The sequence below is a fragment of the Carassius gibelio genome, chromosome B22 (assembly GCF_023724105.1).
Source record: "Carassius gibelio isolate Cgi1373 ecotype wild population from Czech Republic chromosome B22, carGib1.2-hapl.c, whole genome shotgun sequence".
NCBI lineage: Eukaryota > Metazoa > Chordata > Actinopteri > Cypriniformes > Cyprinidae > Carassius > Carassius gibelio.
Window position 1 is genome coordinate 8,357,355 of NC_068417.1, and position 72,089 is coordinate 8,429,443.

The 72,089-nt window shown below is 35.8% G+C and overlaps 5 protein-coding genes across 10 annotated transcripts in view; 3 read left to right on the plus strand and 2 right to left on the minus strand.

Moving 5' to 3' along the window:
- ftsj3 (FtsJ RNA 2'-O-methyltransferase 3) overlaps positions 1 to 5,872 on the plus strand; it is a 9,440-nt gene extending 3,568 nt beyond the window's left edge. Inside the window, exons 8-19 of the mRNA XM_052590590.1 lie at positions 1 to 78; positions 158 to 244; positions 327 to 479; positions 902 to 1,037; positions 1,113 to 1,306; positions 3,796 to 3,913; positions 3,985 to 4,202; positions 4,280 to 4,374; positions 4,463 to 4,565; positions 4,648 to 4,831; positions 5,040 to 5,134; positions 5,220 to 5,872. The exon at positions 1 to 78 is cut by the window's left edge and continues 23 nt beyond it. Of these exons, the coding sequence (XP_052446550.1) occupies positions 1 to 78; positions 158 to 244; positions 327 to 479; positions 902 to 1,037; positions 1,113 to 1,306; positions 3,796 to 3,913; positions 3,985 to 4,202; positions 4,280 to 4,374; positions 4,463 to 4,565; positions 4,648 to 4,831; positions 5,040 to 5,134; positions 5,220 to 5,490 (1,732 nt within the window). The 3' untranslated portion in view covers positions 5,491 to 5,872. The remainder of the gene's footprint in view (positions 79 to 157; positions 245 to 326; positions 480 to 901; positions 1,038 to 1,112; positions 1,307 to 3,795; positions 3,914 to 3,984; positions 4,203 to 4,279; positions 4,375 to 4,462; positions 4,566 to 4,647; positions 4,832 to 5,039; positions 5,135 to 5,219) is intronic.
- Positions 5,873 to 7,057: 1,185 nt separating this feature from the next.
- Positions 7,058 to 11,944, plus strand: lim2.2 (lens intrinsic membrane protein 2.2). Of its 2 annotated transcripts, none has more exons than XM_052590660.1 (5): positions 7,058 to 7,252; positions 9,082 to 9,283; positions 10,616 to 10,753; positions 10,929 to 11,063; positions 11,831 to 11,944. In XM_052590660.1, exons 2-5 carry the CDS (start codon positions 9,106 to 9,108, stop codon positions 11,899 to 11,901), a joined length of 522 nt encoding a protein of 173 aa, XP_052446620.1. In that variant the 5' UTR covers positions 7,058 to 7,252; positions 9,082 to 9,105; the 3' UTR covers positions 11,902 to 11,944. The 2 variants fall into 2 exon arrangements, with proteins under 2 accessions (XP_052446620.1, XP_052446621.1); XM_052590661.1 differs by lacking the exon at positions 7,058 to 7,252 and adding an exon at positions 7,523 to 7,743.
- A 26,327-nt stretch (positions 11,945 to 38,271) lies between these two features.
- On the minus strand, positions 38,272 to 40,680 carry gpr35.1 (G protein-coupled receptor 35, tandem duplicate 1). The gene is made up of 2 exons (XM_052589305.1): positions 40,345 to 40,680; positions 38,272 to 39,415 (listed from the first exon to the last, which is right to left on the minus strand). The coding sequence occupies exon 2, from the start codon at positions 39,413 to 39,415 to the stop codon at positions 38,456 to 38,458; it is 960 nt and encodes a 319-aa protein (XP_052445265.1). The 5' UTR covers positions 40,345 to 40,680; the 3' UTR covers positions 38,272 to 38,455.
- Positions 40,681 to 41,878: 1,198 nt separating this feature from the next.
- On the minus strand, positions 41,879 to 57,876 carry si:zfos-943e10.1 (GRAM domain-containing protein 2B). 5 transcript variants are annotated; one of them, XM_052589682.1, is made up of 13 exons: positions 57,677 to 57,876; positions 49,439 to 49,588; positions 48,459 to 48,519; positions 48,307 to 48,379; positions 48,116 to 48,219; positions 47,929 to 48,027; positions 46,992 to 47,063; positions 46,840 to 46,908; positions 46,688 to 46,769; positions 46,549 to 46,611; positions 46,365 to 46,464; positions 43,982 to 44,089; positions 41,879 to 43,893 (listed from the first exon to the last, which is right to left on the minus strand). In XM_052589682.1, exons 1-13 carry the CDS (start codon positions 57,766 to 57,768, stop codon positions 43,878 to 43,880), a joined length of 1,089 nt encoding a protein of 362 aa, XP_052445642.1. In that variant the 5' UTR covers positions 57,769 to 57,876; the 3' UTR covers positions 41,879 to 43,877. The 5 variants fall into 5 exon arrangements, with proteins under 5 accessions (XP_052445642.1, XP_052445643.1, XP_052445644.1 ...); XM_052589683.1 differs by having other exon boundaries at positions 46,688 to 46,766; positions 57,677 to 57,875; XM_052589684.1 differs by lacking the exon at positions 57,677 to 57,876 and adding an exon at positions 52,790 to 52,957.
- Positions 57,877 to 59,523: 1,647 nt separating this feature from the next.
- The window catches only part of gipc3 (GIPC PDZ domain containing family, member 3), a 14,267-nt gene continuing 1,701 nt past the window's right edge, over positions 59,524 to 72,089 (plus strand). Inside the window, exons 1-5 of the mRNA XM_052589687.1 lie at positions 59,524 to 60,106; positions 62,652 to 62,837; positions 63,788 to 63,968; positions 70,135 to 70,244; positions 70,324 to 70,405. Of these exons, the coding sequence (XP_052445647.1) occupies positions 59,858 to 60,106; positions 62,652 to 62,837; positions 63,788 to 63,968; positions 70,135 to 70,244; positions 70,324 to 70,405 (808 nt within the window). The 5' untranslated portion in view covers positions 59,524 to 59,857. The remainder of the gene's footprint in view (positions 60,107 to 62,651; positions 62,838 to 63,787; positions 63,969 to 70,134; positions 70,245 to 70,323; positions 70,406 to 72,089) is intronic.

Consider the following 72,089-nt stretch of genomic DNA (forward strand, 5'->3'; position numbering starts at 1 on the left):
GGAATCACACCCCCTTACTTCACCAGAAATCAAAGAGTGCTGCTGCGATATTAAAGTCCTGGGCCGGAAGGAAATGCGGTGAGTCACTGCACTTGTTGACCATATATGGAGAATCGGTGTTCGTAGCCTGGAATCTGATTGGCTGTTGTGTTGTTAGTCTGCTCTTGTCATGGAGGTCCAAGCTGAGGAGGTTCATGGCTAAAAAGCTGAGACAGGAAGCCAAGTACCTGGACCAGGAAATGAGGTGTGTCATCATAATCATCACAGAATTCACTGATCGTAGATTCAAATTTTCTTCGTAATTACGTATTTTTTTGCGATGTTAGCTCAAATGATGATGACAGCGATATTGACGAGAAGGAAGGCAAGAAAAAGAGCGCTGAAAAGAAGGAAGAGAAGACTCCGGCAGAAGAGGAGGAAGAGGAGATGGAGCAGAAGCTGGCGGAGATGAAAGCTGAAGAGATCGCCGAACTCAGACGGTAGATTATAAAAAATTTTGTTACTATTTTATATGACCGGTATTTTCTGTTTTTTTTTTATCTAAACATTCATAAAATAGTAAAAAAATAATCTATTTCTATTACCAATATATTTAATTTTTTTTTAAATCATTGTAGGGTAAATATTTGTATTATAGTTTAATATCTTGAAGAAGATTTCAGCTAATTTTGAAATAAATTTTTTTATATGTAGTTATTTTAGAAATTTGGAAACTAGCTAAAATATATATATATATATATATATATATATATATATATATATATATATATATAGTAAATATAAAAATAATAAAAATTCATTTAGTTTTAATTAACAATAATAGCTGTATAAATGTTAAATTGGCGTCTTTGAAGCTGGTTTATGTTGATCAGGTTTGACGTGTGTTTTTGTTGGTAAACAGTAAGAAGAAGAAGCTGCTGAAGGAGAAGCGGAAGCAGAGGGAGCGAGTGGAGATGAAGATGGATCTTCCCGGCGTCTCCATCGCTGAAACCACCGATTCCTCCATGTTTTCCCTCAGCGCCATCAAGAAGGCCCAGGTAAGAAAGCAGCAGGTCTGGAGGAAGATGAGTGACTCCTGAGCTCGTCCTGACGGTGGTGTCTATAATCCTCAGGGTCTGAGTGAGATCACACAGGGAGACATGAAGGGAGCCGACGCTTTAGTGGACGACCAGGAGGAGGACGACCTGCATATATCTGATGAAGACGAGGACGAGCGGATGTCTCTGGCCTCTGACCTGGACTCAGACGACCTCGAGGAGATCGAGAAGAAAGAGAAGGAAATTGAGAAGATGCCTAAGAAGAAAAAGTACGGTTCTGTTTCCTTCCTTTTTTATGGAATATGTTTACCGTATTTTTCGAACTATAAGTTGCATTTATTTAGAACCAAGAGAAAACATTACCGTCTCCAGCCACGAGAGGGCGCCCTCTCGTGGCTGTAGACGGTAATGTTTTCTCTTGGTTCATTTCTCTTAGTTCATTTCTCTTGGTTCATGTCAAATTAATTTTGATAAGTCGCACGTGACTATAAGTCGCAGGACCAGCCAAACTACGAAAAAAAGTGTAACTTATAGTCCCGAAAATACGGTAGTTTGGTTCGTCTGTACATTAACATTAAATTGTAATATAAATTAAATATAAAATATTAAAATTAGGGCTGCAACTAACGATTATTTTGATAATCGATTAATCTGTCGATTATTTTTATGATTAATCGGTTTATGTACTTATATTTTAGTTTTTTCCATTTTTTCCCCAAGTAAATTATTAATAAAGGGTCTTTATCATTCAGCATAGATTTTTAAGAGATTTTAACCATTTTGCATTGTCATATCCTCATCAAAAATATACCTGGAGTTGTTTTATTATGTTAGTAATCCTTTGTCGAACTCTTCTGCAATCAAAACACTGACCCATACTCTAGCAAAATTCACAAGGAGATTTCAAATATTGTTTTCACCATGGCAGTCCTTAGAGCTCCTAAAGTAGTTTAACATCCCAAACAAAGCTTAAGGAATCTTTGAGAACATATTTTCACGAAGTATAAGGATAAAACAGAATAAAATTGCAGTGCATTGTATTTTATTATTTACTGGGAAAAAGCTTTATAGCTTATGCTGTGAAATTGTAAACAATCCTTCGAAAAAAAGTGCCAATGGCATGAAACCTGAATGGAACTCACAATTTAAAGTAAAATCCATCAGAAGGTTGTCCAGAAAAAAAAAATGGGACACACACAAAAAACCTGCTGTGTGAAAAAGAGCAGTGAATACTTAGAAAAGAAGTGCATTTTACCTCTCTCATTCAGTCATAATTAGGCTGCAAGTCTGAATTATGAACTGGTAAACGACAAACTGATCACATAACATTTTGTAAAGCTTTAAATGTTAACTGTTAAAAAGCAATGTTATCAGCTTTTACGACTAAACATTTGCAAACAACCTTGTACTGGAGAATCTGCACAAATAAAATTCTTATGGGCCGTTCACATATCGCACCTAAAAACGCGTGGAAAACGCTAGTCGCGTCGCTTTCTCCTTCTTTCCAAAGCGCTCGGGCAGAAGCGCCCCTGAGGCGTCTGCCTTTGCTAAGCAACCATGACGTGCTCTCACCATGACGTGCCCTCTCCATGAAGACCCGGAAATTTCAGCAAAGGATAAATGGATGCGGTGTGGACGCGCCTGGAAAAACGGGCGCATCGCACCGCGTGCGTGTCGCGACCGCGTCGCTTCCATTATGAGAGTGCATACTGCGCGCCTACATAGGAAATAACGAACTTGAGCACGCAAAAGACACGATATGTGAACGGCCCCTTAAACAGTTCAGTAGTGCAGAGTTTACAGGTTACTCTTCATTTTAAAGGCTCAAAGTAAAGTACTCCCACTTCCCGCTGAATGCTGCAGAGACGCTGTTCGGGAAGCACGTGACATAAAACGAGGCCAGCTATTGGCTATTCGCTACTTCACCTGCTGTACTGGCTGAGTAAAACCTCCGGTGGCTCATTACTGCCACACTTTGGTCACCGCAGATTTGAAATATGCACGAAATGAGCCGCTTATGGCAAATAAAATTTATTTAGCGACGAATCGATTACTAAATTAGTTGACAACTATTTTAATAATCGATTTTAATCGATTAAATCGATTCGTTGTTTCAGCTCTAATTAAAATGTTATACTGAATAAAAAAAATACAAAAAATAGTTTATTTGTATATATTATAAAAGTATAATATATAATTCAAATAAAGGTGTATATATAAATATTAATTTAAATTATATATGTGTTTATAGTGCTATCAATCGATTTAAAAGAAATTTACTAATTAAAGCTTTATGTAACTATTTTAGAGGTTTCATTTTTATTTGTTCTATATTCACTTTTTATAATCCAAATATAAATAATACATTTTCTTAAAATGGGTAGCTAATAGCAGGTTCCTAGATTTATTTATGTACCAGTAATTGGCATAAACTGTACTTACCTTTTGTAATATTTTAAAAACTGTAATGTTTAAACGTGTTTTATGGGAGAAAAAGATATAGATAAAAATATATAAAGATTTAATAGATTTACATTTTACATACTTTTAGTAGACACTTATCCAAAGTGATTTGGTGCATTCAGGCTAACAATTTGTACCTATCATGTGTTCCCTGGGAATCGAACCTACCACTTGAACTACAGGAACACTAATAAAATAGTTACAATAACACTTTAATTTTTATCCAAACGCTTTACAATTGTATATGAATTATAGTTTCCAAAGGAATTCACTGCTTTTTCTTGCATTTCTGCAGAGTTGCATTCGCCGCCGAGCCGCAGGACGAAGGGGAAGAGAACGGTAACAAGTTAATTGTCGAACTGGAAGAAAAAGACGAGAAGAGAGAGCGCGAGACCAACATGTGGTTCAGCAAGGTGTGAATCGCGCATTTAGACTTAAACAAATCTGGTTTACGGCATCTTACGCTTTTCTTTATGTTGTGCAGGAGATCTTTGCTGAGCTGGATTTGGACGACGATACAGACGCCTTGAGTGAACTGAGACAAACCCAGCTGCTGCAGAGTGGAAAAGGCAAAAAGAGGAAAGCCGAAGAGGAGGCGGAGCCTGTCGTGCAGAAACAGGAAGTGGCCACCCCCTCACAGAAAGTGAATGTGGATGAAGACAATAGTGACTCTGATGATGACGACAGCAGCGATGATGAAAAGTGAGACAAGTGTATTTTTGTTAATACTAACGCTTCACTACTTGATTTTGTTTGTTAAAAATGCTTTTTTCCGACAGCGAAATTGCGCGAATGAAAAACGCCTCGGCAGCTGTCGACGCGAGTGGGGAGATGGATGACGACAACTTTCAAGTTGTTTCTGTTGAAAAAATAAGTCAGTTGAGAATCGTATTTAACATTTTAGTGCCATTTATAAAATAGTTTCATTGTTAATAGTAGATTTTAATTTTTTTTTTTCGCAGACAAACGTGCACGAATTCTCAATGCAGAAGGTTTGGCACTTGGCGCTCAGATCGCGACGTCCAAAAAGCGAGAGCGAGATTTGATCGATGGCTCCTTCCACAGGTCAGACTGCGCTAATGACTTAACGATTACGTTATTTGTGCATTTCAGAGGTAATGATATTGTCTTCATGCTGCTTTCGTAGGTTTGCGAATTCTGAGGATATGACTGAAGTTCCCGCCTGGCTTGTTGACGATGAAAAGAAGCACCGGAAGAGGCCTGTTCCTGTCACCAAGGAAATGGTGGAGGAATACAAGCAGAAATGGCGGGAAATCAACGCACGACCAGTCAGACGCGTCGCAGAGGCCAAAGCGCGCAAGAAGAGACGGGTGAGACAATCCTGACATCTTCAGCACTAATAGAAATTTACAAATCATGAGCGAAATGTTTTTCTCTATTTATATGAAATTGTTTTAAAAAAATCCTTATCCAGGGGAAAATGGTCCAGTCCTGGCTGTTTCTGGTGCTACAAAAATACGTTGAATTCATTAAACTCAAAAGTGAATCTGGCCGTTAAATTCGTGTTTTCTGTTGTAGATGTTGAAGAAGATGGAGCAGGCCAAGAAGAAGGCCGAAGCTGTGGTGAACACGGTGGATATTTCAGAGCGAGAGAAGATGGCTCAGCTCAAGAGGTCGGCCTCCACGTCAACACGTCCTCTTAATTAATTTCATTTCCAACGCACTGAAGCCTAATTCTTTTCTTTTTTTCGCTCCCAGCATCTACAAGAAGGCCGGCGTGGGGAAGGAGAAACGAGACCTCACGTACATCGTGGCTAAGAAGGGCGTGGGACGCAGGGTGCACCGTCCCGCTGGAGTCAAGGGCACTTTCCGCGTGGTGGACGGGAGGTTGAAGAAAGACACGAGAGCCGCACAGAGGAAGGACCAGAGGGGGCGTGGTCCTAAAGGAGGGCGTGGTCCTAAAGGAGGTCGGGGTCCTAAAGGAGGACGGGGCATGAAGGCAGGAAAAGGAAATGCGAAAAAGAAGTGATGGACGCCCGTCTCGTCCTCATTCAGTCTGATTGATTGAGCTGCTCGTGTCGTTTATGAGTCTTTAGCACTATATGCTAATCTTCTCATCTAGCCCAGCCCTTTCGTTTCCGACGACTTGCTGTTTTGCTTGGACTTTGACTCATGTGATTATAAATAAGGGTTTGAACCCTTTCAGCAGTCAGACACGGTTCTGATGTTTTTCAGCATTGTTATAATGCTGTGTATTTCCATGTCTAACGTATACTTTGTGGTATATGAACGTCAGGTGTATACGTGAACTTCCTGATCTTTCTGAATTAATTATGCCAATTTATGTGTGGAAAAACCTGCTTGGTTTGTTGGTAAGATTTTAAATAAATGAAAACTGAATGAAAAAAAAATTGTCAAATAGAACTGAATTATTTTTTTTTAAACTTTAGTGATTTGATATAGTTTTCATTTATATAATTTAAATATTAATAAATGTGAACCATATAAATGTTATAGTGCTTTTTTTTTTTTAATCTACAACAATATATATTAATATCGTTTACATTTTTGTTTTAAATGTAAAATATAACATAATGTTTAAATGTTGTTTATATTGGCATTTTTAAAAATATACAATAAAAAGAAATCAGAAAAATATTGTTTAAAATTAAAATTGATTTAAAGTTATAGAATTTTAAATGTATATTTATTTAAAAAATTTATCTAGATATATTTGTAGTTGTAAAATATAATTTTATTTTTTTTTTCTGGAATGTGTACTTACCATGTTTGGCTATTTTGTTTTACAAATAGATTTAGCAATGAATCATGATTCTCAATCTGCAAAAAGTTGCAATATTGACGAAAATTAATTTCACAATCAAATGAAACATTGTCCGTCACAAAATTGATAATCACCCCGAATACGAAGAAAAATGTTTCATATTTTAATTGAATTGACGTCTACAGATTCCCAGCTAGTAAATTTAACTTCCCAGAACCTTCTGAGAACAGTTTGTAGTTCCCAAATATTCTAGTGTTCTCTGCCAGAAAAAATTAATTGCATACATAGAATGTTCTCTTTAGGTGTGGAGAATATTCCAATATCATTTTTATTTGGCTTCCATAAGAATAATTATATGGCAATGTTAGGGTAATGTTCTCTGTTTTCTGACTATTGCTTGATCTTTTGAGTGTAGATGTGCTGGTGAACAGTTTCTTCATCTTTCAAACCCCGTAAGCCTCCAGTCAAAGACTTCTGGATCGATTTGACCAGCTAACAAATGTTGGTTCCCGAAATGTTCAGCTACCCTTACCTACTGGTTCCCAGAACAAGCATCATCCAAGAAACTTTGTTTACATGAATGTAACATTGCGGAAAGGTTTAGTTATATTGGTTTTCCATAAGTTAATATTTGTGTTAGCCGACTATCTTGTTCATCCATTACATGGGTTTAATTTTATGTAGATGTGTAGACGTTTCTTCATCCAAAACCCCCAAGTCGAGAGGATCGATTTGACCTCCAGATGAAGCCCGAGGGCGTCGACGCGCGTCACGAAACGTCCCACGCCGCGGGAGCCGGTGACGCAGAAGACTGGCGAGATTGTGAGGAGAGGGGGAACGAGATGCTGTGAAAGATGCGGATTACCTCACATCTCACATGTCTGACTGGATGATTCGCTCCATTGTTGCCCAAACAATGACGGCCGCGCGTAGTGGGCTTAAAACCGCTCGAATCGCGCGCATAGAGCGCAATCTTCGCGGGAGACAGGCACCAACCGTCAGAGAGGTAATATGAAGACCGATATTATGTTATAAACTTGATTCGAACCTTTTGACGCGCTTTTATCTACTTTATTAGGTGTTTTGAAAGTAAAGTCCGTGGCTCTCTGAGGGAAGTCTTGGAATGATTTGACCGTTACACGCTTGTTTTTGAATCCTTGATTGGCGGGAACAAAAGCGCGGTTTGTTCTCAGTGTCCATTTGCGATGCGTTTAGAGCACGTGTTGTGAGTTTAATCGTGAAAGGCTCTCTTATTTGTCTCTGAATGAGTAATTTGTGGGCGCTGTGTGTGTGTGTGTGTTTGGCAGCGTTCAGCTGGAGTTTGAAATGTGCTGATCCAGTTTGTGCTGCGCAAACGCTTCGCATTCCGAACGCTTTTATGATGAACGGATGAAGTTTTGATTGATTCGAGCCAAATGCTGATCGCACAGAACGGCTTTTGTTTATAAACGGGTCGATGGAGGCTGAGGGGAACCGCTGGAGGACCACAGCCGAGAGGTTTGTTTGTAAAAAGTTAGTGAAATTACGAAAGACTATTGAGTTTTACCTCAGAATTAACATAGTTTTTGTAATATGCAGCATCATATATAGCTCTCCAAAAGTGCCTTCAATAATATTGAGGTTTTTCATCTTTGGCCATTTAATATGGCATTAATAAAGTGTTTATTAGAAGCTAAATAGCAGATTTCTATGCTATTGTGGAATATAACAATACAATGAAAATGCTTTCAAACATATTATAATGATTTAAATGACAAAAATGTATAATTATAACTACAAATATTTATTAATAAATAGTTTAAACTAATAAACAGTTTAAAGATGAATGACACCTCTTAAAGGTAAATCTTGGTTTGTTATATATTTTGAAAATATACATATTTTTAAATGTTGTATATGTATTATAAAAATTAAACAATTGGATTTAATCCATTCTATAATTTATTATTATTAGTAGTAATAGTAATATTTACATGTCGTAGGCTATATTTATTATAGAATTACACTCATACTTTTAATCTGTCTCATTATTAATATTGTTTTTATGTTGTATATTTATTATAAAAATTAAACAATTGGATGTAATCCATCCTATAATTTAGTACTAGTAGTATTAGTAATATTTACATGTCTTAAGTTATATTTATTATAAAATTACACTCATACTTTTAACTGGTCTTATAATTTATTATTAATATTGTTTATATGTTGTATAATTGTTATAAAAATAACAAATAAATGTATTCTTTTATTCATTGTTTATATGTTGTACTTTATAACATATACATTTAACGGATCATATAATGTATTATTATTACTATATATGTTTATGTATTAATGTTATTTATTTGTTATAAAGTTACACATACATTTAATTTATTGCATAGTTTATTAGTATTATTATTATAGTTGTTGTTTTATTTTCTAATATATCCATTAAAATACATTTCCTATTTGTAATAGTAACCAATTATTTTTTTTACCAAAATTTGTACATATTGTATGTTTTAAAGTTTTTATCCTGAGGAAAAAATGAAAGCTGTATCGGGTTCAGTGTAAAATGTTCAAATGTACTGTTACCAAAAATATGGTGTTTGAATGCACAAAACGTTCTTCGTGGTTGTCATGGAATGGCTATGGGGTTTCTAAAGCGTTCTGATTGGCTGTTGGCATGTTGTCATGCGGTTGCAATGTGTTTTTGCACTCATTCGTGTCTGGCACTCAAATTTAAAGCCAGTTCTTCAGCACTAGTGTGTTCAGTACAGTTTTGTTCAGTTAGTTATCAGTTGTTGTTTCATTAGCGGTGAACGTGTGTGTGTGTGTGTGTGTGTGCAGGAGGGCATTCTGATCCTTTGATTGATGGTGTTCACTCTGGTGGGAGGGGCCTCTCTGTGTGGGGCGGCGGCCCTCGTGCTCCTCGTCATCTCCACGGCTACTGACTATTGGATGCAGTATCGCTACTCGGGGAACGCAGCCAATCAGGGCCTCTGGAGGTTCTGCATCAATCGCAAGTGCCACGCCCACACGCTGACCGTGGGTGAGTGCGGTTAAACCATGGTAGATAGAGTGGGGGGGGGGGGGCTATGATGTCACTCTGATCGACTGTTAGCATCGCACTGGTTCCCTCAACAAAAGCCAATAGGAGTTGGAATATCACAAAAAAATAAGCCCTGTGTTCAGTAATAGTTCATGAAACTTGCATGTTTTGTCCATCAAGATAATCTTAGCAAAATATTATAACTTTTATGAAGCCTAAATAAAAGCGCCACAACTTAAAATCTAAACTTAGGTTATAAGCGAACTACAGCAACACAGTCGCTCGCCTTCAACGTCACCATCACCACAACTATTCAAACTTATTTTAACGTGTTCAGTGAAAATGATTTACTCTGAACGAATTTTAACCCGTGCTACACTAACCTTTTCATGATGATGTTTAATGTCTCCGACAGAGCCTGTAGTCCCATTTAGCAACTTGTTAGCTAACACTTTTTTTTAGAAACATACGTTTTTTTTTTTTTTTTCAAGAAACGTAAATGTAAAAAAAATCACGAGTTGGGTGTAAGTGTTGTGTTTTATGTCGTAGAATAAAACTTGAAAGTATCTTGCGCCTGTGTGAACCACGGACCAAATTTTAGGGATTTAACCAAACTCTCATTCAAAAAAACCAATGGACCCTGGGTCCTTGAAACCAGAAATGCTAAAATGCTAACGCGCTTCTGAGTTTTCGACTTCAAAGTGACATCATAGAGAGACAAGACAGTGGAAAATTGACAAATATGGCAAATAAACTTATTTTTATTCATGTTAAGCCATGTGGGTAGGTCAAAATTCAAGAATATACTTATTATTTAAATGTTTTTTATTTTTTTCATGTTCTATGACGATGGTATTTATTATTTTAGATTTTTAGTAAACATATTTGTTTTTGTGTATATATAGGCTATATGTTTGTGTGTGTGTATGTGTGTGTTATTTCATTTCACGTTTTAACAAAACGTAATAATCTTGTAATGCTAATTACTTTAAAATTTCATTAAATATTTGTTATTGGAAGACTATATTATTCATCAACATTTTATATATATTTATACAGTAATATATTTACTTATATTTAACCCTAAAATTTTACTTATATATATATATATATATATATATATATATAAAAAATTTTCTTAGGCATCTGTGTAGGTCAATACTGAAAAAAATAATAATTATATTATTACAGTTTTAATCTTTTTTTTTTTTTTTCAGATCCCTATTATTTTTATATTATGTCAGAAGCTGTAGTCAGTAATCTGCCTTAATCATGTTCATTGCTCCTCAAGGAAGCCCACAAGTAAGTGCATTAATTGTGTTTGCCCCACAGCCTTCTGGGACGCCACACGGGCCTTCATGCTGCTGTCAGTGCTGGGCTGTTTCATTGGAGTGCTTTTGGGCATCACTGCGTCCAAACGGCCCCGGAGTCAACGGGTGCGGACCGGAGGAATCGCCCTGCTGCTGTCCGGTCAGAAACACACACACACACACACTTCAGCTTCTGTGAATTAGAAAGCACAGTACATGTCGTAGATTTCGAGCAGATTTCTGCTTGATAAACACTGATGTCTGTGCAGTGATGATCAGCTCAGCAGCGTGAGGTTCAGTGTGTGTTCACTGGTCTCTGCTCTGTGTTTCTGCAGGATTTCTTGCGCTCTTGGCTTTGGCGATCTACACCGGCATGACCGTCAACTTCTTCGGCAAACGCTACATTGACTGGAGATTCTCATGGTCCTATATCTTGGCTTGGCTCGGCATCATATTGGCTTTTGCAGCAGGTACATTTCATTATATAGCATGCTTTTTTTTTTTAAATAAAGGAATTAGGTTGAGAAAAAAATAGCAAAACATTTAAAAAATATGCATAAAACGAAGGGGTCTAAATAAAACTTGCTTGTTTTTTGCATTCATCTTAGTACATAGTAATATTCAAAAAGGTTGATTCCTGCTTTTTCTTTATACAATAAATTAATACATAAATAAATGAAAAATAATTAAATAAATATGAATAATATAAAACAGATATCAGGAGGGGGGCTTTCTATAAAACTCAACAAAAACAAAAAACTCTTATAATCTTATTTAAAGAATTCTTAAACTTTTCCAAAATGAAAGAAAAAAAAAATTGCCAAAAAGAAAATTGTAAAGATTTTTAAAGAAAGTTTTTTCTTTTTTCGTTCTTTTTTTTTTCTTCTTAATTTCTTTGCTTTTGTCATTTTAAAATCTTTATAAAAATATTGTAAATTAAAAAGGTTTTAACATTTTATTTAAAGACTTATTTATTATATAATTATTTTTTTTATAATACAAAGTATTATTTTGAACAAAGGGAGTTTTGTAAAATATATATATATTATTCTAAAATGTTGTGCAAAACACATATTCCAATTATTATTTTTTACTATATATATATATATATATATATATATATAAAGATAGAAATCATAATAGTTCTTAATAAGTTGTAAAAATAAATAGCAGTCGCTTGTTTTTGTTGTTCTGCATGTGTCATGGTAAATGTGTGCTTGTGTATGGTGTGTTTCAGGCGTCCTGCAGCTCTGTGCGTATCAGAGGAGCTCCTCTGAAGCAGCACCTGCGAGCGTCTCTGACAGCTGAAACTCAAACATCTCAACATGAAATAAATGGCTTTTGTTCTTTCTTTGGTAGATGATTTATTCCTCCCACAGGAGTTAATTCTGGCATTACTGGTTAGGAGTTATGATCCTGTCTGTCCAATAGATGGCGTTCAGATACAGTACTCCCTCAGATGAAACACAGACACTGAATCACATTTCATTTCTCTAGCTGCCAACTCAACATGAAATACATACAGAAAAACTGACAGCACTAAAGCTTTAAAAACCGCACACAAAAAGACCCTGAGTTATAGTTTGCCTTTTCAAGCATGTTCTGTAAACATGTAAAAATAAAATCTAGGAATAATACAACACTATACAATTTTTGGCAGTAATTTTTAGCAAGTAATTTGTCTAGATGCACATTAACAAAAATTTTTTTGTTGTTGTTGTTTTTTACACATGTTTGTCAAACATTTAAAATATAAACTGCATACAGTTACACAATTGTGGAGGTAAAAATGTATGTTCATAAAAATATCCATATCTATATTGAATACCAGAGTCAAATATTACTAATGATTAACACAATATATGTTGACATTTTATATTATTATTTTTATATCGAATGTATATAAACTAATGAAAAAATTATTTACTTAATGTTGATTATTTTAAAATAAAATTATTTAAAAAAACATTTAATTAACACACACACACACACACACACACACATATATACACTGAAGCATTCATGTAAAAAAAATACAAAAATATATTTTGTACAAAAATATGTATAGAAATAAAACGTGTTAATCTTTTATTGCTCCATAAACCATTTCAGATTTGACAATAAAAGATATAAACTACGAAATTGAACAAAATTTCGCTGCAAAACTTTGTTTTCTGAAAACACTTAATCGTCGTATTTCTTTTTTTTTTTCTCGGTTACGCGATGGAAAGCGGCGCTGAACGAGCACGTGAACAGCCAAATGAGCGCGCAAACTACCAGCGCGCTGTTGCAACACAATATTTCCCGGGCTTTTAAAGGATACCGATACTTATTGGCCACATAGAGAACGACACATATAACGGTGACCGTGAAGCTGCTCACGTACATGTTGGCGTAATAAACCGACACGAGGACGTCACAAAACTCTTTGTTGGTTTGGTCCCAGAGTCGCAATCTTTCCCAGATGTAGGACGTCATGAGAATCGCCATGTTGGTGATGTAGATGTCCATGTAGGTCCAGTCGATTCTGGGATGGAGGCAGAACGTCACTAAGACCTAAATGTTTCAGTTACACTGAGTATGAAGGTGGGAATCAGTGCGGTGAGTGATTAAAAATTGATTTAAAAAATGGATGGAATGGGGTGGATTCTGGTAAAGTTGGCCATTGAAGTTTGATTGTACTGTGCTCAATGGGTTTGCCCTTTTAGAGCTTAACAATGGGTTCTTAAATAAAGGGGCACTATTTCTCCAAAGGATAATATAGTTTTGATTGATGCAATGTCACTGATGGGAGTGGACATGGTGTCATGGTGAAAGGTAAAAAAAAAAACTTTGACATGAGGTTTTCATTTCTAAATGATAAGGTTGCTGACTAAATGAAAACAAATATAATTGGGACAGTTCCTGCTGTTTTTGTTTCCACCAGTGGGTTTTAAAATAAAGGAGGCACCCTAATTGCACTGGTCTAGGGATCCCTGCCAAATTGTTATTATTATTAGCTGTGCCTCCCCCAACCAGCCGCCACTGGTTTCCACAGTTAACAGTAGAAAATGCCAAGGACAATATGTTTAACATTTGTTAGTTTTCTTTTAAGGTGTTTTGGCTGGATGTGTTAGATAATGTGGGCCTGTGGGATTCAGGTAAAATGGCTTCACCTTTAAACTTCAGTTATTATACGCAAATTTGTTAAATAAATTGACATTTGCTGGTTATTTTATAGTTACTTTTTTTTTTTTTAGAAAACAGAAGTCGGAACAGGAGTCCATAGTCAGGAAATTCAGGTCAGAGATTGAGGAAAGGAAAGAGAATAGAAAGGAAGTCGAGGCATGAAGTTCAATCTGGAGTGAAGAAAAGGGAGGAGAAAAATGTAGACGCAGAATATAAAGCTTTAAAAAATGGACACAATTAAAGGGATCATATGACGTTGCTATAAAGAACATTATTTGGTGTAATGAAACGTGTTTATGCGGTTTAAGGATAAAAAACCATTTTCCACAAAATGTATATAATTGTTTCTCCTCTATGCCTCGCCTCTCTGAAACATGTAGATTTTTACAAAGCACTTCAGTCTGAAAGAAGGAACAGCCAGCGTCTTTAACGGCAGCGGATTCGACGAAGGAGCGAACAACCACATGTGGCGACACCGGGATGGACTCTGCTTCATCCATGGGGAAACCCAATCCAGCGATCTACAGTGCGAAGTTGATTTATTTCCCCCAGCGACCAACACGTATCAGCTCCAGGCATAACAAAGCAAATATCGTTCTCTTTAGAAAGGCCAAACAAAGTAGTTCCACTTTCACAAGGAAACAAACAGCTTCTCCAAGAAATGCTGCTGGCGGCAACAAAGAGCATAAAAGTTACGCCGGATTTCTTTTTGTTAACATTTGGGCGGTGTTTTGCAAATATTCCCACATAGTGACATAGACATGTGGGGGGCGTGATTAAATGAGGAGTTTTAGGGGGGCGTGGACGAGTTTTAACTTTTATAAAGAATATCTCTTTGGATTTGAGACTTTAGTCTAGATTTTTTTTTTTTTTCACATATGGTTACATGGTTTCTGGGAAGTCGTGGCCTAATGGTTAGAGAGTCGGACTCCCAATCGAAGGGTTGTGAGTTCGAGCCTTGGGCACGTTGATTGTGTCATGGTCACATTTTTTATATTGTAGAGTTCTTTTATAAATATTCTGAATTATGAATATTCTGACATTTAGGTTTAAAGGTGGGATAAGCGATTTCTGGTAGCCAATGTTGACTTTTGAAATCACCAAAACAAACATGCCTCTACCCCAAAACGGTCTCGCCCCTATTTTAATAGCTCCACCCCACACAGATAAGCAACCCAGGCAACGATTAGTTCTGTGAAACAAAGCAAAACCAATGTTATCCCGTGTCTACACTGGACACGAGTGGCACAGTGCGACAAAACACTGGAATCCATTATACTTTTTTTTTTTTTTTTTTGCAAACAGCAGGCACAACAAATCTTCACAGAAATCGATATTTACACGGGTCCTACTTCTTGCTGTGCACTAAACATTTTTATCTCCACATGTGAAAGTGACGTGACATTTAGCCAAGTATGGCATTTAACCCAATCCAAAGTGCACACACACAGAGCAGTGAACACACACCCAGAGCAGTGGGCAGCCATTTATGCTGCAGTGCTGCAGGAGCAGGTGGGGGTTCAGTGCCTTGCTCAAGGGCACCGAAGTCATGGTATTGAAGGGTATTGAAGGTGGAGAGAGAACTGTACATGCACCCCACCCACAATTCCTGCTGACCCGGGACTCGAACTCACAACCTTTCCATTGGGAGTCCGACTCTCTAACCATTAGGCCACGACTTCCCTACAATATGACCATCATTAGTAGACACGCCCCTTACTGATGATTTGCTACTAGTTTGTTTTACTAGTTGGCCGAACCAGCTTTCTAATTCGTTTTTGAAAAACTGCTTACCCCTAATCCAATTTAATATCAACCCATCTTTTAGCTGTTTGGGATTCCACACATGAATCGAGATGAGGATTTACACATGGCTTATTTTACTCATAACCTGCGGGTGATATATTTTTGAAATTGTTAAATATCTTTGTCTGTGTAATATGTGTTAAATAAATCGAGCATTTTTAATTTAGATCTCAGAAAGTTTTTTGGTATCAAATAATGATCAAGTCTTGCAAATCTTGCAAATAACACTTAATATGAACTGCATTCAAACCGAAATGTTAGTGCTGGACCTTAAAGTTAACAAAAGTAAAAAAGAAGAAGAAAAAGAACATTTAGATATCAATAGAGTAAGGTAACCTTATAATTTATTTAGTATAAGTGATATAGCGCGCATGCGCGGTGAGCACATCAAAACGGATGACAGAGCAAGAAAGGTTGTTTCACTGACATTTAACATCAATCATCTGCTCAGAGACCGCATCCTGTTGTTCTTCTGAAGCTCCTTTAGCACATGTATCTTTTCCTGAGGAATGAGGGCAAGCTGCTGAAGCGCGCGCCCGACAACACTCACGTTTGTTGTGGCCTTGAAGAGATTTGGCTGTTCCGTGTCTTAATACGTTTATAATAAATACTTTTTTTGAACTCATTAAAATGCTAAAAACCACTAGATAAAAATGCGCCTCATATGCGCCATACACTGCATACCCCGCCCGTTTTTGTGCCACTAACACACACACACACACACACACACACACAATCAATGGTGGAATAAATCTTATAACAGATAAACACCGTATCCTTCACAAATAAAGTTCTTACTTACTTTAAACATACATGCAATGCATTAAACACAAATATAATGCATAAACGGGGCTTTAGAGCAGATAAATTCTCTCTGTGAGTCTTTGATATCATCGAACGAAGCTGTTTGTTCGAACAGTTCGTTCAAATGAACCGATTCGATCGAGCGCAGGCGCGTTCCCGCGGCTTCTAGCGTGTTCTGTTTTTGTGCTTACTGCCATTTTCATCTAATCAGTTCAATTCAGTTCTGTTGATTTAGAAGAAACAAAGGCGTTTATGTTTCCTGTGAGCAGCCGGGGACTGTTCTCTTTGATGCATTTTCCTAGATCTGCTTCCATTGTGTCATTTTTACATTAGAATAATAGTCAATAAAACTGAAAATTACAGATAATGTTTGTGTTAGAAGGTCATTATTTAAAATAAATAAAAAGAAAGAAGTAGAAAGAATAGGCAAATAACAGAAAATGCTAGTGTTAAAGGCTCTTTCTCTTTTTAAATAAAACAAGCAATCAGAAAAGAAATATAATGCATTAAAAAGCAGATAAATTTGACTCATCTTTAGAATATGGACATGAACAGAGAATTTGTAAAGCATAGGCCTATCTTTAGTAGCTAATAAATCCAGCACAATATGTACAAATTGACCATGGTTTATTTAAACATTCTTAAAAGTGTGTTCAGTAGCTTTTATTTGCCTTAAACAGGTGAAGACAAAAATATTAAGACATCAATTAATTTAACATTGTGTAGAGCACCATTAAAAGTTATTGTATTGTGGAAACATTTTAGTTTTAAACAGCAACAGGCAGAAAAAGAAAACTTGAACAGGTCCCTGTACAATATTGGTGTTTCACCAAATAGTGTTCACAAAGATAAACTATACACTATTAAAAAGTCAAGACTTAAACCATTTTCAAATAAATGGGACAAATTATACAAAGATGGGGCTATCATTAATAACAACTGCTACAGACTTATAGTAATAGTCAAGAGAAATGACACCATTTTCCTACACAACATTAATTAGCATTTGAAAATAAAGAACAAAGATTAATAAACTCATGTCTGACATTTCAGTGTTAAACTAAGAGAACTATACAGTCTAAAGTAAGAGCAGGTTTCCAGCTGTTTGTGTTTACTATCTCTTGACATGTGCCAGTTTGAGGAAACTACTCTTTTTTTTTTTTTTTGCTGCATGTTCAGTCCAAGTTCTATGTTTGAGATTCATTTAAAAAAGTTGTTCGTACACGAGTCTTGGAAGAATAGGTTCCCTTCATCTGAACCTTTTGACTCTCGTTCAGGATTTCTGAAGCCTGCAAGAAATGACAAGAAATGACATGAATGAATGTGAAGTACAGAGTAACGTGCAGAACAGGTTGAGATTGAATTATCAAGTTCAAATATTGCTTGTAAAATGCTCAACTTTAATTTCCAGTCTTCTCCAATAGCATCGGTTACGTGATCTTGTCAACAATGTTTTATGATATACTCTGAGATAGTTCACCCAAAAATGCTCCCAAAGGAAGTTCTCAGATTCCATCACAAATATCTTCACTTGTGTTCTGAAGATGAACGAAGGTCTTATGGGATTGAAATGACCTGAGGACATTGATGACAGAATTTTCTTTTTCGAGTGAACGAAGCCTTTGATTATTTTCAACTAAACAGCAACGCAACAAAATGCGTACATCTGTTTCTTATATTAGTATGAATTCCAGCGTATGTGTCATTCCCCGGATGTTTTGTTTAATATAAAACAAAGAGCATGTGTAGCTCGGCCACAATGGGGGAGGAAATGTTAACTTCTTGAATGACGGCAATCTGGAATCACCAATAACAAAACACAAAGAAGAACACTTTGTAAATTCACAAAACCCTTCCAAGCATTGATTAAATCTTGACGGATTGACTGAAAACTAACAAAGTCAACTGAATAAACGTCTCAATTACTAATTTTTTGGCAGTGTTGAACATCCCCAATGGTAAATAAATATGAAAGCAATGGGTAGCATTTCTTTTTTTACCTTTATTTAACCAAGAAGAGACTCATTGGGATTAAAAAGCTCTTTTTCAAGAGTGTCCCGGCCAAAATAGGCAGCAGTACAACCTTACATGGATACAGACACAAATACACGAAACTAATAGATAATAAAACAACTGAAATAACAAATCCTTTAACGTCAACCAAAATCCATAACACATCAGGCCAAACATCTACAGCCAGATGTAGCTGCCTCCAAGTCAGTGAACATCCTGTTAAAAGCGACCAATGAGATCAGCTTATTACGTTTTATAGTTTTCTGTAACTTGTTCCAGGAAGCAGCATACTTAAACTGTTTTTTTCCCCAGCTCATTTCTAATCTTTGGAACAGATGGAAGGAACATATCCTGGGAACGGAGATTGTTAGTCCCGATATTAGTTACAGTGATGTAGGTCATAAGGTAAAGGATGGAAGAAGACCTAAAATGGTCTTGTATGTGAAGATATACCAGAGTTGAATCTCAAAATGTTTATATCTTGCACATAACATTTCATATAAACTGCATTCAAATTGAAATGTTAGTGCAGGACCTTAAAGTTAACAAAACTAAGGTAACCTTATAATTTACGTTTTACCATACGTGTGTCCAAAATTTAGTACAAAATGAAAATTCCGTTATATAATATACATTTGCCATTTTCTAAACTAGTTTTAATTTGCAAATTAAAAACATTTTAACACTTCATAAGTTGCAGAATGAAAATGAGTAGATGCGTTTTCAGCATGCACTAAATATTGCATATATGTATTGAAAAATCTTTTAAATTTGGTACAGAAAAACATCGCCATTTTACATATTACAATTCTAAATTAAATTTGCTACCCATATGCTTTCATAAATATAAACGGTTAATAAATAAAACAGAATACAAACCAGTAACCTTTCAGAATTAACTTATCGTGAATGCGTGTGTGTGTTTAACATAAACAAGCCGATACAATTTCTAAACCTACCTCGTTTGGCAGAAAAGGTGTGTTATCCTTGAAGAAATCTGCGCAATGTCAGATTTTCACCTAGTCGTATCTTTTTTCAATAAATTAAAAAAAGTTGTAATGGTGTCTTCTTTTCTTGACAATTACTCTGCCAGCTCCAGTTTTACCGCACTTATGATTTAACGTTTTCACAGCTGCTTAACATCACCTCAGTAACGTTAATATACCGGATTCTTTACGACACGCTCAGTAACAAATTAATAAACGTTTATTTATAAAACTGAAAGTGAGCACTGTAACACGCATCTCGAGTAACGTTAATATGTGACGATATGCTGAAAATGTTGAATGCGACGGCTCCGACATTTATTTGTGAAACAAGCCAAGCAGCAACTAAGTTAACGTTACAGTTTGTTAAATTTAACAAAACATTTATTTTATTTTTTTTATAACGGAAGTGTAAGAATGGTTAACCTGAAATCCGACTTTAAAATGAAATTTTGAACAAGAATATCTGTGAACAATGGCGTCTACTCAAGCACTGGTTTCGTGCCGATTGTCGACTGAGCTTCTTGTCCCCACAATGCAAAGTGTAATTATAAAATTATGGCAAAACACCTGTAAAAATGAAAATATGTAAAATTCCTTAAAAGTATTACGGTATATCATACTGTATTTTTACAGACTTTTTTTTTTTTTTACAGCGTAGAATGCAAAATGTTTCAATACAAGCATTTCTGTCAAATGTAATTTATTCAATATTTTAAACCTTTAACCATCTTGGGAAAATCAACCCATGGCAACAGTTTAAATGAAGCCAAATTCTGTGGAAAAAAACGCAGACTTGGTAACCCTGCATCCAACAAGAGCTGCAGGAGTGATGACTGACAAGATCATGTTGAAGTATTTGCTGCTCAACAGATCCTGAGCTCATTGACAAATATCTGATCTCGTAAAATGTGCTCCCTTTACACAGAGTGCTTGTGATCGCGAAATCGAAAGTGAAAGTAAACGGCACCAATGTTCCATATAAAATATTTAAATTCACCGCATACTGAGAGTCTCCCTGATGCGCCAAAATTATATTCAATGTTAGAATGTTTGAAGGAGTGGACACGAAAATCGTGAGCGCAAAACACGTCACAGGACAAAAAAGAGGACATGTATGGTCACCCCATTTGAGTGAGTTAGGTGGTTCGCTTAAGGCGAGACACTGCAGGTGAATAGGGGAAAAAAAATATCTAATAGTTATCACCTTACTTAACCAGTTGATTGATTACATTGATTATTGCAAAAAAATTTTGTATTACAAGTTTTCAAAAATGTTATGTTTAAATATGCAAATGAGGCATTCTTTAATGAAATATGTGCTAATTTGCATACATTTCTAGTACAAAAATCTGAACACTAGATGAAGTCAGTTTCAAATTTTTTGTTTAATTTTTTTGACATATTAGAGTCAAATGTTTTTACAGAGGGAATTCTGGTTATCTTTTTTTGTCACTCCATAATTCAGAAAATACTTTGAACAGCCAGAAAACAATATATTTTCACAATTTTGGGGGGAATAAAATGTTGTATATAATCAAGGACAATATATATGAACAAATCCCTCTGTAAAAATCTTCAGAATACAGACAGGAATAAAAATGTCAAGTTTGGTGTGTGTACGTGCTACTGAAGTTGAGATTTATGGCTCAGTGTTGAAGAAAAAACTCATTTTGAGAAAACGGCCTTTAAAAATATGTATTGTAATTGAAATCTATTCACACAAACAGATAAAGTGCTATAAAAGAAACACTTAACAGTGTCTTTTGGATGTTTTCCTTCCACTAGTTTGAAAAAGCACTTTATGAAAAACCAAAAAGCCCAAAATCTCAAAATTGACAGGTGCTTGAAAAAACAGTGTTTTTGCCTGCAGTGTCTCACCTTAAACGATTCACTTTGATTCACCTTAAATTCCTCAATATAAAATGATCTGTGAATTGCCGCTTGGGGAATGCATAACTGTAAATAAAGCATTCACATTGAATCTTTTTAATGGAAATTTATTTGTAGCAATTTGCTGCTGCGCATTGGATTGCATAGCAAACACAGTGGCCGATCTTTTCCACCAAACCAATAAAAAATCATTTGTGAATCAAATGAACGTTCTAAATCTGTGAGTCTGTTAGTTTTAAGTGATTCATTTTATTGGAACCGCGCTCTACACAAAGTGCCGGATGCATATGTACAGTATGGGATTTTTGGCCACCAGGGGTCACTCAATCAAAATAATAACATAATACGTACTTTGATGACGTCGGGAAAGAGCGTAAGGCTCATGGGAGTTGTTGTTCATTGGAACACACGCTCTCACTCCCTGTCATTCCTCACTCATTCTAACTTAGTATTTTGACAATCACGTCTTTCCGAACGGAGAGATATATGAATTATGAGACCCCTATCAAATCAATATTCCATCTAGCTAGTAGTAATATATGTTAAAAAACACGTTCGCCTTTCGTTAATAATTATAATTACGTTTATACTATGATATCGAACAAGTTAGAGAACTGCATTTGAAGCTAAGTAGTTCTTATACTACACGTTCTGTCATGATGATTTATGACTTTGACCTTTGACCTTTTGACAGGTTGAACTTCCGGTAACCTTATGATGGATGGGCGGAACTTTCCGACTTCAAGGGTTAACCTATGACCTTTGCAAGCATCGATCATGCGGTTTTGACAGAAAGTTTTACCCTATTGACCTAGTTAGTTCTAAATCATGGTTTTGACGGCTAGTTTAAACGGAAGATGAAAGACTCCTCACGCATCGATCATGTGGTTTTGACAGAAAGTTTTACCCTATTGACCGTTAGTTTGTTTGAAGTCTGTGCCAGATAAATTGTTTGAAGTTTGTGTCAGTTAGCTTGTTTGAAGTTTGTGTCAGTTAGGTTGTTTGAACTCTGTGTCAGTTAGTTTGTTTGAAGTTTATCACAGTTATACGGTTATGTGTGTGTGGTTATACGGCTTCTCCCCCTCCCATTACGTTTATGAGCGGTGTATAAATGGGGTCTGTGTGTTCTACATTTATATATATAAAACATCCTATAATTTATATATATAAAACAATTAAAGATTGAAAAACATTTCAGTTATATAATTTATATGATCTAAAACACATTTTAATTATTTCACATTTATATATAAAACATTATATAATTTATATAATCTACAACACATTTTAATTATTTCACATTTATATATATATAAAACATTATATAATTTATATAATATACATAATCTAAAAACAATTTAACTAAGGTTGAAAAAACATTCCGTTCTTTTAAAAAAAAGGTTATAAATTAAACCGTATAAAAAAATATACTGAAACCGACTGTTTCAGATAAAACAAGATCTTTTTTTTCTTTTTCTTTTTTTAGAGAGCAGGAAAGAGATGTTTTCACATCACCTTCCTGACCTGCAAGTATTCACAGCGTCTTCGTTTGCACGCTACACTTCACTTTCTTTCGAATTTACTAACCAATCATAATATCTTCAAAGCCATTTTTAATTAAAACCAAACGTATCTCACACGGGAGTACCATGATTTTGACAGTTTTCTGACGGTTCACCTATGAATTACGGCTGGTGCGCGTCTAGCATCTCTTGTACCCCCTTTCTCTCTCTCCCTCTCTCTCCCTCTAATGCCTGTGTACACACATTCGTCTCCAAGTCTCATTTTCTTCTTTTAATGAATATAAACACATTATACATTCACAAACAATATAAAACAAAACATTTACATTAGTTTTGTTCATCACTAAAAATATACATTTTACCAGGATCGGGGAAAAAATATATAATTGAACAGAATGAAGAATATGGTCTATTGAGGAACCCGGACGTGTCATTGACACAATTCAGTTAAATTCATTTCACATTATTTGTTGCAAGACATTTTCTATATTATATTTAAAACCTTTTATATCCATCTTTACATCATATCTTTTTCAAAAAGCTGTTTAATTATTTATTTTAACCGTACACCTACAGTACCACCATACAATAAAATGCTGCATGCACGTACACTTTTAAGCGATCTGAATTATGACTAGCCTATAAATTTCATCATAAGCCACACGTACCTTGTTATATCACTATAATATCCACGGCGCTATACAAATTTGTATTCTGATAAACCATATAAACAAGCGGACATACGCGTGGACATATCAAGTTAAAAAAGAGACTTATCTCTATTTTAAACAATATTAAATTATATATGACGGCATGTTACTAAACCGGAACATACATTTTAAACAAGTATTCATCCTTTTTATAAAACACATCGCAGTAACAGACATGTTACTAAACCAAAACAAATAATTTTATCATACATTTTTTTTAATCATGTGTTCAACCAATACTTATACAACATATACAAACACGTTTTAAACATATTTTAAACAAAAACTAATCATAAACGCAGCCTTCTCAAAATTACAGACATGTACAATCATGCTGATCACATATTATGGATATTCCGACTTTTAGCCACTAATACGTTTTAGGATATTGAAAAACACCAACGTCTGAGGGCTGCCAAAATATCTCCAGTCCCCAAAACCCACTCAGACTCCACGGGTTAAAGAATATGAAAATAAATAATTATATAATGACATCGGGCTACTAAAGCAATTCATTAAACAAAAAAAAGGTATTCAACATTTAAGATAATCAAACTTATAAAACACACCATACTCTTCTTTTTTTTAAGAGATAACTTATTTTAAATGTGATAGCATAGTATATATACAATAAACATTTCTGATGATACGTATACAAATTTATCCCTTACATTTTTAGACCGGTGAGAGATGTCCAAACATGAATGAAATATCCCCAAAATAAAATAATACGACTTAAAAAATAAAATAAAAATGATTAAATCATAAACAGAATCTCACAGGTCTTCGTAGTGAAATGTATGTGAGACCTGAGGGGCTGCTTCACACACACCCCGCGCAGGCGAGGGTGGAGTTCCAGACCGCATGATCTAAGTGTACATTAGAATGGATAGAATGGTGTACATAGAATGGTGTACATTATTTCAAAGCTAACATTAATGTAATGTTTTTTAAAAATCAGTACCCCCCGGTACATCTGATGTCCGTTGATTCTTAATTCAACAAAATGATGATATGTATTACCTAAAATATTTTATATAATATTATATAATAAAAAAATATTTATATCATATTATATCATATCATATATATGATTATATTATATTAGATGCGTCATGCATTAATCACTTTAGATTCTTTAAAGTTCTTATTTTTAGCACCATCTTCAAAGTTTTCATACCATCTCTCTCTCTCTCTCTCTCCCTCACACACACTCTCTCTCTCTCCCTCTCTCTCCCTCTCACACACACACACACACACACACACACTCTCTCTCTCTCCCTCTCTCCCCCTCTCTCTCTCTCTCTCTCTCTCTCTCTCACACACACACACACACACACACTCTCTCTCTCTCCCTCTCTCCCCCTCTCTCTCTCTCTCTCTCTCTCTCTCACACACACACACACACACACAATATGAAACATGATGCCAAAGTCTTTCTGTATGTTTTAAAAATAAAAACTAAAAAATATTGATTTAGCTTTAAATCTATACTGAGGAGCTCGTTTGTTTGTCACAGTATAGACTGTGAAGTTTAGATGAAGTTGTTTTATCTTTTAGAAGAAAGACCCTCGATGGTATTCAACCATTAAAGATGGTTCAGGAAAGACCCACACGTCCTAGAGATGTAATTTATGTGCGTTGCTACGGTCGTAAACCTTTCACATATCCACGGTACTTTCAGACACAGAGCAGGAAAGACATTTGCAGGCCCTCTGCTTAGCCGTCCCAAAATACCTCCATTTAAAAGCAAAAATATTAAAATGACCGCCTGTACATCTAACAGGCTGTAGTTCTATTTTATATGTTTTGTATTAAAAGTACTTACTTTTGTATTTAAATCCTTATTTAAAACAATATATTTAACCGACAGTATCCCCCCAACGTGTTTTCCATCAGTTGTTTGCCCTTCAGCCTTATTACGTAGTGCTTTTCATTTAGCCTACTGTAAGATCCCTTTACAATAGTCTAATGAAAGTTAACTTTTCTTAAAGTTTATAGTTGTATTTTACTGTATCCCCATCCTTCTATCCTGTAGATTGTATGCGTACTGTAAAATAACAAATATACATCTTGCTTAAAGTCACTAAAATAATTACACCTACAATTTGAAACGTGTTTAAACACATTGTGTGTCACTAAAGCAAGGCACACCGTCTATAGTCTTATTTATTTTTTTATAACGCGATGACCGGCATCGTCTCTTCATATAATTTATCCACCCGAGTGCTTTTCTCACACGAGTAGAAAACTCTTTCTCTTTGGATATGTTTGGCAGAAACATAATTTCTACATCAGAAATTTTTTTAAATGTACGACTGAACTTTTCTCATTCGACAGAAATACTATTTTCAAATTATTTACCCGGCCTATAACACTCGGTGTAAATGTTCTTACCTAGAACAGAAAACATAAACTTTGACTGTTTTGTAGATGCCAACAGATTATGTGAAGGGTGTTTCACATCTAAGAATCACAATGTTTTGTAAATCACATTTTTCTTACACCTCGAGATTTAGCCGTATCAAGATTTTGGACGGACGTTCGCAATTTGTTTGTCGGACCGTACGTTTTTATGCAATCTTTGTGCGGCGTCATCGTAATAGGAATAAATGAAAATTAAGAAATTAAGTTACAGTTTTTCTCTTTGAGATATTTATTTTAGCTCAACTTTGTGTCTGTCCAAAAGTGTGATCGCATGAAGCATCGAAGCAAAAATTAAGTCTAGCTGTTTTACACTTAAAACTATTACAACCTAAACAAATCAAACGGTACACTCGTTAAAGTTTCCACACTCTTGTGAGATACATTTTATCCATAACCTTTTGTGTATTCGAGCGACCAAATCACTAAGAAAGAGAGTATAGTGAGAAAACAATTCAGAATACAATTGTTAAAGTATTTTATTTTTGTTAAATGTTGATTTGTAAATGATATTTTTATTATTCCGTTAGATTTAGTCATCGTGTTCGGATAGCCGATGACACAATTCACATTTTTATTTTTAAGACTCCTGTAAGTCCATGCTAACTCTGGCGTGGGAAAGAGAGCGGGGTGAGCGCATTCTATTCATTTAAGAAAAATTATTAAACATTTCCCCCCGAACATTTCTATTATTTTGACATAACACGACACGACGACATTAAAGAATGTTATCAGTTCCTACGGCCATCTTCTTCGATTCAAATAAAGCAACATCTCTTGTGTACGTGTCTATGTGCTAAACATCTTTGCTTCTCCACTTCTCCAGATTTGTTAGATGGGCTACCGTTGTAATACAAACACATTTGAGAACTACGACGTTCTCACTTTTGTAACGGTTATAGAAAAATGCCGTACACACTTTTGCAATTCATAATTCAGTGATTTTAGCTGTAATGATCACATAAGACAAAAATTGTCAATGTGTGACTCGTAAACATGTATAATTTTATTTATTTATTTTTACTAGAGATAGTCGACCGATCTGTTGACACGTTGTTTTGCAGTTTTCTGATGAAGAGTTTTCCCTGACTGCGGTCAAACATACACTGCCTGTGCATAGGAATTTTACAGCATGACAATATTGCCCCTACATCGAGAGCTCTTGTTCATATAGCGATGACCGTATTCACATTGTTTCAGCATTTGCCGCTTGACATTAAAGAGTAGGCCTATGCGTACTCCCCTTTGGTCGTAAGCATTATCATCTACCGTGCGCTGAGATGTTTCTGCTTTGTCCACTTTTGACGGATTTGCTAGAGGGACTATATCACCTTGTTGTAACGTGATTACGTTTAAGATCCATAAGATTGCACTACATTCACCTGAAAAGGTTATACTCTTTTATACAGGAAATGTGTATCAGAATAACAATTACCTAATAGTGAAATCCACTCTTCTAAACTATTGTGAAACTTTTAATGTTGATCCGGCCCACCAGCCGTGTATCTTTTTCATTGTTTTTAGATAAAGACTGTTCTCAGAGTTTGGTCAAACAGACAAAAACATGAACAAAATAGAGTACAAGATGATTAAATGATTGTCAAGAGAGTGTTTAAACTGAGATTGTGATGCACTTTAGAGCTTTTTCTGGTCTACCTGTGTCACAAAGACAAATAATAGCCACTACCTCGACTTTTAAAATGAGTCTTACCATCTTCTGTTATGACTGTCACACTTAATACAAACCCATCTACTACACTAAAGTTAGACATTAAAAATCATGGATGTCGTGGATGTGGTATTTTCATCGTATGCATCTCTAAACAGTACTTCAATAAATAAACCGCTGTTGATAAGTCGTTCATTTAAGTGAGAGGCGGGATGATTTTGACCGTTTAAGTCATTCATCGTGCTTAAGGTCTGATTTGGAAACCGCGCTACGACTGGAACTGCGCATTGTCGCGTCTAAATGACCGTTCTTCTTTAAGAAAACACGAGGCGAGCAGTTTATGACATCTATTAATTCACTTCATTTTTTCACCACCACAAAATGTTTTGTTTAGCATACATGTTAGTTTTAGTCAGTTACATAGACGTCACGCATGAAGTTTATAGTTATTTTAAATAATTATGATGGAGTTACAGGTTTAGGTTAGTGGGGTGCCTGTAAGCGGTGAAAACTTCGAGCATCGGAGATGACGGTGTTACTCAAATCGCACATAGCGTTATCTTTTAACAAAAACTGTCGTATTACGCGTTACTAAGACAAAATCTGTAACAGCGTTCATCAATATGTTGAAATGAAAATAAACACACAAAACGTTATAATGACCGTGAGTTCAATATAGCCTAACACCGCATTGTCAAATGTTTGTTCTAACGCTTTCGCCCAAAAATTGCTAAATTTCTTAACGGGCGCTAGAGCGAACTGTAAACCACACACTTTCTCATCGCATTACGCTAAGAAACTGCACATGGTTAAAGCTATTACACCATAAACTGTCTAAAGTTGTTAATGTACAAGCACAGTAAACTATTTCTACAAAAAAAATATCACTGCACTACTGTTTTTGCATATAATACATCGTTCAACAATACTTTTGCACACTCATTCGACTGTATTTATTACGTTCCTGCTGTTCATAATGTATATATAATCCTTCATTGCTCTGTTCATCATGTACATACGATCCCTACATTGCATTCATATTTATATTCTGTATATACTCTGATCAATATCGTACGTATATTGCAAGTACACTTTATATTCTGTATAGCTTTACTTACTCTGCACTTTTATGTATATAAAACACTATATTCTTGCACTTCTGGTGAGATGCTAACTGCATTTTATTAGCTCTGTACTTGTACTCTGCATAATGACAATAAAGTTGAATCTAATCTAAACAAGTACAATCGTACGCTTCCAGGACTTTGCAAATTCTTTCTGTTTAAATGAGTTTAAACGGACTTTCGCATTCTTATCTTATTTTCACCAACTAAGCGATATTCCTAGGCCTCGCGGATTGTTTTCTAGTTTTGGCCCTCAACCTCTTTGTTCATACGTCGCGATATCTCTGTGAATTTGCTCGATTTCATAAAATATCTTTTACGTTATATCATTATACTATCCTAGTTTATATCAGATACAAGTGTGTTTCTTCATATTTCTCGAAAGTCAAACCCCTAACCAGGGCCCTTCACCCTCCTCCGCTTTTTGAGCGCAACACCCACAACCCATTTTTTGGTTGAATGTACAAAAGATCCACCGCTACTTCCTCGTGACTACGGCTAGTCTTTATCCCCTGTGAGCGGCTGACCTCATAAACTCTGCAGTTATCGCAGGTTTTCTTATGATCCGCGAACAAGGGTTTTTACAGCGCGGTCGACGGAGTATCTGTCAGTATCTACATGGACTGACAAAATCGGCTTCAACGATCAAATTTGTCTGAAACTGAGGCATTCTCTCATTTTTCATCTGGATCGTCGTGGATTTTAAAAAACACTGGATCGTCGTGGATTTTAAGACGCTCGGTTTACGTCTTGGAACAAATTCTGAAAAGGATGTCCGCCACTACCAGCGCTGCTGCGGATGATCGAGTGGAGTGCGGCTGTGTCGAGGGAAATATGTGTCCTGTAAAAGCCAACATAGACTCTATGTTTAAACAATGTTACAGAGAGCAAATGGTTGATCTGATGCGTAAAATCACAGACGATGCATCTGATCCGAATCATGATTTTACGACGGATTCCAAGCGCGTAACAAATCTCAAGAAAGAAATGGACGTTGTAAGAAGACTGAAAAATAATCCGTGGCCCGATTTGACGAGCTTGTATACGACCAGCAAGGCGCCGATTTGTGTAACGACCAGACAAATTCTGTATGTGACGGCCGAATGTAGCGACGAGATGTACATTAACGAGACTCTCTGTCTGTGTACGTGCATAACGGATTTGTGTGTGATGTTAGTCGCTAAACATTATGGTTTCGCCATACATGAAATTATTGAAACCGTCGTCAATTTCATAGTAGAACAAAACTTGAGGGCCTGCCGAGATTTTCTTTTCTGGCTAGATAACTTGTGATGTCATGTCATCCCTATTGTTTGTAATAACAATTTGATCACTTTCTTCATTACTTCATTGTAAATTCAACACTGTTTTGTTGAAATAAAAGTTTGAATCCTTTCACCGGATATTCTTTCTCAGAGTTCATATTTTGGATTTTAATGATTTAGCACATTACAATGAGTATACTGTTGCGGATACTCAAACGGGGGTAGATGTAAGAGAAATATGAAGAAACACACTTGTATCTGATATAAACTAGGATAGTATAATGATATAACGTAAAAGATATTTTATGAAATCGAGCAAATTCACAGAGATATCGCGACGTATGAACAAAGAGGTTGAGGGCCAAAACTAGAAAACAATCCGCGAGGCCTAGGAATATCGCTTAGTTGGTGAAAATAAGATAAGAATGCGAAAGTCCGTTTAAACTCATTTAAACAGAAAGAATTTGCAAAGTCCTGGAAGCGTACGATTGTACTTGTTTAGATTAGATTCAACTTTATTGTCATTATGCAGAGTACAAGTACAGAGCTAATAAAATGCAGTTAGCATCTCACCAGAAGTGCAAGAATATAGTGTTTTATATACATAAAAGTGCAGAGTAAGTAAAGCTATACAGAATATAAAGTGTACTTGCAATATACGTACGATATTGATCAGAGTATATACAGAATATAAATATGAATGCAATGTAGGGATCGTATGTACATGATGAACAGAGCAATGAAGGATTATATATACATTATGAACAGCAGGAACGTAATAAATACAGTCGAATGAGTGTGCAAAAGTATTGTTGAACGATGTATTATATGCAAAAACAGTAGTGCAGTGATATTTTTTTTGTAGAAATAGTTTACTGTGCTTGTACATTAACAACTTTAGACAGTTTATGGTGTAATAGCTTTAACCATGTGCAGTTTCTTAGCGTAATGCGATGAGAAAGTGTGTGGTTTACAGTTCGCTCTAGCGCCCGTTAAGAAATTTAGCAATTTTTGGGCGAAAGCGTTAGAACAAACATTTGACAATGCGGTGTTAGGCTATATTGAACTCACGGTCATTATAACGTTTTGTGTGTTTATTTTCATTTCAACATATTGATGAACGCTGTTACAGATTTTGTCTTAGTAACGCGTAATACGACAGTTTTTGTTAAAAGATAACGCTATGTGCGATTTGAGTAACACCGTCATCTCCGATGCTCGAAGTTTTCACCGCTTACAGGCACCCCACTAACCTAAACCTGTAACTCCATCATAATTATTTAAAATAACTATAAACTTCATGCGTGACGTCTATGTAACTGACTAAAACTAACATGTATGCTAAACAAAACATTTTGTGGTGGTGAAAAAATGAAGTGAATTAATAGATGTCATAAACTGCTCGCCTCGTGTTTTCTTAAAGAAGAACGGTCATTTAGACGCGACAATGCGCAGTTCCAGTCGTAGCGCGGTTTCCAAATCAGACCTTAAGCACGATGAATGACTTAAACGGTCAAAATCATCCCGCCTCTCACTTAAATGAACGACTTATCAACAGCGGTTTATTTATTGAAGTACTGTTTAGAGATGCATACGATGAAAATACCACATCCACGACATCCATGATTTTTAATGTCTAACTTTAGTGTAGTAGATGGGTTTGTATTAAGTGTGACAGTCATAACAGAAGATGGTAAGACTCATTTTAAAAGTCGAGGTAGTGGCTATTATTTGTCTTTGTGACACAGGTAGACCAGAAAAAGCTCTAAAGTGCATCACAATCTCAGTTTAAACACTCTCTTGACAATCATTTAATCATCTTGTACTCTATTTTGTTCATGTTTTTGTCTGTTTGACCAAACTCTGAGAACAGTCTTTATCTAAAAACAATGAAAAAGATACACGGCTGGTGGGCCGGATCAACATTAAAAGTTTCACAATAGTTTAGAAGAGTGGATTTCACTATTAGGTAATTGTTATTCTGATACACATTTCCTGTATAAAAGAGTATAACCTTTTCAGGTGAATGTAGTGCAATCTTATGGATCTTAAACGTAATCACGTTACAACAAGGTGATATAGTCCCTCTAGCAAATCCGTCAAAAGTGGACAAAGCAGAAACATCTCAGCGCACGGTAGATGATAATGCTTACGACCAAAGGGGAGTACGCATAGGCCTACTCTTTAATGTCAAGCGGCAAATGCTGAAACAATGTGAATACGGTCATCGCTATATGAACAAGAGCTCTCGATGTAGGGGCAATATTGTCATGCTGTAAAATTCCTATGCACAGGCAGTGTATGTTTGACCGCAGTCAGGGAAAACTCTTCATCAGAAAACTGCAAAACAACGTGTCAACAGATCGGTCGACTATCTCTAGTAAAAATAAATAAATAAAATTATACATGTTTACGAGTCACACATTGACAATTTTTGTCTTATGTGATCATTACAGCTAAAATCACTGAATTATGAATTGCAAAAGTGTGTACGGCATTTTTCTATAACCGTTACAAAAGTGAGAACGTCGTAGTTCTCAAATGTGTTTGTATTACAACGGTAGCCCATCTAACAAATCTGGAGAAGTGGAGAAGCAAAGATGTTTAGCACATACACACGTACACAAGAGATGTTGCTTTATTTGAATCGAAGAAGATGGCCGTAGGAACTGATAACATTCTTTAATGTCGTCGTGTCGTGTTATGTCAAAATAATAGAAATGTTCGGGGGGAAATGTTTAATAATTTTTCTTAAATGAATAGAATGCGCTCACCCCGCTCTCTTTCCCACGCCAGAGTTAGCATGGACTTACAGGAGTCTTAAAAATAAAAATGTGAATTGTGTCATCGGCTATCCGAACACGATGACTAAATCTAACGGAATAATAAAAATATCATTTACAAATCAACATTTAACAAAAATAAAATACTTTAACAATTGTATTCTGAATTGTTTTCTCACTATACTCTCTTTCTTAGTGATTTGGTCGCTCGAATACACAAAAGGTTATGGATAAAATGTATCTCACAAGAGTGTGGAAACTTTAACGAGTGTACCGTTTGATTTGTTTAGGTTGTAATAGTTTTAAGTGTAAAACAGCTAGACTTAATTTTTGCTTCGATGCTTCATGCGATCACACTTTTGGACAGACACAAAGTTGAGCTAAAATAAATATCTCAAAGAGAAAAACTGTAACTTAATTTCTTAATTTTCATTTATTCCTATTACGATGACGCCGCACAAAGATTGCATAAAAACGTACGGTCCGACAAACAAATTGCGAACGTCCGTCCAAAATCTTGATACGGCTAAATCTCGAGGTGTAAGAAAAATGTGATTTACAAAACATTGTGATTCTTAGATGTGAAACACCCTTCACATAATCTGTTGGCATCTACAAAACAGTCAAAGTTTATGTTTTCTGTTCTAGGTAAGAACATTTACACCGAGTGTTATAGGCCGGGTAAATAATTTGAAAATAGTATTTCTGTCGAATGAGAAAAGTTCAGTCGTACATTTAAAAAAATTTCTGATGTAGAAATTATGTTTCTGCCAAACATATCCAAAGAGAAAGAGTTTTCTACTCGTGTGAGAAAAGCACTCGGGTGGATAAATTATATGAAGAGACGATGCCGGTCATCGCGTTATAAAAAAATAAATAAGACTATAGACGGTGTGCCTTGCTTTAGTGACACACAATGTGTTTAAACACGTTTCAAATTGTAGGTGTAATTATTTTAGTGACTTTAAGCAAGATGTATATTTGTTATTTTACAGTACGCATACAATCTACAGGATAGAAGGATGGGGATACAGTAAAATACAACTATAAACTTTAAGAAAAGTTAACTTTCATTAGACTATTGTAAAGGGATCTTACAGTAGGCTAAATGAAAAGCACTACGTAATAAGGCTGAAGGGCAAACAACTGATGGAAAACACGTTGGGGGGATACTGTCGGTTAAATATATTGTTTTAAATAAGGATTTAAATACAAAAGTAAGTACTTTTAATACAAAACATATAAAATAGAACTACAGCCTGTTAGATGTACAGGCGGTCATTTTAATATTTTTGCTTTTAAATGGAGGTATTTTGGGACGGCTAAGCAGAGGGCCTGCAAATGTCTTTCCTGCTCTGTGTCTGAAAGTACCGTGGATATGTGAAAGGTTTACGACCGTAGCAACGCACATAAATTACATCTCTAGGACGTGTGGGTCTTTCCTGAACCATCTTTAATGGTTGAATACCATCGAGGGTCTTTCTTCTAAAAGATAAAACAACTTCATCTAAACTTCACAGTCTATACTGTGACAAACAAACGAGCTCCTCAGTATAGATTTAAAGCTAAATCAATATTTTTTAGTTTTTATTTTTAAAACATACAGAAAGACTTTGGCATCATGTTTCATATTGTGTGTGTGTGTGTGTGTGTGAGAGAGAGAGAGAGAGAGAGAGAGAGGGGGAGAGAGGGAGAGAGAGAGAGTGTGTGTGTGTGTGTGTGTGTGTGTGAGAGGGAGAGAGAGGGAGAGAGAGAGAGTGTGTGTGAGGGAGAGAGAGAGAGAGAGAGATGGTATGAAAACTTTGAAGATGGTGCTAAAAATAAGAACTTTAAAGAATCTAAAGTGATTAATGCATGACGCATCTAATATAATATAATCATATATATGATATGATATAATATGATATAAATATTTTTTTATTATATAATATTATATAAAATATTTTAGGTAATACATATCATCATTTTGTTGAATTAAGAATCAACGGACATCAGATGTACCGGGGGGTACTGATTTTTAAAAAACATTACATTAATGTTAGCTTTGAAATAATGTACACCATTCTATGTACACCATTCTATCCATTCTAATGTACACTTAGATCATGCGGTCTGGAACTCCACCCTCGCCTGCGCGGGGTGTGTGTGAAGCAGCCCCTCAGGTCTCACATACATTTCACTACGAAGACCTGTGAGATTCTGTTTATGATTTAATCATTTTTATTTTATTTTTTAAGTCGTATTATTTTATTTTGGGGATATTTCATTCATGTTTGGACATCTCTCACCGGTCTAAAAATGTAAGGGATAAATTTGTATACGTATCATCAGAAATGTTTATTGTATATATACTATGCTATCACATTTAAAATAAGTTATCTCTTAAAAAAAAGAAGAGTATGGTGTGTTTTATAAGTTTGATTATCTTAAATGTTGAATACCTTTTTTTTGTTTAATGAATTGCTTTAGTAGCCCGATGTCATTATATAATTATTTATTTTCATATTCTTTAACCCGTGGAGTCTGAGTGGGTTTTGGGGACTGGAGATATTTTGGCAGCCCTCAGACGTTGGTGTTTTTCAATATCCTAAAACGTATTAGTGGCTAAAAGTCGGAATATCCATAATATGTGATCAGCATGATTGTACATGTCTGTAATTTTGAGAAGGCTGCGTTTATGATTAGTTTTTGTTTAAAATATGTTTAAAACGTGTTTGTATATGTTGTATAAGTATTGGTTGAACACATGATTAAAAAAAATGTATGATAAAATTATTTGTTTTGGTTTAGTAACATGTCTGTTACTGCGATGTGTTTTATAAAAAGGATGAATACTTGTTTAAAATGTATGTTCCGGTTTAGTAACATGCCGTCATATATAATTTAATATTGTTTAAAATAGAGATAAGTCTCTTTTTTAACTTGATATGTCCACGCGTATGTCCGCTTGTTTATATGGTTTATCAGAATACAAATTTGTATAGCGCCGTGGATATTATAGTGATATAACAAGGTACGTGTGGCTTATGATGAAATTTATAGGCTAGTCATAATTCAGATCGCTTAAAAGTGTACGTGCATGCAGCATTTTATTGTATGGTGGTACTGTAGGTGTACGGTTAAAATAAATAATTAAACAGCTTTTTGAAAAAGATATGATGTAAAGATGGATATAAAAGGTTTTAAATATAATATAGAAAATGTCTTGCAACAAATAATGTGAAATGAATTTAACTGAATTGTGTCAATGACACGTCCGGGTTCCTCAATAGACCATATTCTTCATTCTGTTCAATTATATATTTTTTCCCCGATCCTGGTAAAATGTATATTTTTAGTGATGAACAAAACTAATGTAAATGTTTTGTTTTATATTGTTTGTGAATGTATAATGTGTTTATATTCATTAAAAGAAGAAAATGAGACTTGGAGACGAATGTGTGTACACAGGCATTAGAGGGAGAGAGAGGGAGAGAGAGAAAGGGGGTACAAGAGATGCTAGACGCGCACCAGCCGTAATTCATAGGTGAACCGTCAGAAAACTGTCAAAATCATGGTACTCCCGTGTGAGATACGTTTGGTTTTAATTAAAAATGGCTTTGAAGATATTATGATTGGTTAGTAAATTCGAAAGAAAGTGAAGTGTAGCGTGCAAACGAAGACGCTGTGAATACTTGCAGGTCAGGAAGGTGATGTGAAAACATCTCTTTCCTGCTCTCTAAAAAAAGAAAAAAGAAAAAAAAGATCTTGTTTTATCTGAAACAGTCGGTTTCAGTATATTTTTTTATACGGTTTAATTTATAACCTTTTTTTTAAAAGAACGGAATGTTTTTTCAACCTTAGTTAAATTGTTTTTAGATTATGTATATTATATAAATTATATAATGTTTTATATATATATAAATGTGAAATAATTAAAATGTGTTGTAGATTATATAAATTATATAATGTTTTATATATAAATGTGAAATAATTAAAATGTGTTTTAGATCATATAAATTATATAACTGAAATGTTTTTCAATCTTTAATTGTTTTATATATATAAATTATAGGATGTTTTATATATATAAATGTAGAACACACAGACCCCATTTATACACCGCTCATAAACGTAATGGGAGGGGGAGAAGCCGTATAACCACACACACATAACCGTATAACTGTGATAAACTTCAAACAAACTAACTGACACAGAGTTCAAACAACCTAACTGACACAAACTTCAAACAAGTTATCTGGCACAGACTTCAAACAAGCTAACGGTCAATAGGGTAAAACTTTCTGTCAAAACCACATGATCGATGCGTGAGGAGTCTTTCATCTTCCGTTTAAACTAGCCGTCAAAACCATGATTTAGAACTAACTAGGTCAATAGGGTAAAACTTTCTGTCAAAACCGCATGATCGATGCTTGCAAAGGTCATAGGTTAACCCTTGAAGTCGGAAAGTTCCGCCCATCCATCATAAGGTTACCGGAAGTTCAACCTGTCAAAAGGTCAAAGGTCAAAGTCATAAATCATCATGACAGAACGTGTAGTATAAGAACTACTAAGCTACTTTATCCAGCTAGATTTACATTGATTATAATATACCTGAGAGCTAGTCTGTCTGCGTTTTACACAAGACATCATCGTTTCACAAAATATACGGATAGATAAAGTTAGCTGAATGGATGCATACCTGTTTATCAGAATGCAAGCGAGTTCGGCATCTCTCTGTAGTTTCAGCTTGTCACAAAGCTCTCTCTATCTTGGAAATGCAACTCCAATATTTACCCGTGTCTTGTTTCTTATCTTGTCCCAAAACCGTCTCGGGTCATTTATTTCACCCGTGCGTTTGCGCTTCACAGAACGTGCAGGCAAAGCATAATCATGATCCATAACTAAGTTATTGATTGAGGTATAAATACGAATATAAACAATATAAATATAATATATAATAGTCTCGGCTAGCTACTACTTTTTCTTCTTCGTCTCGTCTTTGTTTCTGTTCACCTTTGTATTTGGCGGTTCCGCAGGAAGTTAGATAAACTAGAGGGGTCAAAGTTTATATGACGCCATAGACGGGCGACAAAACGGTAATAAAGAAACGTGCCGTGTCTTCTAATTAAACTATACTTTTCTCCGGATTTGAAAGTTCGTGGAAACTGTCGGGCATAATGTAAGTACACAACTAAAAAAATTTATATAACATAGACATAGTGATTTCTGCTATTTTTAAAGCACAAAAATTACATATTGCGCCTTTAAACAATATCTTAGTAAAACATGATTCTTATAAATATGTTTTCAATGTTTTTGAGTTATGTAAAGTAGGTTTTTGTTGTATTAGGGCTCAAATATTTCAGCAATGTGCTCCAGTGAAATTCAAGGCGCACATCAATGCCTGTTGGAAAACAGCTTTGTTTTGGAAAACAGTAGTTACTCATTAGCAGGACCAGCCACCATGTCCACGAAAACAAATCCTACAAGGAGATCACAAGAGGACCAATGAACTCAAGACATCAGAGTAGAAATATAAACATTTATTACTAGTCTACTTATTGTACAGATTATAGTACAATCATAGTTAGCATTGTAGGTTTTTTGAATAATGCAAAAGCCTTGTTTAATACTGTAAATTTTTTTTGAGAACAGAGTGTATACAAAGTTCAAAAAGCAACCACATAATAAAAAAAAAAAGTCAAAAAAAGTTTATGTAGGAGTGCTAACTGCATCCGAAACCGTGTTGTTATCACATTCACCTTCTGTCTTGTCAGTGTCTTTCATGCAGCACATATTCCACGATGTTTTGGTTGCGAAAAAATAGCAAAAGCAGTCCAAACCGCAGTTCATATTGGAGAGGAAAATAGCAATGTGCAGGAAGTTGTGCGCGACCAGTTTATAGTGACAGCTGTCATTATCTACTAAGTTTTCATACTTGTTTTGCACGATGTATTTAACGATGTAACCCAAGTGGACGGGGAGAAAGCATACAACGAAAACAATTAAATTGGCCACCATGATAAACATGCACTGGATCTTCTCCGAACGCGTTCCGATGTCCAACTGTTTCCTTAAAGTGCAAACGACTGTAATGGAGCAGAACATCATGATGAGGAACGGCACGAGGAACCCGACGATGATCAACAATAATACGAAAATCAGCGACAATGTGCTCTTGACCCTCTGGAAGCACATGGTCTTGTCGTTATCGGAGTCGGAAATGAAGTAAATCGGACTGATGGCGAGAATGATGAACCATATGAGCGCGCAAACCACCAGAGCTTTCTTGCAAGAGAAGATACTCCTGGCCTTCATGGGATACTTGATGGCCACGTACCGCACCACGCTTATGGCCGTGATCAGGAAGATACTCACATACATGTTGACGTAATAAACCCACAAAACAAAATTACACAGCCCCTTTAAATGCTTTTCCAATGGCCTGCTGTAGTAATGAATCTTAACGGGCATGGTCATCAAAAGAGTACCGTCGGCGATGGCCATGTTGGTGATGTAGATGTTCATGTAGGTCCATTTTGCTCTGGGACGGCGGCAGAACATCACCAAGACGTAGATGTTCCCCAGGACCCCGAAGATGAAGGTGGGAATGGAAGTGGCTTTTTGTAGGTCCTCGACGATGGGGTAGATTTGGAGGGTGCAGTTGGACATCTTCATGAAATGGAAAAAGTTGATGTGAAACCAAAATCAGTGAGGAAAACCAAAGTAGTTAGATTCTTGACTAACACTGAATTTCTGATATAAGTCAGTATTGCGAGAAATAAATTCAGAATAGTGGGATACAAACTCCCAATATATCTATATATATCTATATATATCTATATCTATATATATCTATATCTATATATATCTATATCTATATATATATATATATATATATATATATATATATAGTGTATATCTTGCAATTCTGTCTCTCTTCCTTTTTTTCTCACAATTGCGAATTTATATCTTGAAACAAACTTTTTTTTTCCCTCACAATTGCATGCTTATATCTTGCAGTTCTGACTTTTTATTTTTGCAGATTAAAATATTATTTTTTTTCTCATATTTGCATGTGAATACCTTGCAATTCTGAGATTCTCACAATTACGAGTTTATATCTTGCAATTCTGACTTTTTTTCACGCCATTGCGAATTGCAAGATATAAAGTTGTAAAGTCCCATTCTTATTCGAATAAAAGACTATCTTGAGTTTATATTCTGACTTCTCAGATTTGCACGTTTATTGTGCAAAAGTCAGAATGACGTGTGAAATGAAAAAGTCAATTTTTTTTTTCTAGTTCACTAAAAAGTTCTTTAGTGAGCCCAAAATGCCATCACTTCAAAGCATCCTTTGTATTCCAAGACTTTGAAAAGTCACGCATCTTTTTCTATGATGCTTTAGCTTCATTTGTTGGCAGAGCAAAGCCAGAGCATGCTGTTAATTATCTCTCGATGAGGTTTTGAATTACATCAGCGCAGATAAATGATATCAATGTTCTATTTTTGAATTCACTTTTCATTTAACCTTCTCAATTAAACAACCAACAACATAAGAATAAGCAATGCGAATCTCCAACGACAGACAAAACTCTTACCTTTTCTCCAGCGTTAGAACGGTCTCTTCGTGAAGAAATCTGGAGAACTCTGCTGATCTCGAGCACAGTAACCTTAAAGCTGTATTTACTCTACAGATGCCAATTCCTAAATAACGGGTCATGCAGCGACTTGCTTTCCCAGACTCACTGAAGAGAGAAATATGACACGTTATTCAAGTTATTCCCTTAAGATGGCGATTAGATCACCAGTGTGGGATTTTTCTGTCACGATGGGAATGAGACTCTCTCTCTTCGCGTGAACGCGCAGACAACACGTGGTCACGTGTTCTTGGTTTCCTCCAGGTCTCTTCTATTTGTGCACACCTTGCTCGGATGTTTTAAAAACTTACCAGATTAACATGCAAATCAGTTTTGAGAGTATGGAGACTTGAACGGATTTGACGGGCTCATAAAAACGATAGGTGCTGACAGATTTGAACACATGCAAGGAACAAAATACATTTTCATGGAGTTGAATGTTTCTGTGAAATGCCACGGCATCAACAGCAACTAACTGACAGCGCGAAACAATTAAAGTTGATTCTTGAACTCATGACTCGTATGAATCGGTTCTTTTTAGTGAATCCAAACAGAGCGACGATTATAACATTTAAGATAATTCATAAATCTTACCCTTAAAATATAAGTCTGTCATTGAAGTGAATTGCATTGTTTGTGATTCTTCTGAAGAAGACTTCATTAATTTGTTTTTAAAGCTTTCTTTAGATTGTTTGACTACTCAAAAAAGAATACAGGGAAAATGTGCATAATACGTTTGTTTCCTGCTCGCTAAATTTCACATCCATTAGCAAAAGTTTGCTGGTTCTAAGTTGATTCCGACAAGTATCCAAAGTAAAGTTCTGTCAATCTTAAAACTATGTGTTTCTGTATTGTGTCTTTGTAAGGCGTTCATTTATTTGTTTTCCTTTTGGTTGGTTTGTATTTGTTGTGAATGTATGTCTATAATTGTAAAAAAGAAAAGAGAAGCCAGTGAAAATTGATTCCTGAACTAATGACTCTTTTGAATCGGTTCTTTTTATGTGAATCCAAACATAGCGTTACCGTGAAGATTCGTTTCTGAACTAATGACTCTTTTGAAGCGGTTCTTTTTAAGTGAATCCAAACATATAGCTCTACAGTGAAGATTCGTTTCTGAACTGACTCTTTTGAATGGTTCTTTTTAAGTGAATCCAAACATATAGCGCTAACATGAGGATTCGTTTCTGAACGAATCACTCTTGTGAACCGGTTCTTTTAATGGGTCCAAAACATGCGGGAAATTAACAACAGTCAACATGGAGACATAAAAATGGTAATATTGAATTATGAATATGCATTACACTCAATGCATTTTCACTTTCATTTCTAACCTTCACTGAGTTGCCTTTTCATATTTTAGAGTCAAGGGGGGAAAAAGTGATTATGCCTGTCTGTAACAAAAGATGGACATCCTGAAAGTCACATAAACAAATTCTGTTAGTGGTAAATATAGATTAGGCTTACAGAGAGCCAAATAAACATCGGAAACGCTGCATTTCCTTAGCAGTTGATTTATTCAAACAATGCCAAAAACAGTCTCACAGAGACCACTTTGAATTACACATTAGGCAATAAATATACCAAACAAGATGTTTACCAACATATTGATACAAAAACAACGACACTTCAATAGTGCAATATAAACCAATTATTAAAAGTTGGGATTCTTGCATTGTGGTTATTAGACAGTTGTTCAGGGGACTTTGAGGCCCGGCGACCGGATGAATTGTGCAAATCCATTTTAACACGGATCAGTCTCACAAGGGATCTCCATTTTAGGGAAAGCATGCATGCATTCGCGCAAGAAATTCCCAGGAAATCTGCAGTCCATCCATGTTTACTCCATCAGCATTTGCAGTTAAATTGAGGTGCAGCAATCCCATGATGCATTGCAAGTCAGTCCCAGCCCTGAGCGAGAGGTTCTTAGCACCATCCAATGCCCCAGATCCCCAATATAGCGCCCCCTTTAGGACTGGAGAGCGCCCCCACACTATAAAGTGCAATCGAACTGCTAAACGTCTCATCTCTTGAACATATTGCAACATTTGAACACACATACACACACACACACACACAAAATCATGCATTTTTTGGACCATGTTATTTTCATCAAGTATCGCTATATGTCTCGTTATGTGTCCTGAATGGAATCGCTCCATTTGGGTTTGCGCAAACATGCATGCTTGGCTATAGCCACAAATCAGACGTTTAACAATACCACATCCATCTTCTTCTTCTTCTTCTTCTTCTTCTTCTTCTTCTTCTTCTTCTTCTACAATACAATCTTTTTTTTTTTTTTTAATTTTTTTTAAATTTGGAATACGAAAAGACCTACATGTCGTCTACTTCGTCTCCTTTTTAGAGTATTAAAAGACAAAAGAAATGTTACAAAAACTTGTTAAATACCTGATCTGAACATTTCTTGTGCATAGACTATACATACAATAATACGAAGGGCTGGCTAGCTAGCTTAGCTCTTTTTTTTTTACCGTTAAACCAAAACCAGTAATATCGCAACCCCTTATACAACAATATTCGTCTTTTTTTTTTTTTTTTTTTAATGGTCGTAAATGGTCAATTGAAGACGCTGCTATGATTTTGGGTTGGCTAGCTAGCTTAGCTCTTTTTTATCGTTAAAATGAAACCAGGAATATCACAAGCCCTTATACAACAAAGGAGGAAGAATGAAACCGAAAGAAGACCAAGATAAAGCAAGCCATCAAAAATACGTAACTTGGGACAAAAGAAAATGGATGAAGGTTATTTGCGACATCTTTTGATGGTCAAACAAAGGTGTTTCAATAAGTAAGAGTTGGCTAGCTAGCATAGCTATTTTTATCGTTGAACCCAAACCAGTAATATCGCAAAATCTTATGACAAAATTATTTGCGACTATTTTTGGTGATCGTAAAAGTGGTACAAAGGAGTAAGCGTTGTTTAGCTAGCTTAAGTTTTTTTTTAACCATTAAACCGAAAACCAGTAATAGCGCAACCCTTGTACGAAAAAAAACTTAAAAGAGGAAGGAGGAAACCGAAAGACTGATGAACAAGACAGTCATCAAAAATACGCAAGTTAGGAAGAAAATCAAAATGAGTTCTTCGCAAATGTTTTTTTTGATTGTTGTAAAAGGTCAATGCGATGAGTAATAGCCAACGAAATGATTTCCCACAGAAGTAATTAGTTTTTGTTGTCCTTTGTGAGTCCTCCGAGACAAACCGGTTGTCTTTGGTTGGTTCTGGTCGAGTTGCTGCAGAGCAAACACGAACCGAACGGCTGCGAGGGAAGACATGCCCGGGTTTCGTCAACACCAGCATCTCGTAAGCACTTGCCCTTTGGTGGTTTTCTTGGCACAGAGAAGAAGTTCAGTTCGAGAGTTCGGGAGCTGGCGCATATGCAAACAAAGGTCCTTCCCAGCATTCCCTGCAGCGGCCGGTGGCTCTTTAAAAACAGTTTTTTTGGTGGTTCTTTCCAAAGTCCTGATGGATGAGATCTCTTACGTTTCTTTGTACCTGAACGAACAACAAAAATGCATTATTTCCTGATGCTGCTTTGGGGTTCACACATGCACAAATCTCAATGTAACAAGACACCATTTACCCGCTTTGCAAGGTGTATTCGGGAAGCGCTCCAAGAGACGTCAGCTGCTCTTCTAAGGCCACGATACGAAGGCCGATATAGCCAGACGACAACAAAAGCAGAAACACCCTAAACAAGACAAAAACACGTCAAAATGATCTCGGCGTACAGTTAGCATCAGGGCGTCTCATCACAACAATAGCATTCCCTTACAGCTGCAAGATGAGACTCGTCTGCCTGGAGACTACTAATATTTTGACAACTAGTCACGCTGAACTTAATCTAGCAACTGAGTTTATAGTAGTCACTAATACTATGGATTTAGCAATATAGAGATTTAAGTCTGTTCTGGCAGGACTGGTAATACTTGATTATTAATGTAACAGAAGTATATATTCGGCTCCTGTAAGAAACAAAGCTAGGCAACCACTTATTTTTTAAGGGCTCCACAGAATAAACGCGTTTTATTTACATTCTCCAACACTAGCCTTTCAGCCGTCCTCTAGTGTTTATGTTATGCGTTCGCGTGTTTAATCCAGCCTGTAGATTTCCTGGGAACTGGTGCTCTTGGGAACTAATGGTTTCTTGCAGCTCGAGGATTGTTTATGACACAGAGTCTGTGCCAATGTCATGGAGCATAATGTCAGCAGCGCTTGGCCTCCTCCTCCAAGAATCCTATAAATATTGTCTGGCGTCTTCAGTGTTGCCGAAGGGCTTTTTCTGCACAATTGGGATACTTTAACATCATTGCGGCTGGTTGTTTCTATTTAGCATCTGCAATGTGAATCTTACTGTGGGAACCAAACCAAAAAACTGGTATTTTACCAGTATTTCACCCCACGAAAAGCCATTGAGTTAGTTTTGAGAAGCAATTGGGCAGTTTATTATTTGTGTGTGTGTGAAAACCTGGCTACCCAGTTTGCCTTCTTTAGTAACATGCAATTATATACGAGGTGTTGATTTCATCTCTAGCTCTTTCTATTCTCTTATGTAGACAACAGGTTCAGTAAAAGTATTAAGCTATTTTTCGGGTGTGGATGCTAACGTTACTTGTAATCATTCTGATTATACCCATGTGTGTATTTGAAATACTTTTTCTAAAGTTTTGAATATTTCTCTTGAACATTGCCCCTTAATTGCTATTTTTGGTCTCCCATCGGATTTAAATATATGTGTTCACAAGGTATGTTAACGTTCTGGCCTTTGTCTCATTTTAAATCTCCCAGTTTTTCATGGTTCGACGATTTATAGTCTTTCCTATACACTGAAAACATTTGCTTTAAGAGGTTCCACCGACAAATTCCTCTACCTGACACCATTATTTTTATTTTTCTGATATTTATTTGTAATTTTTCTGTGTACTCTCTTGTTATTTTTTTCCGTTTTATTTAATTCCGTATAATTGCCCATTTTTATTGTTACTTCTAGTATATATTTGTATAACATTTATAATTTAGTAAATACTTAATACATATAGATATTTTCCTAAAAATATTTGTTTTTAGTAAATACATTCGTTTTTTTTAACTAAATATTTTGATAAACTTCATAACTATGTCTAGTAAACATTTTTATAAATATTCTATAAATATATTTTGCTAATATTTAAAATTTTACATGATATTTTTATTAACTATTTGTGTTTGTTTGTGTTTATTGTAATAGTAATATTATATTAGATATAATACTAAATGCTAAAATACTAAATATTATTACTACATAGGTTATAATCATTTATAATAATATTTTTAAAATTATTTTTAGTAAACATTTCATAAATTACTTTTAGGAAAATACTTTATACAAATATATAAATACTTGTGTAGTAATATTTGTGTAGCACAAATATTTTACATTTTAGATGGTATTGTTAGTAACTATTTATGTTAATATTTTTTTGTAACAGTAATATTATATTAGATTCTAAATGCTAAAATACAAAAAAAATTACCACATAATTTATGAATAAATATTTTTTATTATTTAATTTTTTTTAAATTGTTTTTGTAAACATTTCATAAAATACTTTATAAAATGTATAAATATTTTAAAATATTTGTGTAGCACTTTTTGTAAATATTTTACATTTTAGATGGTATTGTTAGTTACTGTCTATAATTTATAATATTATATTAGATATAATACTAAATGCTAAAATACAAAAGAAAATATTACGTAATTTATAAATATTAAATAATATATTTTTTTATTTAATATTTTTATTTAATTTTTAGTAAACATTTCATAAATGACTTTTAGGAAAATACTTTATAAAAATATATAAATATTTTAAAACATTTGTATTGCATTTTTACATTTTTGTTAAATATTTATATGTCTGTAAATATTTGCTGTGTAGCTGTATATGAAGGAGCCCATTCCAGCTGAGAGCGTGAACACTCACAGGATCAAGTAGATGAGCAGCAGGGTGTTGAGGTTGCTGATTTCTCTTTGGATGAGGAGCGATCGCGCTCGGTCCGTCACGCTCCAGACCCACGAGCTTCCTGTGCAGAGAGGAAGTAGAAACACGGTCAGCCAATCAAACGCGTCCTCACTCGGACTCCTTCAGATGTGAGAGTGTGTCGTACCGGTGTATTCCTCGCTCGAGCTCTCGTCTGGCGTCTGCGGCTGGCTCTTAATCTGGCTGTTTTCTGAAACACAGAAGCACACACGTCATCTTGTGTAAGTCCGGCAGCGGTGAGGTGTTCGAGAGCGGCGTGTACGCACCTGCAGCGAGCGGAGACGCAGACGGCTGGACGGGGGGACACAGCTCGTACGAGTCGTCCAGACTGGACTGACTGGAGCTCTGCTGGGAGAGACGCAGGTTTAGTGTCAGCACGGATCAGATCAGATCCAGACGAGCGCAGAGACTCACTTACCACCGGCTTGGCCTGATCGAAGCTGTTCTCGGCCGACGACAGGAGAGGACTGCTGTTAGCACTGCCGTCCTGTCAGGAGCAGAGCGCCACGCGTCAGGAGCGAGTCAAACACATGAACACACACTCACACACACACACTCACACACACTCACCAGCAGATGAGGACAGACGGCTCGCAGCAGCTTATAACAGCCTTCTCTGTTCCTCAGAGACACGAACAAATACTGCAGAGGACAAACACATTCATTTACAACACTGAGTCTTCTGTTCAGTTAACCAGCCTTCAGTTTACTACACACACAAGTCTTTCTCAATAGTAATACACAAAATCAGATTTCAATACAAGGAAAACTCAAAATAAAAAATAAATTAAAAAAAAAAAGGTCAAAAAAACTCAAAATATAAATAAAATCATTCTCAAAATGAAAAAAAAAATGCACATTTCAATCTAAAACTTATTTTTTTTAGGCTTTGTCTCTTATAAAAGAAAGAATTAAATGTAACATGTTGAAACATTTAGTTTTGTTTTTTTGAGTATGTTATTGCAATATTTTTTATAAAACAAATTTTATATTTATATATTTCACTAAATTACATCATTTTTTGCAATTATTAATCAGAATGTTTCATAAAATTAATATAAATATAATGATGTGTGTGTGTTAACTGGTATGTTTCACTTAAAACATAGTTTTAATTAATTAACATCAATTTGTATTAGAATTTTGTTTTTTTTATTAAATCACTAAAAATTACTGTAATACTTTTTTTAATAATTAGAATTGGTATGTTTCACAAATAAAATCTAAAATAAATTGTTAGTAATTAACATCAGTCCGTATGTCTTTAAAAAAAAATCTGACTATTAATGTATTTTATTAATTAGCATTAATCAAAATGTATTAGTAAAATTATTTTTTTTGATTGGAATAAATCACTAAAAACATTTTTTCCTTCTAATAATTAGCATTAATCGGTATGTTTCACAAAAAAAATAATAATAAGTGTATTAATTGGCATTAATCAGCATAACGTTTTTTTTTTTTTTTTCCAGAGGACAGTATGCTCAACAGTGTGTGAGGCTCGGACCTTCTCTCCGTCTGTGGTCCGCACAGAGATGGCGTTTGGGACGAGCAGCGCTGTGTTCTGCTTCTTCAGGACGGTCACACTGGAGACGGGGACGACCAGCTGAAACACACACACAGAGGGGTGTTATCCTGGGCTGAGAGGGCAGCTCTGAGCACACACACACACACACACGTGGTCTGCTCCTCACCTTGGTGTCTTTGAGCAGCACGGAGGAGAAGAAGCACAGGCTGCTGTCGCTGATGTACAGACGGCCGTGGTAAGGCACTTCCTTCTGCAGCGCACACACGTAAGCTGAAACACACACACACACACACACGTGTCACGCCGCTGCTGCCGAGTCTCACACACACACACACACACGAATGTACAGTCTCTCACCGTGCAGCAGATCCTCAGTCTCCGGGATCTCTGGGAAGAGTTTGTGGAATGTTTTGTTGTGCTTCATGAAACTCTGAGAAGAAAGACAACGAACGTTTAGAAACGTGTCAATCATGTTAGAGTTAGAGAGGAGGAATGAAACGTCTTCTTACACTTCTTGAGTTGAGACTGTCGCTTCTCTCTAAAGGACTGTCCACTTCCAGAGTCTGAGACCTGCCAACAAACACACACTTTAATACGAATTAAAAAGTAAAAATACTTTAAAAAAAAAAATTTGTATAAAAAAATACTTTTTTTGACTGTTTTTGGATTCTTTTAAAGATTTTAAAATGTATTTTAATGTAACTTAATAAAACAAAAACACTTTCAAATAAATTTAGCTTTTTTTTTTTGTAATAAAATAAAATATGTATTTTGTATAAATGTAATTTGTTTTAAAGTAAAACAAATACATTTTGTAATATTTTTCCTTTAAATGTATTAATTTCTTGCTTTACATAAAACAAAAACAGATACATTACTTCATATAAATACATGTATATTTTATTTACTATGGAGAAAATGTTTGTTTATATATTGTAATCCTATATTTAAATACAAAACAATTTAATATATTTAATAATTATTTAATATATTTATTCATAACTTAAAATAAGAAATTACTTTAATAGTAAAAAAACAAAACAACAAAAACTGATTTTAGATATTATGATGAATGATTTTAAATATTAATGATATATAAATATAATCTTTATATTTATACAGTATTTTGTTTACTATATTTTAATGAATATTTAAAATACATTTTAGAAAAAATGATTGCCAAATAAATGTTTTATTTCATAAAATATTTTAATATTTAATTAATTGGATCTACTATTTTTAAAAACATTGATAGACTAAATACATATTCACTTTTAATTTTTTCTCCTCGTTTAAATATTTGTATTCCTCTATATGAACACATCACATATTTTAGCTATTGAAGCCCATTACAAAATCAGTATAAAACAGAAACAGTGTTTTAATTATTTACCCGTTTCCTAACAGTTAACAGTGTGGTATTGACCATTAGAGTAACGTATACTCTTAATTGTACTGGTTCACCACCCCAGAGCGATGGCTCTCGTACCTGGGCGGGACCTGCCGGCTCAGGCTCTTGGTCTGCTGCTGAAGCTCCAGCTGATTCTCCTCCAAACTCATTGCTTTCCTGCTCCCCAGCTTGCCTTTCGTCCTCCCCTTCTTGGCCTTGGCAGGAATCGTCCCGGCGTCCACCGCATAGCTGCGAAAACATCCCAAAAACACCGTCAGCCTCATAACTGATGCTCACACCTCTCGACTTCACCCTTATACAGCGGCTGGGTTTACGAGGCCATGCCGACGCTCATAAAACACGGACAGATGGGCAATACACCACACTTCGCTTCTTTAATAAGGTCAATAGCAGGAATAATGGCATCATATCAAACAAACAGTGCAGCTTTACGAGTTTCTCTCAGGCGATGATTCGAGTGTAATGGTTAAACAGACTTGATATTATAAAACACACCAACGGCCCTTCACTCCGACCTCGATTACCCAACCACAGCAGTAAAAATTCATAAATAAACACTACTGACTGAAAAACAACCTTCAAACGAAACCCTGCACCAATTTTAGCTTGTAAATGATGAGTAAATTTTAAAAAGTTGGACATCGAATGCAGCCCATTGAATGAAAACCTACTCCAAGGACTCAAAGAGTGCTATTCCACCATACCTGTAGATATCATGTCCATTCCTGCGAGATAATCGTAAACTCAACGATCGGTTCATCCTCAGAAGTGTACAGAATTGGCCTCAAGCCATAACACTGGAGTCGGACCCTTGGCCAGAAGCAATAAGTACTTTAAAATAAATCTGAGTCTAGTCATTCAACGAGTCTAAGAAACACAGCTCTGGTCTACAGCCACGCTCCCGCTGCCTTCATCTGTATTCAAATTATGGGCGGGGCTAGAACAAAGCTCTGGGATGCGGCTGAACCAATGGGAGTGGCTCCCTTCCACTGTATGCAACAGAGTGGGCGGGGCTGGGGACAGAGTTAGTGTTCCAATGGGAGCAGCTGCTGGTTCCGTATGCAAATGCGAGTGGGCGGAGTCTCTGACCTCAGATGGTGTGACTGTGACTTGCTGATGTAATGGAACACCTGCACGTCAAAACATGCTGAGAAACACAGCAGCTTATGAAAAGAAGTGAAAGCGAACGAGTTTACAGTGAAAAGAGTAAAGATTTATAGAATCGAAAGTCAAATCGTCTGAATTCTTCACCTGAAAGGAACTCAAAGTAACCACAGTCTGCTTCCTCGTTCAGCCTCGAGGTTTGTGGGTAATCTGAGAGCCTTAAATGTCTGTTTTAGGTGGCTACATGCTAAGCTCAGCTACTGGAAAGCACGTGTCACCTTTCCCAGCAATCAGAGCCATTACATTTATGACTCAAGGACACAGGTGTGACTGGCTGAAATATAGGCTGAAAGACAGGGTGACATGCAATAAAAACACTCGTAGTCATATGACCAGTGTGTATCACGCTTTTATGAATATGAATTACTTTCAAATTACTAATATATATATATATATATATATATATATATATATATATATATATATATATATATATATATATATATATATAAAATAAAACATTTCTGGGTTATATAAGAAAATACAAATATTTTAAATATTGATAAAGGCCAATAATATTTAAAGTATTATAAAGAAAAATAGTTCAATTATTCCATTCTTAAAGAAAAAATATTTTTAATTATTTGAATATTTAATTTTAAAAAGCATTTTTATTCTTTATGAAAACAATATTAAACGCCAAATAAATAAAAATTTTAATACATGTACTTGTATATGTAATACATATTTTAGACATTAGCTAAGTATATAAAAAAGTACTTACAATAAGTAAATATTTATTTCAATTAACTAGGTTAAAAGTCATGCCCTGTATGCCCGCTCAGTGTGTTTATTGCATGTCTTACACTAATAACGTCCAGCTACGATGGGCGTAATGATCACGAATGACTCAAATGTCACGGAAACATTCTGAGCTCATCTGCGGGGGAAGAGATGCTTCTACGGCACGCAACAATACAAAAGAAACCATTGCGACACAAGGACCTGGCAGCCACTGAAATAACTTCTACAATTAGATGTTTAAGAGCTCAGCCAGCTTTTGTGAGGTTGGTTCGGTCTTCAAACTTTTGGATAAGGAAGCAAATCCATTTATGTGATATGCAAACACATTCAAATCAGATCCACATCTTTGGCGCCTAATAAATACTGATTAACGCTAAAAGAGACTTCCAAGATGTCTCATGTTGCTGTAAGAAGCAGGAACGCCAGGAAATAAACCAATACATCTGTTCTTAATGTGATTTGCATACAATGACAAGATGGGGAAAGGTTTTTTCTGACCTTCATGAAAACATGCTACATATGCAGAATTTAATTGCGGAAGTAAACGATTAAAAATAACTTAAAGTTCATGTGAAACCAATGAGACTTGAACTGCTTTGGGTGGATGAATTAATAAACATTACTCCATTTAATTTTCCATTAGCCTAAAACAAGCCACACGAGACATTAAAAACACACTTAATATTGCAGATCTATTTTACCACCCCTCAGATCTCATCCACACCGGCTTCACCTTTAACCACATCAATAAACCACAGCTCACACTCTCACGCTAGCAGTCCTGTTTCTCATGTCTGAGCTTGTGTATTGGGGCTAATCGCAGGATTCGGGAATCTGCCGCCACGCTGTGGGCGTTTATAGGAAACGCAATCCAGCAAAGCCATTTGGAAAAGTCACCTGTAAACGAAAGTGCTTGCCTTAAATAAATAAAATGCACTGTTCAAACACTATAATTCAATGCATTAGTATTTAAACAGTGCGTCGATCCGGTTTCGTAATGTAAGAACAATAGAAAAGGATCCTGAGATCCTGTTCAACAGTCTTGATCAAACTTCGCGACTTCTATTTACCCTAAAGATGCGCAGTGATTTAGAAACGAAGACTACAAGCATCGAACATCCCCTGCAGAATCATCTGATGATAAAACAAAGCTTGCAAAGACGCCACACAGCTCAAAACAAAAAAGATAAGCATCAAATGCTGACATGAGACGCTCCAGAAACACGCCAAACAAGGAAATGTGTCGGAGTTCAAGGCCCGCTCTCAGCGATAAACTTTTATCACGCATGCCCTTGTGCTGGGAACTAAAGTTCAGTCTTTGCAAATGAATAAACACGTTTGATTCACATTTGATTAATTTGCATGAACAAAAACAAAACCAGTCAATGTTTTGCTCTTTAAAGCGGTTTGAATTCAATCTGCTAGCTATGAAAACAACCCACCGAGCTAGCGGCCCAACGACACAGTCGCAGCTGCTCACCTTCGTATATCAGAACAAAAACGGTCTTAAACGTCTCCTACCTTCCCAAATCCTCACATGTGGCCGTTTCCACATGGTTTAGGTCCTTCTCGCCATCCATTGCCACTTCTTCTTAGAGCTAGCAACGACTTAACCACTTCTGACCAGCTGAACTAGATGCTGAGCAATGGGGTCTAAAGGTTAGCTTTACAGCTGCTCTGCTGTGGAGAAAGGGAGATAGTGAGGCACAGGGAGGGATAAAGGATCCTCCGCCGGCCCACTCCGCTCACCTCCAACCGTGCCAGCTGGAGGAATCAACAATGGCCCATTTGGACACCATTGAAGAAATGCAAACGACAGAAGACAAGACTCAAGATGTGCAAACAAAGGCCTCGCCAGTGGGCCACCTACTGTCTTTGTGGTGGGGTAGAGGGTTAAACACATGGAAAAACTGGAGAAAAAAACCCTACAAGACCAGGACTTTTCTGCAAGGAACTGATTTTGCTTTAAGTATATTGTGAAGTTTCTGCATGAACTGGAAAGTGCTTTCCTATAGCTTTGAGAGTGCCAAAAAATGGTTAGTTTGAAGTTAGATAAATACTACTAGAATTTAGACTCTTTTGATCAATTACAAACCCAAACACAAGAAAATTGAAATACATTAAAAATATCCATTTAAACCCAGTTTAAGCCTGTAAAAACACTAAGTTCTGATGTTGAAAGCATTAAAAAAAAGGGTTAGATTGAGGTTAAATTCTATAATAATAATAAAAAATGTTTTGTTTTTAAAAATCAATTATAAATCCAGACAACAGATTCAAAACAAATACACAGACAAACTGGCCAAAATCCAGTATAATCTTGTAGAAATGCTTAAATCTGACTTTGAAAGTGGCCAAAAATGGTTACTTTTACATCAAATAAAGAAATACTATTATTATTATTATTATTTACATACATTTTAATACAATACAAATCTAAAGACAAAAAATGCAAAAAACAAAACAAAAAAAAAGGTATGGAAAACTGAACAAAATCCATTTCAAGCAATGGTTACTTTTGGTTATGGTAGCTAATACAAATCAAAATCAAGCTTATGTTTAAAAAAAAAAAAAAAAACTTTCATTGGGTGAAAGTCAAAAAGATTAAAAAGATTAAATTCTGATAATATTTGTTCATTTCACTTCTAAATCCAAACACAAATGAAAAAATGACCAACTTTATGTTTGAAAAGAAAATTAAACACTAAACAGTACACAGCACAACATTACCCTAACCAATTCATCAGTAATCAAGATCTTGTATCTATTAATCTCTGAGTTACATTTTTCATCAAAACAGCTAAAAAAAAATTATAATAAATTCAAACCGGTGTTATTTTAGTATCATTGAATTATTATTGTGTGGAATTAGTTATTCACCAATTTCATGTTTTATTTCAAATTTTACTTTTCTCTTTTTAATATCTATGGACTGCACAAATTTTTATTTCACTTTTAGTTTGAGTTATTTTATGAAATTAAGTTAAACTACATGAGAAATTCTGTAGCTGATTTTTCAATATATTTTTCCCAGTTAACCTTTACTTAGATTGCCGATAACAACAATGAATCAGACAAGTCATGCTCAACACGGTATATTGTTATTGCAATTATAAAAATTTTAAGAGACCTGTGACCACCTTAAGATGAGGGCAACACCAAGTTCCAGGTCAATTACCACTGAACCGTTTCTCCATCCGAACCCTGACCTCCTTGTGCCATTATAAATCGGGATGATTCATCTCTGGCCTAATGCACACAGCACATACACAAGCATTCAAGGCTGATGTCTGACGATGGAAATGCATTAGCTCATATACGTCCAGACCTGCACTGTGAATCAGCCAAGACAGCTAAAAGATCCTTGTCCAGGCCTGAAAACATGCAGTTCTTCAATCTTAAGTTCTGCACTTATTTTTAAGTATTTTTTAGGCCATTCTGTCCTTCTGTTTAGAAACAAGACGCCATGTTCTAACAGAGAAGATTAAGTGAGGGTTTACTTGGTTTCATGAAGCAGACAAGCATAACATGATATGGAGAATATCAGGTCAGTTTTCATTACATAAGCATGAGATGTCCACGCTCTGTAAAACACAAGGGTACTAGATCACCACTGCTTGATGGATGGGAGGAACTGTCGGCTGGAACACATTCCAAGATCACCGCCAAGAAGCTGGCATGTAAATCAGAGACCAACAGGTTGAATTTTGCCAACATTGCACACCAGGAAATCAAAGATCATCTTCAAGAAAGCCTCCATATGAGTTCACCAATTGAGTAAGTCATGTATTTCCCAAATTGCTAAATGAATAGACTTGAGCAGAAGCAGTTAAACCACACATAGAGAACAGGTCATTCATCAAACAGTGATAAATAAGCTGAGTGGGTGTTTGCTGGAAAAAAAGGGAAATGAAAGTGATGTTAACCACATGAAAACTTGATCTTGAGCTATACCATTTAAATCAACAACAAACCACACCAAGTTGTCCTAAAACAAAAACCAATCTATAAAAACTACATGAAGTCCAAAGTTCAAATCCATCTCTAAAGATATACCAAAAACTGGTCTGAAGACTTGAGAGGAGTTGCAAAAGAAACTAATCCAAAAACAAAGGTCAAACTCTAAGCAAGACTCTTAAAACTTGGTGTAGCCATGAAAACAAAGTTAACGTCCACAAAGAAAGGTGTAGGACAGGGATTAGGCCTTGACATCTATCAAGCCATGATGTTGGTTCAAGAGCCAACACCAATCCATGCGGGCGAACAACAGCTTGCCACTGGTGGACGGGGGCCAAACCAATAACACAGAGGACATTTGTGCAAATCATGTGGCTTGAATGCATCAGTGTCACTTCTTCAGCCTAAACAGAAAGAGGCCTTTCTTTCCATGCACTAATAGAGTCCAAAAGTGGAAATTCCAACCAGGAATCAGATGAAACTGACATTATCTTCTTCTTTTGGCGCAGTTCTTATAGCTTAGGGGAACTCTGCTTTGGGGAAGTACGTCAAGCAAGTATTGTTTTCAGTCAAGGTGCTGAAGAATGAGGGCGCCAATATGTCAACCTGGATTTCACCAAATCATTCTGGGGACTGGAACGCTGAGACCCTTGAACGTTTGCAGGCAACGGGTTCACAAAGATGTAAGATTGCTGATGGGAACTGATGTACTAAGAGGAAGAAAGACTTTAATCTGCTAAATCTGAAAGCCACATTCACATTTACAAGGAGTGGTCCAAATGTACTCAAAAATGGGAAATGACCTTCTAAACAACCCCGACTCCATCCAAACAACGTTCCACTGAAGTAGTAGCGCCGCTCTAAAGCAGTTGTGCAAGACCGCAAGCATAACTTGTGTCTTTTACATTCCCATATCCATGGGAATGATAAGCGGTCCGGCCCCATAGTTTTCTTTACAAGGCTCGGAGAAGCCAATTCAATTCCACTGGGAAACAAAATTAGCCTAGACAGCTTGTCATGACCTAGCACACCTCCTGGAACAAGCTTTTGGGCTAAAAATAGATGTGGATAGATAACATGCCCCATGTGTGTTGGAATACCAATACAACGGAGGGTCTATGAGATCATCTGTTTATCTGGAGAAATGCTTGACCATCTAAAGCACTTACTGGGCATTGTGATGTAACGTCGACACTTTCAAACTCGGAATCTGATGACGACACATTCCAGCTCCCAATTATGTTTAGGACCTTCACTGAAGACCAAGCAATCTGGCCAAGAGAAGGGTCATTTGCATTTAAACTGCTCAAGTGAATGGAAACCTTGCACCTTGATGAGGGTTAGGAATCTGACGCATGACGGCGATGTGGATTGGTTTGTTTGTGTCACAACTGCAGATGAGGGCCGCACCATTCATGCTCCATGGGCGTGAGAACAGCTGGTGTATTAATGGACATTTTCCATCAAATGGTTGAATGGAAATTAATGTAAGTCACAAGTAACTGGCGCACTGGATGTGAATCAGGGAAATCAGCTCTAGTCTAAAACTAACCTAGTAATTCCTTTACAATGGCATGAGTGATGTGATCCAGGTACAATACTGCCTTAATGACTCTAATAATAACAACAACACACAGAGATGATATTATATTACACCGCAGGGCTGCTTTCAGGAGTTTGGAGGTTTTTAAGATGACTTGCAATGTAAATACAACAAAAACAGAACGGACAGATATGCATCATGCCATAAATTAACATACATATACAATATCATATATGCACCATGGTAATAGCATAGGCATGGCATGACCAAACACACACTGGTACTGGCAAATAAAAACAAATATTACTATCATACACATAAAAACAAAACTGTGTTGAAATAAAAATATGATACAGCAATGGAAGTTGGCATGTTACCACATTATTTTACTCTGGTGACGTGTATTTTAACATGTACCATAGTAATTCATGCTAATCCAATGCTCTACCATGGTCCCCTTCCAAAAACACAGTGGTGTTAATTCCATTGTATTTTATTTTTTTATATAAATTGTACCACAGTAACAAGAATGCAGTAAAAACCATTAATAATTGTAATAATTGTATGATGTGTAAAACTGAGTGTAATAAAGCAATTTGTTTACTATAAAGACATATGAAGTCGTAAATAAATGATCTCTAATCTATTTGAATAAGATAAATCAATCATCAGGAAGCAATAATGTCATCACACGCGTGCACGCGCACGCATAGTAGGGTGGGTTATAACTGTAAAACTCCACCAATCTGACCTATATTCCACTATATTTCACAGCTCATCACAAGCACTTATCAAAACCAACACACTGGCACCTTGTAATTATAAGAAGAACACAGCATTAACATATGTAAATGAGCTGCGTATGTGACGATCGGGTGTCGACAGCTGATAGCGGTTATTCTTCTCACCTCTCCTTCATCAAATGCTTGATTCGCGATATGGCGCTCTCGTCGATCTTTCTCAGGAAGGTCTTCAGTCTCTCCCTCTTGTTTTCCAGCATTCTTCCTCAACGCAGATCGACGCACGCCGACAAACAGACGCCGTTTAACAAGGATGCGGTGATCCGGTTCCTCTTCGGCGTCTCATGAGCGCGGCGTGATTAACGGAATGAGACAAGATCGGACCAAGCGCTGGCGACCAATCAGCGCGCATCTGATCAGGCGCAGTGTCCAATCGCGGCGCGGCAGGCGCGCTCGGACTCCGCCCATGCCCTTCTATGGGCAGTACGCGTGTCTGCATGCAACGTGGTGGTAGGTGGAGGAAGTCGGGTGGAGAACTAGTGTAAAGGGCTGATTATACTCTGGCGTTTGTTTTACAGACAGTCCTTGTGTTTTCAACTCGGTTCTCACATGTTTTGATACGATCATGAGTTTGAACACGGTATGCGTGTCTAAATGTTCATTAGTGGTGGATCTGTGACTTACTATTATTATTACCGTTAAATATCTATGTTCAGTTGATGCATGCATTAAACAGTTTGCATGCAATTTCATGATCAGACTCGTGCACTGCTGCACAAAATCCCATTTTAACACAGCTTCCCTCAGATCGTCTCATAGCTCTTGCACACATGACCACATCATCATGACCCGCTTATGCCCTTTTATGCATAAAACATTGTGTGTGTGTGTGTGTGTGTGCAGTCAGTGTTTGGAGGAAGGAGTTGACACAGCAGCTCATGTTACACTCACTATCCGAACAGAAGAGCCACTGTACCCACTGCACAGGACAGATATCAGATCCACAGCCAGTTCTTCATATCTGACCTCTGGATGATCTTCTCATGAAGTCTTGTGTCATTTCATGAGCACAGTTTGTTCAGAAGAAATCTGAGGATGCAAATGTGCGCTGTGGTTGATTTGTTGCTTGCAACAGTGCTTCTGGTGAAAAGGAAGTGGCAAATACAGTATCTTACAACAAACACTACATTTTTATACAATACCATGCAATGCAATCCATCTCAAATAACATTATTGCTTACATTAAACAATTCTTTAGCTGTTAAAGCACTAGTTTATCCAAAAATGAAAGTTTGCTAAAAAAAATCGTTACCTTCAGGCCATGTGAGAGGTGAAGAGTTTGTTTCTTCATCAGATTTGGAAAAATGTAGCATTCCATCATTAGCTCACCAATGAATGTGAATGGGTGCCGTCAGAATGAAAGTCCAAAGAGATGCTAAAGACATCACAATAATCCACAAGTTATCCGTATAATCTTGTAATCTGTATATAATAAGTAATCTGATTAATCTGGTGAAGCCTAAGCAAAACTGCATTTGTGAGAAATAAATCCACTGGTAACCTGTTTTTAACTAAAATACACATCCAGAATCCATAGTAATGTTTCTTCCAGTGAAAAACTGGTCTGGTCTGAATCAGGAGAGAAATCTGCACTGTTTACAAGCCAAAACGGCTCTGGATTTTGATGTGAGAGACACCAGGAGCTGGACTTTTTCACTGGAGGATGCGTTATAATGGATAATGGATTTCTATTTTAGCCAGGAGCAAGTTTAAAACGTCTTAATGGTGGATTTGTTTCTTACAAACACGTAGCTTTCATCTTCTCAAGATGTTAACTGATGGATTGGAGTGGTTTGGATTACTTGTGACGTTTTTATCGGCTGTTTTGACTCTCATTCTGACGGCACCCATTCACATCCATTGGCGAGCAAGTGATGGAATGCTACATTTCTCCAAATCTGTTGAAGAAACACATTAATCTACATCTGGGATGGCCTGAGGGTGAGCACATTTTCAGTAAATGCTCACTTTCGGCCGAACTACTCCTTTAGATCATCTTAATATTTGATCGAACGCTGGTGTGAAGCGCGTCCCCTTCGCCAGCGACAGATGGTCTCCAGTCCTCGGCTTGTCGCTTCACTTCAGGTGTTCGTCCTGCTCTCCAGTGTCACCCATCAGATCTCTAGCTCAACAGGTTTTGGGTTTCCACTAAGCAGGGCCAGAAGCCGCTCACCTGTGCAGTGTTGCCTGGCTACCCTCATCTATAATTGAACACAGCAGACCCGACTGCAGACGGCTGCTGACGCCTTGCTCTTCACTGTGCAGAAGACCACGAGCCACCCAGAGCCCATGCAGAACGGAGAGGCCATGAGTCCAGACACACAGGACTCCAGAGGACCGGCGGGGCAGGAGGAGCACCAGGGAGCCGTCCCGTCAGCGCCGCCGCTGCCCCAGGAGCCTCAGCCGTGTCCGAGGCCCAGACTGGTGTTTCACACGCAGCTGGCGCACGGGAGCCCCACGGGACGCATTCACGGCTTCACCAACGTCAGGGAGCTTTATGCCAAGATCGCCGAGGTCTTCGACATCTCCGCTTCTGAGGTACGGCGAGCCTTCGGGACTTTTTGGGTCAAAGGGGTGGTGTGTGGGTCATCTGTTTCTTGGAAAGTACACTGGAGTTTGCTCTTCAGGTAGTAAACGTCTTGTTGAAGGTCAATAGATAATGTATCGCCATCGTATTAGTTATCTCCATTGTTACAGCTATTAAAATTGATAAAATATATATTATATACAGTATACATTTTCTCTTATTTCAGTTACAAAATTACGCAAAATAATTACTTACATGCTAGTGGCTAGTTAATGGGGGAAAAAACTAATAAATACAAATAATTAATATTTTCATATATGTCAGTGGCTAATTAGGGATATAAATAAATGTATACTATATTTTCATATATCAGTGGCAGCTATAAACTCGTAATTGATATATATATATATATATATATATATATATATATATATATATATATATATATATATATATATATATATCTCAGTGGCTAGTAAACTCGTAAAAATAAATGAATAAATAAATATTCATTTATGTCAGTGGCTATTAAGCTAGTGAAATAAATAAATATTTTCCTATATCAGTGGCAGCTAGTAAACTCATAAAAATAAATGAATAAATAAATAAATAAATAAATATTAATTTATGCCAGTGGATAGTTATTAAAATAAATAGAAGGATCATGTTTTCATATATGCTGTCGACTAGTAAAATAAATGTTAAGTGTCTTCATAAATTCCAGTAGCTAGTACATGGGGTAAAGGGGAAACTTTTTATTTATTATTTATTATTATTTTTATAAGCCCTTGGCTGGTAAGTGATAAATAAATGAAATTAATAAATGAATTATTAAAAATAATAAATATTTTTTAAATGTGCCAGTGGCTAGTAAATTTAAACAAACAAGCAAATGTTCTACATCTAAAACAATTAAAAAATATTAAACATATTCCAAAATGTTTTTAATATGAACACGTTTTTAAATGTATTTGTAGTATTTGTGTAAAACATTAAATAATTTAAATGATTTATTAAAATTAAACAAAATGTATTAATTAAATCAAATAAACAAAAATGTTTTTTAGTTATGTGCCCCTGCTTGTTAATCACCAGATCAAGTTACATAACCAATCAGTTTTATCTGTAATCTTTTCTTCAGAACAACTTTAAACAACTAATTGTAAAAATCACACAGCCTTCAGGAGAAAATGTCCTTCAAGAACCTGTTATCAAGACATTTCGGCCTTCTTGGAGGGGTCAAGGCTGGAAAAAATGTAGTTTTTATCTCAAACCAAACAAACACATGCTTCAGTTCGAGTCGAAAGTTCAATGTGAAGAAAGACTTCAAGGTCACCGCTATAAACAATTACATCCTCACATTTATAGCTAAAGCTGACAATATTTCATATTGTTTGTTTTGCGCACGTTAAGTGTAAGTTTGTGCTAAAATTGAAAAGATTTTAGTGGAAATTAACAAGAAGACTCATGCCCTAATTTCTAGCAAACAGGGCTGTTAGCATGTTAGCATACTTTTGAAAAGAAGTTTATTCAAGTGTGCTATTAGTATACTTCTTATAAACTAAAAATAGGAAAGTATACTTTTAGTTTACTTTTAATGTACTTCTCAGAAATGGGCTTTATGTACTCCTCATAAATATACTTAAAATGAGACATTTAAGTATACTTGACTTATACTTACAAAAAGTCTATAAATATATTTGAGCTATACTCCTAGAATCTGTGTTTTCATTATTATACAGTAGAGGGCGCTAGTACACATCTTCTGCACAGAATTTCCCCCCAAAAAACCAACAGATACTAGCACATGTAACACGATCATCTGACATGAAACCGCATCAAAACTGTAAAGTTATTAAATAAAATGAGCGATGAAGAGGTATAATTACAGTCAAGCTTTGGGGCGTCGATTGACTCCATCTACGTTTTGATTATCATTCTGAATCCAATTCATAGTCTTTTTTCAGCTTTTTGTTCAAAATGTTATTTATTTTTTATGAATCACATTAAAGTGTTTAAAAAAAGAATGCATGAAGCTAGAATAAAATGTTTTTGTTTACAAGCAGATACCCTATTCTTTATTTTGTATGTTCAGATATTCATGTAGCAAAATATATAGTATTAAAACCTAAATAGGGACATAGTAGTATACTTAAAGTATGAAAACTCATGAGTACACCTGCAGTATTTAATTATTAAACTCTCAATAAACTGCAGTACAAAATACAAACATAGAGGAAAACTAGTTGTGTACTCAAAGTTTGCTACTGTTATACTTAAAAGTACACTTTTATATACTAGAAAGTCGGACAATTTAGTCCCAAGGAGTACTGAAACAGTTCTAACTTACAAGTATACTATTAGAACACTGATATTTGTATACTTGCTACATAAAATATACTTGAACCAAGTACTAGTTGAACCAATAGACATCATGGTTGAACCACAACGGCGCCATCTTGTGTGCCGTCTTCCCGCACTTATGATGGAAAACGGCGGGAAAGGTTCAGTCCGGTTTCTAGTCTGAGGCATGTTTTTGTATTTTTTCCCGTCCAGATCCTCTTCTGCACGCTGAACTCGCACAAAGTGGACATGCAGAAGCTTCTGGGCGGTCAGATCGGTCTGGAGGACTTCATCTTTGCGCACGTGAGGGGAGAAACCAAAGAGGTGGAGGTCGTTAAAACCGAGGACGCGCTCGGTCTCACCATCACCGACAACGGCGCGGGATACGCCTTCATTAAAGTGCGCGCTAGATTTAACGGTTTCCTGGAGTGAACATTTCAGCCCCCAAAACGATCATTCCATTCATTAAATAAAACAACATATATAAATTAAAAATCTTAAATTCTTTCGCATATAGTCATTAATTAAATAAGCAAAAAATTTTAGCAATATAAGTAAATAAATATCCCACATAAATAGTAAAGTGGGTGTAAGTTATCAACATATACTGTGTTTCCTGAATATATTAAATTAAATTTAACATTTAAGCCTCCAAATGGCTTAAATGTAGTCGATCAATAATTTAATTTTGTTTTTGAATATGCCAGTGGCTGGTTAAAACATAAAGTAGGATAATAAATAAAGTTAGGGGAAAAATAATTAATAAAGTTGGTATAATGAAATGAACCAGCACATTTTTCTGGAAAAACATGCTTTAAAAAAATAAATAAAATAAAAACTTTTTGAAATTGTAACCTCCAAAATGAAACTACAATCCTGGCAAAAGTAAATAAATAATAAAAGTAATAATAAATAAATAAAACAATACGAATGAATAAATAAATTGAAAATAATAAATAAATAAACAATAATAAATATACAAACACACAAGTCATGACCAGACAACTCAAAAGTCAATGTTAAATGAACTTTATTTTATATCAAATGCATAGAAATGGAGCATGCATTTTGCAATTAAATGTTACTTATGAATAAAAATAAAGGATGTCAATCTAAAAAAAAAAAAAAAAGTCACATTTTTTAACAAAAACCTAAGGCCAGTTGCAAATAGTGAAATAAAAGTAATAGACATATATGCAAATGTAAAAATGTACAAAACTGGACACCAATGAAACGTTTTTATTATGCATTCTTTTTGTATTGTTTTACATAATTTAATACTTTATATAAATATGTATTTACATAATGTCATATAATATAGGTATTTGATATGATGTGTCTTGTTTTAGAGGATAAAGGAAGGCAGCACCATTGACCGAATCAAGACGGTGTGTGTGGGCGATCACATCGAGGCCATTAATGACCAGAGCATTGTGGGATGTCGGCATTATGAAGTGGCCAAGATGCTAAAGGAGCAGCAGAGAGGAACGCCATTCACCCTGCGCCTGGTCGAGCCCAAGAAAGCCTTCGGTCAGAACTCACATAACATCTGATATCACATCTACACATGCTTCTGGCTTCATCAAAACTCACACAATACACCTGACATCTATTAACATCAATCAACCGCTGGCTGGGTTAACTACAGAGCACAAGCAGCTTCATCATCTCAGTGTTAGAAACTCACTCTGGACCTTATCTTCAGGAGATCATGTGTTCACAATGTGGAATAACATCATATTATAGGCCTATTCGGGTATAAGCCTAAATCTTACAGTAGTATAGGAATGAAAATATAGTAATAATATATTATTTTATAAGATAGTATTAAAATAATCATTTTACAAAATTATTATAAATGTATTCATTTAGAAAATGTACATATGTAAAAATCTAATTGTTTGTAATATATATATATACATATTTTTTCACAAACACATACAGTATGTGTAATATAACATTTATTTAAAATAAAAAATTAAAATGGCAATGGCCAAAATATTGAAGAGTAGAGCACCATCGTGTGGTAAACAGTGGTAAGTTATAAAAAGCATGAATAATTTTATATAAATAAATATTACAAAATGTATTTAAAAGTTATTAAATATACTACATATATATATATATATATATATATATATATATATATATATATAAAAATATGAATTTCTTTTACATATTTATAGGAGTAGGATATTACCAGGCTATAGATATTTAAATAGTTAGAAGTGTATTATTTAAATACTTGTAAATAATATATAAATAACAATTAATCCATAGTAAATTAATATTTATTAGACATTTATTTTTATGAAATAATAAAATTATTCAATTTAATTAAAATTTAGAATTTATAATAATTTTAGCTGAGTAGCAGAATTTAAATAGCCTTTAGAATTACATCAAATCAAATAAATTCAATAGAAATGTTGATATGAAAATGCTTTGAATCAATGAATCATTGTTTTGAATACCCTATATGACTCCTCTGAATAAACTGATTCACCATTAGAAATATATATTTAATAATAAATGCATATTTACATATACATATGTATTGCTGTGGGTAGTACATAACTAGATTTCAATATTATGTATAATATCAATATGTATTATAAATGCATTTATTTATACATTTCTTTTACATACAAGTATAACACACACATTCAGAAATGTTTCAGTCGCTCGTGAACACACAATCATTAATCAGATTCATATTGTTACATTACAGTGACCTCAGACCACCCACAGCATTTAGGACATAAGAGTAACAAATCACTATTTTAAAGACCCACATACTCAATCATAATACACATCTAGCATGTATTTTGAGCTGTAGATCCTCACATTAAAGGAGTGTTTTACTGGTTACTGCACTTTGAAGATATCCGTAGATTTGTGCCGAATGTTATCTTTGAAATGGAAATATTGATATTTTATTTGTTAACATACTATTGTTTTTAAATCTTATTCAGGTTAAGTAATAAAACTAGCCATCTTATCCAGTAGTAGTCCTGACAGTGTCGTGTAAACACGGCTAAAGACGCGAAAAGCGGAGGAACAGACGAACCGAGTCAATTGAGTGAGTCATTTACGCTCCGATTGATTCAAACTCTTGCCTTCGATCATTCAAGCGACTCACTAGCAAAAACAAAACAAAAACAGACTAAAATATATTTTCCCAATATCGACATCGCTTGTAATGATTTTAAAAAGCACGTATAGTGATGGGTGAAACGGAGATTTTTTTGAAACCATTTGAAGTCTCAAAATGATTGTGAACCGACCAATCGGATCGCGTATCGTGAATCATTGATTTAGATTGGAAATTGGGAGTGGGTTTCGTCAATCATTTTGATAACTAATGAGTTATCCGTGCTCTGAATTGAAATGATGGTTCATGAGTCACTTGTCAGATGGTATTTCAGAAAGCAGATCGCAATTTATTTATTTATTTAAATTATTAAACGGTGTACTGTACACAAAACATAAAACCATTACAGTACAGTTGTAAAATCAAAACTAAGAAATAAAGTTTACACAAAAACAAACCCTTTTAAAACTAACCAGGGCTTTATTATAGTGAAAGTATAGCAGCCATGTTTTTCTAACTTTAACAGGACACAGGATGAAAACAGAGATGCAGTTATTGCACTTTAGGAATACCAGAACTTCAGATAGTTTCAATATACTTGTCTTAAACAACCCAAATGTTAAGGTTAATTTTTAACTGTTCTTAAAAACCTACTCTTTGAACTCATCCTAGACATTTTGTCTGATTTTCACCAGAATGGGGTCAGATCATCTTCAGACCTTCAGAAGTTTCAACGCTGTGTCACCTAGTGGCAATGGTTTGGCCAAAAATCTCTTTAGATTCGTTCAACATTTTAATTTTATAGTAAAATGCTGTATTTTACGAATACATTAACATATTGCTACAAAACTTGGCATGGGTCATCAGCACGATGCCCTGAAGGAGCCTGAGAAGGTTGGAAACAGCACCACCTAGTGTTAAAATCAAATATTCACATGGTTATAACATTGGGTGTGGTCAACTTATTTTCAATGGAGCTACCTTTATAAACTCCTGAATCCTTGCTAAGTCCAAAGGTACCAAATATGCCAGGATTTGCCTTATGGTTTGTGCAAAGTTGCATTTTAGAGCTTTATCTGAGATCGACACGAAACCACCGTAGGACATTTGCAAACATACATGTAGCGAGCAGGCTACATGCTGATGCCTAATTACCAAAATTTTGACATTAAGTGGCAAAAAATAAAAAATAATGCAAACAAAGTCAGCCATCAGTAATTTTTTCTCTCCTAGCATATAATATGACTATAACCAGTGCTTTAAGTGGGCCGGTACGCACCGGTACTCAGTACCGGCACTTCCTCTTGAGCGTACCGCCACCTCTCCGTGCGCCCAGAACGTGCTTTTAGCGGTAAGTTCATTTGGACATCTGCTTTAATAGAGGTTTCAATCCTTTGTCTGCGCTGCGGCTTTTCCGAACGCCTTTCACAATGCACACTTCCTAATTCTTCCTAGTTCGGAGTATGGAGCGTGAATCATTTGAACCAGTTCGGGAGTTCGGAGCGGGTTCGCGAATCATCTGAGTCAGTTTGGGGATCGCGAATCATTTGAGTCAGTTTGGGAGTTCGGAGTGGGATCGCGAATCATTTGAGTCAGTTCGGGAGTTCGGAGCGGGTTCGCGAATCATTGAGTCAATTTGGGGATTGCAAATCATTTGAATCAGTTCGGGAGTTCGTAGCAGGTTCGCGAATCATTTGAGTCAGTTTGGGGATCGCGAATCATTTGAATTAGTTCGGGAGTTCGGAGCGGGTTCGCGAATCATTTGAATCAATTCGAGAGTTCGTTGCAGGTTCGCGAATCATTTGAGTCAGTTTGGGGATCGCGTATCATTTGAATCAGTTCGGGAGTTCGTAGTGGGTTTGCGAATCATTTGAGTCAGTTTGGAAGTTTGAATGCAGTAGCTCTTTCTAAGGGCATTTTTTCAAAATCCTTTTGCACATTTTATTTATGTTCAGTAGTTCTTTAGCTCAAGCAAATCCACAAACTAATAAAAGGATTTATTATTAAGGTCGCCTGTTGACTGCTGTATATAAAACCCCTTAAATATAGTTGTTGTTACCTCAGGGGGTGAGGGGAGTCATCAAAAAAAAAAAAAAAAAAAAAAAGAAAGAAAATTGTCTTTTTTGGCTATAATAGAGTACCGGCACCTCTTTTGGGACACTTAAAGCAGTGACTATAACTCCAAAAGGAAATGAGATATTTTCAACAAATCTGAAACACGTATGTATGGGCAACACTCCAAGGACACATAAAACATTTGGTGGGATTGTGCCTTTTGGATTGCTATAATTGAACAAAACATGAAATTCTCATTGACTACAATAGAGTATCGTGATATAAAATGCTATACTTTACGAATGCATTGCGTTGTATGTACTTGAAAGTACTCAAAAAGTTTTGAGACAGTGCCACCTTGTGGTCACGATTATAATGACATTTTAAATAAAGTATTTATATTTATGCATTTAGCAGACACTTTTATCCAAAGCAACTTGCAGTGCATTCAGTCTACACTTTTTTTTCAGTTTCAGTTTTACGCTTCAATTTTTTTTTACCAGTATGTGTGTTCCCTGGGAATTGAACCCACAACCTTTTGGAATGCTAATGCAATGACCTACCACTGGGCCACATATAATAGTTTTCTGTGAATTTTGCCTATTGTAATGAGACTGGTATATACATATTAATTGGGTCATGCTGAAGGTGTTACCAATGTTGCCATAGTCAGCCAAACTTCCTGTCTGCCATTTAGATTTTCTTTAAAACACTACTTTTTCAAACTCTTCCTACACCATTGGTCTGATTTTGACCAAAATCGAATCATACCATCTTCATATCATACCATCCTGACAAAACGTTATGGATTTTGTGTCGACAGATAAAACCGTTTTCACATAGGCTACTACAGCAATGAATGATGCCAAAAATGACACTTGAGGCTGTATCTCTGTAATGCTTTGGCATATTGACACCAATCTTGTGTGTGTGTGTGCCAAAGAACACACCACCTCAATTTGATAAAAGCACCACCTATTTGTCAAACGTGATAAACCAATAAATCATATTACTAGAGGTTGCCTTCATGATTTTTCAGCCTTTTTTGTCTAATATCAGTTATTCTGAAGCTTCTGTAGTGCTTGGCCCTGTAATTGCTCCTTGCAGCTATATTATTATTATTATAATCACGTCCATTAGCTTTTTGTGAAATTTGGAGTCACTCATTAATTTAATTGAGATCTTCATATTTAAGGACAGAACTATAGTTTCCTACCAATATCAAGTGACTACAGCAATAAAATGGAAAAACAAACCCTTCGCCAGGGTTTTTCTAACGCGTGTTTGAGAAAGCAGGTACAGTGCGTTTATGAACTACTGGCCTCCATAAACGAGCTGGTAATTGCCCCGTGCGCAGGGCTGAGTAATTACAGACCCAAATCAGTTAATGCTAATAATTAGCCGAGGTGCGTTTTCTCCCACAGAAAAACAAACACTCATGTAAATCCCGCCTCGCTCGGCAGACTGAGCAAATGCTGAACGAGCCTCTGTTGTCTGTGACAGCCAATTACTGCCGTTAATAAACGAAAGGCCTTTGATTATCATTATAGCATTAGTTAATTGGATGTTTTAAGTGATGGATTAGTCTTTGTGAGAGAAGCGTGGGTAATTACGCTCCCGAGCGCGCGCTCAATTCCCTCATCGTGTTTAAGATCAAAGGAAAAATGGCCGCCACTGGCTGCTAATGCTGTAGCCTGCTAACTAGCTACAAGTAGTTCAGCTTTTCTACTTTAGCATTGTATATTTAAAATGTTATTGCCTTCTGAAGCAGCTTCATAGCTTTTTCTTTGTAGCTTGTAGTGAAGCTAACTCATGTTTTAAACATTCAGCTTTTCTGTAGTTGTAAATTAGAAGCTTCCTGAAAAAATGGAGAGAACTGTATATAGGTCACGGCATGCAAATGTTTGGGAACCCCTTGCAGAATCTGTGAAAATGTGAGTAATTTTTACAAAATAAGAGAGATCATACTAAATGCATGCAGTTTTTTATTTAGTACTGTCCTGTTAGATATAGTTCACGAGACAAAAAAATCTAAAAATATCAAAAATATTTTATGTATTATTTAGTGACGAATAAAGTAATGTTGGCCTGAGGAGAAAGATTTTAATAGAAAATGCTGAAATCAGTGAATCATTGTTTTGAATCCCTTACTTTAGTCACCTAAATAAACTGACCATAGTATAGATTTAGTTTTTATCTCTAGATTTGTTAAAGTTTTTTTTTTAATTTCTCATGTGGTTTTGTCATTCTATTAGATTTTGTTCCTTTTAAAAGTTTTTTTTTTAGTTCAGCTTTAGTTTGTTCAGCACATCAAGTTAACCTGCTGTGAACAAAAATTATATATTAATAAAATATTAGGCTTACATTTACAGTAATACCAAAGCGGATATGAGTAGCACAATTTGTCCAAAGCCATTAACAGGAAACCGAAGCTTGGAATTTTTTTCTTTTTAACACTATAGATGATTCAATCCATTTTCCTGGTTTCCCGCTGTGAAGCGGTTGAAAGGTTAAGTGTGTTTGTGTTTATGTTTGTGTGTCGATCAGACATGATAGGCCAAAGGACGCGAGCGCCAAAGTCCAGTGAGGGCAAAATGGTTAGTGGGAAAGAGACGCTGCGGCTGCGCTCCAAAGGATCGGCCACACTGGAGGAAATCGTGAGTCAGGGTGCAAATCCCATGCCTTTTCAACCTTAAACTTGCTCTTTATTTCATCTCAAACCATGTCTTTCTACAGCCCAGTGAGTTCGAAGACAAGGCCATCAAGAAGGTCGATGACCTCCTGGAGAGTTACATGGGGATTCGAGACCTTGAGCTCGGTGAGAGCCTTACCGTAAAAGGCCTGCGAGACTCGAGCAGAGCATCTGTGGTTCCCAGAAATTCATGAGCATTAGAGAAAGCCCATGGGACCAACTGCATCCAAAAAACACATTTTTGGAATAGTTCACCCAAAAATGACAATGTGCTAAAAACGAGCTCACCCTCAGGCCTTCTGAGATGTAGATGAGTTTGTTTCTTCACCAATTTTGGAGAAATGCATCATTCCATCACTTCCTCAGCAGTGGATGCTCTGCAGTGAATGGGTGCCGTCAGAATGAGAGTCCAAACAGCTGAAAAAACACAACTTTTCTGCATTGTTTTAAACTAAATGTTATATATATAATGTGTGTGTGTGTGTATATATATATGTGTTGGAAACACCTCTACAGCATTTAAATGTTTATGATCATTGGATTCTATTAAAATCAACTTGTGACTGTGAGGATATCTTGGATAGCATTGCCTCATTAGGACCTACAAGTCATAAATTAAAGATAAATCCTTGGCTAAATGATAATACTGTTTCCTCAGAAGGCAAGCAGAGAGAAGATGTTCATTGTGATATTCTTAGAGACTCCCTATTTAGTTATCAAAAATTAGGTAAGAAATGCTAAAAATACTTACTTCTCTACTATTATTAGGGCACATATTAACAATTCCAAACAATTCATTTTTGAGCCTATTACCTCGACTATGATGCAGTATATTATTCAAAAAATGAAGCCAACATTCTTTGCAAATTATTTCAGACGTAGTCGTTTGTTAAAGCAGACTTTTTTTCTGTGTACCATTAAGTTTAGCACATCTGATCAACAAAAGTTTGTCTAGTGGAATATGTACACAAGAGTTAAAACATACCGTGACGACACCTCGGTGAAAGCGACCAAATTTTGCTTTAGGATGAAATGCATAATTATAGACCAATCTCTCAGATGTGTTTTGCCCCAAAAATCTTAGAAAAAGTTGCATTGCAACAACTACTTTAGTATCGAAGCGCAAATTCTATAGGAGAAAGGTTTCAATCGGGGTTCAAAACTGAGACGGCATTATTGAAAGTGTTAAGTGATATCTTGGCCTTAGACAAAGGAGATGGTGTTGTTTTAGTGTTGCTTGATTTTAGAGCAGGTTTTTACATGATCGACCATAACATCCTCATCTCCAGCCTTGAACATTAAGTAGGGATAAAGGGTACAGCCCTGAAATGGTTTCATTCCTATTTGAGCGATAGATGTTTTTCAGTTAACTATAATAAATAAAATCTCAGGTAAAAAACATCTTCCGTGGGGGGTTCCACAAGGCTCTGTCCTTTCTCCTGTACTGTTTTCTTCATACTTGCTCGCTCTGGGCAGCATTTTTAGAAAGTAGGTAGTAAAGTATGTAGTACTTAGCCACATGTTTGTCTCGACCACAATCAGTACAAAATGTTGCGGTGAGGTTACTAAAAACTTAATAAAATAAGAATCAATTAACCCTGTGGTAGTTTCTTTAAATCGGCTCTCGATCCATTTTAGAATTAAATATAAACTTTTATTTTTTCATGTTCAAATCTTTAAACAACAAGGCCCCAACGTATTTGTCAAACCTTTTAATCCCATATAATCCTCCTAGAACACTACGATCAGAGTATCAAAATCATTATATGTTGATGTTTGTTCCCATTCTTGTACTTATGTAAAGCACTTT

Coding starts and splice junctions, on each gene's coding strand:
- si:zfos-943e10.1 (XM_052589682.1), bottom strand. CDS start 57,768: ATGCTGGAAAACAAGAGGGAGAGACTGAAGACCTTCCTGAGAAAGATC. Junction 49,589..57,676: donor AAGCATTTGATGAAGGAGAG/GTGAGAAGAATA, acceptor ATGTTTTCGCAG/CTATGCGGTGGACGCCGGGA. Junction 46,770..46,839: donor TCGATCAGGCCAAGCCGGTG/GTAAGTGAGTCT, acceptor CGTCTCTCCCAG/CAGAGCTCCAGTCAGTCCAG.
- lim2.2 (XM_052590660.1), top strand. CDS start 9,106: ATGGTGTTCACTCTGGTGGGAGGGGCCTCTCTGTGTGGGGCGGCGGCC. Junction 9,284..10,615: donor CGCCCACACGCTGACCGTGG/GTGAGTGCGGTT, acceptor TTTGCCCCACAG/CCTTCTGGGACGCCACACGG. Junction 10,754..10,928: donor AATCGCCCTGCTGCTGTCCG/GTCAGAAACACA, acceptor GTGTTTCTGCAG/GATTTCTTGCGCTCTTGGCT.
- gpr35.1 (XM_052589305.1), bottom strand. CDS start 39,415: ATGTCCAACTGCACCCTCCAAATCTACCCCATCGTCGAGGACCTACAA.